This window comes from Odocoileus virginianus, chromosome 21 (genome assembly GCF_023699985.2).
Source record: "Odocoileus virginianus isolate 20LAN1187 ecotype Illinois chromosome 21, Ovbor_1.2, whole genome shotgun sequence".
Taxonomy (NCBI): domain Eukaryota; kingdom Metazoa; phylum Chordata; class Mammalia; order Artiodactyla; family Cervidae; genus Odocoileus; species Odocoileus virginianus.
Genome location: NC_069694.1, coordinates 31,468,970 through 31,541,058, shown reverse-complemented (window position 1 = coordinate 31,541,058; position 72,089 = coordinate 31,468,970).

The following is a 72,089-nucleotide window of genomic DNA, read 5'->3' as shown; positions in this document are numbered from 1 at the left end:
CTTGATACTTTGACCTTTTTTTGGTAACTTGATTTTCTGAAGTTTTATTTCTTCTATAGCTTTCAAAAATAGTAAATATCTATTATCATGCTCTTATATCTGCTTTATTCATGCTTTCTGAAATTGTATCAGTTACTTCAGAATTAAACATCAATAGAATGATCTTTAATAATATGACAGTCAATCCTATGATAGGAATAATTAGAACACTGTGATATATTACAGCATTCAAATTTTTGCTGTAAATGTTAAAGTTTTAAAATGAGGTTTGTTTAGCTTTATATTTTTTTCTACAGAAAAATTATTTTGTACATCTTGAGTTAAGAAATTTCACTTGGCCATGGAAGATGGAAATTGTCTATGAATTATATGATTGATCCTTCAGGTGTGGCATATCATTTGAAACAAATGTCTAACAAATAGGTCAAAAGCAAAAAGAAATACATGATTTCAACTATAGTAAATATCAATTATCTAACCCTTTAAAAATAATATTTTATTATTTCCCATGGTTAACCATTTTAATTCTGAAATTAACTGTTTCTTTTGAAACATATTTCTTGAGCACAGAAGCAGCTAATATACAAAGTATGTTTGTGCAATATGCTGCCGATAGAAAACTGTACATTTTAGCCTAAAATGTATTTTATAGCAGATATCATGGGCAAAAATTTAAATAGAGAAACAAAAGTTTGGTCAATATTCAGTCATTTACACACACACATAGTGGCTTTACAGGAGTATTCAAAGTAGTGTTTAAATTCTAAACATTTCATTTCACTTCTTAGTGGGTAGAGTACATTATCAGTATAGAGTCAGATATAATAAATTCCTTAGTCCTTGTTGGTCCTGTAAATTGATGGTGAATCTAAACATTTAATTAATTATGAATAAACAAATTATCCCATAAGTGAAATGATAAAATAAAAAATTTTAAATATTATGGAGTATAATTCAGACAGCATGAGTATCTTGACTCATTGCAGAATAAACATATTACTGAGGTATCAAAGTAGTCTGTTAGTAAGATCATTTCACCTATTTACCAGTCCCATCATTTACAACACAAATAGTGGTTATCTCTTGGTATAAAAATTATGAAAGATATTTTGAAAGGGTTTTTGGGATATGACATAAAAAATTATCTCAGCAACAGAAGCCCAAACTTGAATCTGCCCACATTTAACTTTAGTTATTCACAGTATGGTTGTTACGACTAGAGAGAATGCAAGGGGGATAAAATTAAATTTTGTATTAAATATGATAGAATTCATCTAAAGTTTGCTAATATAAAATGAGTCATATCGTCAACACTTTGTTTTATTTTTTTTAACAATATGCTGCTTTATCACTTTGTAAGAAATTTCATCAGGATAGAACTGGACCATAAAGAATTAAACACAGTATTAAGGTTATAAAAATGGAGCAGTCTTACAAAAAATGTTAATGCCTACGAAGTTAGAAATATCTGAACTAGCATATCTTACATTGTGTTCTAGGGAATTCTTTGTTCTAGGGTGGGGGATGAGATTTACTCACAAGTAAGATTAAAACTACTTAAGTAGATTTTTTTTTAGATATCTAGAGTGTACATTAACATATTAAAAACATGACGAGGTTTCTAGGTAACAAATTATTAACTTTTACTTAACCAAGACTATTTCACACTTATATAGCTGTTAATTTCCCCCTTTTATGCACAGAATGAACATTCCTTGTTGTACTGTTATATTATTTTTCAAAAAATATTTTTTGTTTTTTCTCTCTTCTGTTTGTGGATGGCTATATTAGCCAGATTGTAGATTTGTAGTTTGGTTTATTCCTACCTACGTATCTGGGGAGTGATTCTGTTTTGTGCTATAATAGGAATTCCCTGTGTCTATTTTGAACTTCTATGATGAAGGAAAATATATCCCTCAACAATAAACATATTTTCTTTTTAAAATGTTTCATAGGTTTCCATTTCTGCTTAGGATGTACAAAGCCAAAGGAGAATATTGCTCTGATCCTAAAAATAACAAAGTATTGGATGATCTATAAAAATGTAGAGGAACTAGAGATCAAATTGCCAACATTCACTGAATCACTGAAAAAGCAAGAGAGTTCCAGAAAAACATCTACTTCTGCTTTACTGACTATGCCAAAGTCTTTGACTGTGTGGATCACAATAAACTGTGGAAAATTCTTAAAGAGATGGGAATACCAGACCACCTGACCTGCCTCCTAGGAAATCTTTATTCAGGTCAAGAAGCAACAGTTAGAACTGGATATAGAACAACAGACTGGTTCCAAATAGGAAAAGGAGTATGTCAAGGCTGCATATTGTCACCCTGCCTATTTAACTTATATACAGAGTACATCATGCAAAATGCGGCTGGATGAAGCACAAGTTGCAATCAAGATTGCCGGGAGAAATATCAACAACCTCAGATATGCAGATGACAGCACCCTTATGGCAGAAAGCAAAGAAGAACTAAAGAGCCTCTTGATGAAAGTGAAAGAGGAGAGTGAAAAAGCTGACTTAAAATTCAGAAAACTAAGATCATGGCATCTGGTCCCATCACTTCATGGCAAATAGATGGGGAGATGATGGAAACAGTGACAGACTTTATTTTGGGGGGCTCCAAAATCACTGCAGATGGTGACTGCAGCCATGAAATTAAGACACTTTCTCTTTGGAAGAAAAGCTATGACCAACCTAGACAGCATATTAAAAAGCAGAGATATTAATTTGCCAACAAAGTTCTTTACAGTTAAAGCTATGTTTTTTCCAGTAGTCATGTATGGATGTGAGAGTTGGACTATAAAGAATGCTGAGTGCTGAAGAATTGATGCTTTTGAACTGTGGTGTTGGAGAAGACTCTTGAGAGTCCCTTGGACTGCAAGGAGATCAAACCAGTCAATCCTAAAGGAAATCAATCCTGAATATTCATTGGAAGGACTGATGCTAAAGCTGAAACTCCAATTCTTCAACCTCCTGATGCCAAGAACTGACTCATTGTAAAAGATCCTGATGCTCAGAAATATTGAACATGGGAGGAGAAGGGGATGACAGAGAATGGGATGGCTGGATGGCATCACCAACTCAATGGACATGAGTTTGAGTAAACTCCGGGAGTTGGTGATGGACAGGGAGGCCTGGCGTGCACGATTCATGGGGTCGCAGAGTCTGACACGACTGAGCAACTGAACTGAACTGACTGAACAATTTGTAGCTTCCTTTGGTAGCTCAGTTGGTAAAAAAAAAAAATCTCCCTGAAAAGTAGGAGTCCCAGGTTCGAGTCTTGGGTTGGGAAGATACCTTGGAAAAGGAAGGCAACCCCCTCTAGTGTTCTTGCCTGGAGAATCCCATGGACAGAGGAAACTGAGGGCTACAGTCCATGGGTTCACAAGAGTCAGACACAACTTAGGGACTAAACCACCCCTACCATAGGTAACAAGCCAGAAATAGAGATAATGGTTAAATTATAGATAATATAAAGTTTGAAATTGTCAGATTGGATTTAAAAAAAAAAAAAAGACCAAACTTTATGCTTTCTTTTTTTTAAACGTTTGTTTATTTATTCGGTTGCATCAGATCTTAGTTGCAGCACACGGATCTTCTCATATCATGTGAGCTCTCTCGTTGCAGCACACAGGCTTAGTTGTCCCATGGCATGCGGGATCTTAGTTTCCCAACCAAGGATGAAACCCAAGTCCCCTGCTTTGCAATGCAGATTCTTGACCATCAGGGAAGTCCCAACTGTATGCTTTCTAGGGTTTTCCTGGTGACTCAGTGGCAAAGAAACTGTGTGCCAATGCCAGAGACATTGGCTTGATCCCTGATTCGGGAAGATCCCACCTGTCATGGGGGAAGTAAGCCCCTGTGCCACAAGTATTGAGCCTGTGCTCTAGAGCCTGGCAGTGATATTTACTGAGCTCACGGGCCACACCTGCTGAAGCCCACAAGCCCGAGCACCTGTGCTCCACATTAAGCGAAGCCATCACAATGAGAAGCCTGCGCACTGAAGCCAGAGAGTAACACCACTCACCGAAACTAAAAGAGCCTCAACAGCAGTGAAGATCCAACAGTCAAAAATTTTAAAAAGACATATGCTTTGTATAAGAAATTCACTTTAAATATATCACGTTAACTAAGTTAAAGTAAAATAAATAAAATAATTGAAAAAACTATATCATATAAACTAATGGAAAAACTGAATTGATTTTATTAATATCAGAAAATGTAGACTTCAGAACAAGGACTATAAACCAATGATAAATAATATTACATGATAAAATTAGGATTAAATATTCAAAAAGGCACACCAAAGCCAAATTTGTATGAATCTGACAACAGTCCTTCAAAATACATTAAATGAAAATTGAGAGAACTAAAAAGAAAAGCACAGGAGCCCACAATTATAGTTCTAAAATTCAGTGTAGCTGTATCCATATCAATAGAAGGAGTAGATAGAAGTTAGTCATACAGAAGACTTGAACATCACTATCAACCAGATTAACTGGCCTTTATATAAATTTCATTCAATAACTGCAAAATATACATTATTTTCAAGTGCCCAGAGAAGATTTACTAATAAAGAACATTTTCTGAGCCATAAAGCAAACTGCAACACATTTAAAGCTTTAAAATCATGCAGATTATGGTAGAAATCAATGGAAGAGTGATATTTGGAAAGTGAAATATATTTGAAATTTAAACATATTTAAATATATTTGAAAGTTTAACAAAATACTTCTAAATAGCTCACATGTCAAAGTGGAATACACAGAGAACTTATAAAATATTTGAATTGAATAAAAATGAAGACACAAAATATCAAAGTTTGTGGGAAAAACTAAAGCAATGCTTAGGGGGGAAGCAGAGTATTAAAAAGTGACTTTAAAAATAACATATAATGCATAAAAACTCATGTCTTATTCTTCACTGTAATATTTCAAAAGCTTGAGCATGAATAAAATGTCAAGTTCATCCAATGAACAACTGGCACATTCCAACAAGATCAACAACCATTGATTCTAACATAAGTTTCAATGATTAATCATTTTCTTTCCCTAATCTTGATTGATATCATCCATATTTACTTAATTTGTTCAACCTTTTTACTTTTAATTGACTAGAAAAGGCACTTCAACAAAGCTATTGAATTTTTTTGAAAACATTTGACTTTTCTAGAAACAATCACTATGCTCCCCAATTTTTCAAACATAAAGCCACAACAAAAGAAATGAACATCTATTAAAACAAGAAAAATTTTTATTAAAGAGGTTTTAAAATTCTCAGAACTTTACTGAGTGTATTAATATGTTCTCAAAGAATAAATATTTCACATTTCTTTTTCTACTTTGAGTACTAGTCCCAAAAGTTATCAGGAAAGAAAAGGAAGTTAATGTTAGCCAAATTCCAATGTTATTGCAATTCAAGTCATTACATCCTCCACACACCTTTTGCCAACAACTTTGCCTGTGGAAGTAACTACTGAGTTAAAGGAGCACAGTCTGCCCTACTCACAAATATCACATAGAGAATTTAGGCAACCTGGAAATGTCTTATTGCATGCCTATTGTCACCAAATGAATATATGTTTTCAATTATGATCATATATTCATTTCTTCATAGTTATACAGGTTTAAGGTTTTTCATACCTCAATTAAAAAACCCCTTGTCATCAAAACACCTAATGTATAAAAGTGTTCCAACCTTCCTGAAAGATCATACTTTGATACATTAAGCAAAATTTGTTCTTCTTAGAATGTGAATCTATATTTTTATCATGACCAAACAGTGTCAGTTATGACATTTTCTTTTTGCACAGTATTTCTTTCGTATATTAAGATAAAATCATTAGTTCTGATGGTATGATGAAAAAGAAACAACTGACATTATAAATTATGTGTATTTGTTTTAAAAATAAATTTAATAAGAATGATACTGTTTCTTTAGTAACCATGGTAAAAGAGAATTCTTTTCAAGCAGACAACCTCAAATCCCAGACCAAATGTCCTATAGCTTTACAAAATAGGATATTCTAGCCACCTATACTGATTTAGTGAAATAAGCTAAGTGTATTTTTAAATTGGAGAAGGAAATAGCAACCCGCTCCATTGTTCTTGCCTGGAGAATCCCAGGGACGGCAGAACCTGGTGGGCTGCCGTCTTTGGGGTCACATAGAGTCGGACACGACTGAAGTGACTTAAAAGCAGCAGCCCCCTATACTGGTTTAGTGAAATAAGCTATGTATTTTTAAATAGAGGTTAAAAAATAGCAAACATTATTCAGATTGAAAAATGACCTCTTAAATGATATTCCAATTAAGACCTTTTTATCTACTTTGCTTGTAAAAATTTTTCTTTAGTAAAATTTGAATATTTCTAATTTTGACTGAGATGGTTTACACTGAGGTATTTACTCAATAAGGAAGAAATATTTCTTAAATGTTTGGAGATCTGACTATTTAGGTTATAACACTAATCTTTCTTCTGATCTTTCAGGCCATTGGATAATAGCACCCAAATACTACAGGAAGATCTCCAGTCAGTTTTTATCCTATTTTTGACCAGTTACTATAGATCAAAAAAGTGGCATCCACAGTTGCAATGGATAATGAAGGTAAATGTTAGCATGTAAACAATAGATACCCTATTAGGGGAGGTACATTTTTCTTCTATCCCCTCCTATTGAAAAAAAAAGGCTGCTGTTTAGGTGTTTCACAAAATAAAAAGGTAAAATCTGAAATATTATTTAATAAATTTAATATAAAAATGTTTACAAAATGGTAGTTGATTTATAAAAATAATCATATTCAAAGGTAAAAGATAAAAGTTATTAATAAGATGATTAGCAATTAGGTTGTTTACAGTGTGATTATGAAAAAGTAAAATAATGTACAACTCATGGCATAAAAATACTATTACCCTACCTGGACAAACAAAATATCTTTAAAATCTAAGTAAAGTAGTATGCTACAAATCTTTCCTCAAAAAGATTTTTTTAGGGAAACAAATTCATCTGAATTTTGGAAATTTTTTCTGTTAAATAATGAGTAATACTGATTGAATTTAACTATTTTCTTTATCTCTTTATTATTCTGAAGATGAAATATTTGTTGAAAAAAAGAGACCAAGATATCAAATTTATGATTGAAATAAACTGAGACCTATGCTTTTGCTAGATGGGAGAGAGAGGTTTCCTATCCACTATATTTGTGGAATAATCATTCACAAAAAGACTGAGGTTAGTATTTCCTACCTGTTAAGTTACAGGGTAAAGAAAGTCTTTGGAAAAGAGGACACTGTCCTCATTGTGAGGACACTGTCGTCTTTGCAAAGAAACTTCAGATGCAACCCAGACACGTCTTCTTTTTCTGTATAAAAAGATCATTAGGATCCCTCATAGTATCTAAGATAGCATTATTATTATTTTTGTAATTTATAAAATTCATTGCCTAATTTTCTTACTTGGAATATTTGGAAATAAAATGTTATATGTCAGAAATAGGAAGTTCTGTTATGTCTCTTCTATGTCACTTCATTGAGGGAGGATAGAAAAATCCTAAGGTGTGATGCTCACAAACTTTCTCTCTCTCTCATACACACACACACACACACACACACACACACAAGATTGCTTACTTTATCACTGATTTTTTCTTTTATCTCCCTTTTCCTGTTTTACCTGAGTGTCTTTAGTTTTAGTAAGACTTTAGAATTTTTATTTGCACTCTTTTGAAAAGAAAGTGATGATGTTATTTAAATATTTTGGACAAACTTAGAAACTAATGAAAATGTGCAATTTAAAATAAAATTTGAAGTTGAATTTTCATAAAATATAACAATCCTCTCATTATCTTCAGATAGTGAGATCACAATCATTATTTTTTACAGCATAGAAATATTTTTCCTACACTAAAATTATTCAAGACAAGGATTAGAGTTACTTTATTCACATCATTAAAGCTCTATATTAATTAAGAATGAATATATACCATAAAAAGAAAAATATTAACCAAGTCCTTTCAGATAAGGAAAGAGGTGCTAAAATATTAACTGTGTAAGTTCTCTTTTTGCTTATAATTTTTTGGTATTAAAAATATTAATTGAATTTATTCAGTTTCCCAAGTACCAGCTTCTATTTGTCATTGGGCGCTAATACCCTGAAAGTTGAGTCAAAGTAATATAGATTACTTACTACTGAGACTGTTATCAGCACAAGAGTAATGCAGTAAAATACAAAAACAAATTTCTAATTAGTATTAAGTCACTAGTTGTCAGCATATATTTCATTTCTACATATGCAAATAAGTTGAATACCAATACAGTTCCCCAAAGTAGAAATTATTTGTATGCCTACCCAGTATTTCTTATGTCAGAGATACTTACATAATGATCAAATGTTGAACTTCATTGTTTAAATCACATATGGTTAGAGGAGCATAGTATAAGAGGAATCATAAGTTTCTTTGAACTTTTAAAGAGATAATTTAAATAAAAGAGTTTATTTGCTCCATTCTTTTTTGATTAAAGTATAGTTGCTGTACAATAATATATGTTATGGGTGTACAATATAGTGATTCACAATTTTAAAGTTTAGTTTTGTTTCTTTTGTTGTAGATTAACCAACCATGCATGAGTTTATTTCTGGGCTCTCTATCCTATTCTATTGACCTATGTGTCTGTTCTGGGGTCATTACCATATAGTTTTGATTAGTGTAGCTTTGTAAAATAGTCTGAAATCAGGGAACATGATTCCTCCAGCTCTGTTATTTTTTCTCAGGGTTTTTTAGCTTTCAAGGTCTTTATGTTTCCTTAAACATTTTTTAATTATTTATTATATTTCTTTGAAAGATATCCTTCATATATTGATAGGGATTGTATTAAATCTGTACATTGCCTGGGCTGTATGATCATTTTAAAAATGTTGATTCTTCCAATCCAACGATATGGAATATCTTTCTATCTTACTTACTGTATTGTCTTCAATTTCTTTCATCTGTGTGGTGAGAGTGGGCACCCTTGATTTTACCTGATCTTAGAGGAAATACTTTCAAGTTTTCACTATTGAATATGATGTTATATATACCTCAGGATAATATTTGTCTTATATGGCCTTTATTTTGCTGAGGTATATTCCCTCTATGCCCACTGTCTGAAAAAATATTATTCATAAATGGATGTTACACTTTATAAAAAGCTTTTTCTACATCTATTGATATGATCATATGGTTTTTATTCTTCAGCCTGTTGATGTGGTATACCATATTGTTTGACTTGTGGATATTGAAAAATCCTTGCATCCCTGGCATAAGTTCCACTTGGCCATGTTATATGATCCTTTTACTGTATTGTTGGAGTCAGTTTGTTAGTATTTTGTAGAGGATTTTTGTGTTAATGTTTATCAGTGATATTGATCTATAGTTTTCTGTTTTTGTGATGTTTTTGTCTAGCTTTGGTATCAGAGTAATGCTGGCCTTGTAGAATGAGTTCAAAAGTTTCCCTTCCAATGCAGTTTATTGAAATAATTTCAGAAGGATAGGTATTGACTCATCTCTAGATGTTTGGTAGAATTCACCTATGAAGCTATCTGGTCTTGGAGTTTTGTTTGTTGAGAGTTTTTTAAAATTACTGATTCAATTTCATTACTGGCAATTGGTCTGTTCAAATTTTCTTTTTCTTTCTGTTTCAGTCTTTGGAGATTGTACCTTTCTAAGAATTTGTCCATTTCCTCTAGATCTTTTATTTTATTGGCATATGATAACTCTTAATAGTCTCTTATTATCTTTTGTGTTTCTGTGGAGTCGGTTGTAACTTCTTTTTTTTTCTGATTTTATTGATTTTAGCCCTCTCCTTTTTTTCTTGATGAGTCTAGATAAAGCTTTATTAATTTCAGTTTTTCAGAGAACTAGCTTTTAGTTTCATTGATCTATTGTTATTTTAGCCTCTAGTTTATTTATTTATGCTCTAATCTTTATGCTTTCTTTCCTTCAATGAACTTTGGGTTTTGTTTGTTCTTCTCTATCTAAACTTTAAATTTTAAGTTAGGTTGTTTATTTGAGATTTTTCTTATTTCTTCAGGTAAGTTTGCTTTGCTAGAAATTCTCTTTTTAGAAATACTTTTGCTGAATCCCACAGGTTTTGGATTGTCTTGTTTCCATTTTCATTTGCCTCTAGGTATTTTTTTGTTTCCTCTTTGATTCATTCAGGGATCCATTGGTTGTCTACTACATAGTGTCTAGCCTCCAAATGTTTGTGTTTTCTACAATTTTTTTTCTTGAAGTTAATTTATCATCTCATAACATTATGGTCAGAAAAGATGCTTGATATGAATTGATTTTTAAAAATAGAATGAGTCTTGATTTGTGGCCTAACATACAATCTCTCCTGGAGAATTGTCCATGTGCACTTGAAAAGAATGTGTATTCTGCTGCTTTTGGAATGGTCTCTCTCTCTCTCCCTCTCCCCACACCACCTCCCCATATATATATATATATATTTAGTCTAATGTACATTTAAGGATAATGTTTCATTATTGACCTAACCCCATACTATTACTATGTTACTGGTAATTTCTCCTTTTATGTCCATTAATATTTGCCTTATATACTGAGATAGTACTATATTCAATATGTATATATTTGCACTTGTAATATTCTTCTTGGATTGATCCCTTGGTCATCATATAGTGTCCTTGTCTCTTATAACAGTCTTTATTTTAAAATCTATTTTGTTTAATGTAAGTTTTGCTACTCCATCTGTCCTTTGATTTTCATTTGCATAGAATGCTTTATTTCATCTCTTTACTTTGGTCTGTGTGTGTCTCTCAATCTGGAGTGAATTTCTTTTAGGCAGCATACATACTAGTCTTGCTTTTGTATCCATTCAGCCACTCTGTATCTTTTAGCTGGAGCATTTAGTCATTTATATTTAAGGTAATTATTGATATATATGTTTTTTTGCCATTTTGTTGTTTTGGATTTGCCTTTTAAGTCTTTTTCCTCTCTATTCTCTTTTCTTATGAGTTCTTATGATGACTATCTTTAGTATTATGTTGGATACCACTTCCTTTTTTGTGTGTATAGCTATTATATAGTTTTGGTTTTGTGATTACTGTGAAGTTTTTAATATATCACTATGTTTATACATGATTGTTTTAAGTTGCTGATCTCTTAATTTCATATGCATTTTAAAAATCTTGCATATTTACTCTCCTCCCCTCATAATTACTGTTTTTAAATTATATTTTGCATCAAATTTTTGTTTATATCACTTACCTGCTTTTTGTGGATACAGATCATTTTACTATTGTCTTTAACTTTGTTTCTTCTTATTGGTAAGAAATAATGTGTCTTTATACATTTGAGTTTTTATCCTTTTTCAATAGTCAGATTTAACCCTAGAGGGAACCAAATTTGGCAGGCATTTGACTTTTCAAGGCCACACCCTGAAGCTCTTACAAGTTGGTTACTACTCCTGATAATCACTAATCTCAGGGTGGTTTTGTTGGATAAAATAATTATATTCTATTAAAATGAAATCTGAATCCCCTGATAATTAATATAAACCTGAATTATGTTTTCAATTTTGAGATGACCAGCAGAAAGCAATTCTGTTCAAAATTAAGAACCATAGACTTGTTGTTGCTGTTGTTGTTAAGAGAATGATTTTTTAAAAATCCAGAGCCAGGAATAAGACATAAAGGATAAGAGAGAAGTTAATTTTCAACATGCAGGATGCAGGTATTTTAGAAGGTATACAAAGTTATTAAATGTAAAATTCTCTTAATTCTCTACTTTCCTGAGGCTAAAGCTCCTGAAAAGTTGGGGTGAAGGGTAACACTAATCCTTTAAATCAAATCAGTATAAAGTCCCTATATAATCCAGTCAGTTTGTTTATTTACTGTGCCACATTTAGAAATTGGATTTCAGGCTTAGGTATATATCAACAGTCAAGTTTTATAGGAGAGAATCATCATAGTACTGTTACCTGGAACAACCCAAAACTTTGGACTTCTTCAGATGTACAAAAATCATATTCATCTGAAGAGTGAGTAGAGAGTAATGAGCTTAATAACACTGGTCCAAGAAAAGCAGAAATTACATTTGTGGCATCATGAAGGTTAATATCACAATGTTAACAAGCATGAGCTAGGCTCCTGGATGATAAAAATGACCCTGTTGCCACAGCTGACAGGCAACCAATTGGCCTATTTTTCAGTGTGTGAAAAAATTTGCTTCATATATATGATCAGTTTTATAACTGTTTTCCAAAGGAGGGCAATTCTAATACCACTTATTCTGTCATAACCAAAAATAAACAGAGGCCTTCATTTTAATTTTTTAACTGTATCTCTCCAAAACCCCTCAACTTTAGGAATTTAACTTTTATTTAGTGATTGAGGAGCTTTAGCTATGTATATTGAAAATGCAAGCACAAGTCTTTTCCCTTCCTGCATCCACACCTTTTTAGTGTGCCTTTGCAAGTCTTCTCATCAAGAGGTATAATCTATACTAGCTTTGTGATGTGATCTAACTGTAGAATGCTGGAAAAGTGATGTCATTCCAGGTGTGAAACTAAACTCAAGAGGCCTTGTGCTAATCTGTTCTCTCTTTTGAAAATCTGTCATCTTGTTAACAAGCTTCAGATAGGCTTTTTGGATAAGGGAAGGGACTCTGCCATCACAACGAATAGTCAACTACTACACATATGAATAAAACCACCCTGAACCTGGCAACTCTCATTCCATTTGCCCACTGACCTATGAGACATGAACAAAGACAAGTAAAATCAGCTGGGACTGAACCAGATCACAAGAACTGCACAGCTGATCCATAAGCTTGTGAACAACAATAAGTATTGCTTTGAGTCACTATGTATTCAGATGGTAAACAGAAGTTTGTTGTCTTACAGTCCTGGAGACTGGAGGTCTGAAACCAGTGTGTTGCTCAGGTCATGTCCCCTATGAAACCTATAAGACAATCTTCCTATCTCTTTCAATTTTCTGGCGTTTTGCCAGCAATCTTTGACATTCCTTGGCTTGCAGTTGTTTAACTCTAACTTCTGCTTTTATCTTTACAATGCATGCTCCCTGTGTGTATCACATGGCTATGTTCTAATAAAGATCTCAGTTAAATTGGATGAGGAGTGCCTTCTACTATTCTCTGACCTTATTTTAACTAACTGCACCTTCAGCGACCCTATTTCCAAATAAAATATTATTCTGAAGTGTTGGGTGTTAGGAAATCAAACTATATTTTTTTTCAGCACATAGAAGTCCTCCGGCTGTTATCACATTGGACACATCACATGTAAGATTCAGGACAAACCAAGGTTATATAGTCTCTCTTGAAACATTCACCAGTCTAGTGGAAATCCTATACCACTGGTTATACCAGTGTTATTTTTAAATAAAAGAAGGACTTCCCTGCTGATCCAGTGTCTAAGACTCTGTGCTGCCAATGCAGGGGCCCAGGTTCAATCCCTGCTCAGGGAACTAGATCCCACATGCCACAACTAAAGACCCTTAATGTTGCAACAAAGGTCAAAGATCCCAAGTGCCATAACTGAGACCTGGCACAGCCAAATAAATAATTGTTTTTTCAAAAGAAAAATCAGAAAAGAAGAGAAAATGTACTTCTTCACAGATAACATATTTATGTACAAAAGCCAAAGGAAACAACAATGACAAATTACTATACCTATTAAAAGAGATTAGTGAGGTGTCAGAATTATTCATGGTCAACTAAAAAAAATCAATTATATTCCTAGATAACAGAAAAAAACATTGAAAAATGAGCAAGACAATTTCTTATGACAATATAAAATATGAAATATATAAGAATAAACCTAATATGCAAATCTATCCAAAAATCTATAAACTATGAATGAGAAAAATTTAAGATCTAAATGAAAAAGATATACCATATTCATAGTTTGGAAGATTAGATATTAAATCTCCCACAAATCAATCTAAAATTTACCACCATTACAATCATGAATACAGAAGCCTTTTTTATAGGCATAGATAAATTTCTTCTAAAATTTTTAATGAAATATTGAAAGCCTAGAATAGCCAAAACAGTCTCAGAAAAGAGGAAAAAATTTTGAGGACTCAAACTGACTGACTTCCAAAATTAACATGTGATTACAACTACAACAATCTAGGTAGTGTAGTGTTGGTGTAATGATAGACAAATAGATCAATGGAGAACAAGAGCAAGTCCAGAAATAAACTCTCACATAGCCCATTGAATTTTGCAGCAGAGTAAATCAATGGAGAATAATCTTTCCCCAAAAAATGGTATTTGTGTTATTAATGTTAAAAAAACAAGAAACCAAACACAGTCTCGCCCTACCTAATACTGTACACAAAAATTAATATGTGATGGATAATAACTCTAAACACAAATAACTCTAAATTTAAAGATGTTCTAAAATAAATCATTGCAGTGTATTTTTTCAGCTGAGGGGCAGGTTATTATTTCTTACCAATAGATCAAAACAAAATTCAGTTAAAATTTTTTAAATAAATAGACAAAATCATTTTTCACAGAACTAGAACAAAAAATTTCACAATTCATATGGAAACACAAAAGACCCCAAATAGCCAAAGCAGCCTTGAGGGATCAAGGAGCCGGAGGAATCAAGCTTCCTGATTTCAGGTTATACTACAAAGCTATAGACATCAAGACAGTACGGTACTGGCACAAAAATAGAAATATAGACCAATGGAACAAGATAGAAAGTCCAGAAATAAACCCATGCACCTATGGGTACCTTATTTTTGACAAAGGAGCCAAGAATATGCAATGGGGCAAAGACAGCCTCTACCATAAATGGTGCTTGGAAAACTGGACAGCTACATGTAAAAGAATGAAATTAGAATACTTTCTAACACCATACACAAAGATAAACTCAAAATGGATTAAAGACCCAAACATAAGACCAGAAACTATAAAACTCATAGAGGAAAACATAGGTAGAACACTCAATGACAAAAATCAAAGCAAGATTCTCTATGACCCACCTCCTAGAGTAACAGAAATAAAAACAAAAGTAAACAAATGGGACCTGATTAAACTTAAAAGCTTTTGCACAACAAAGGAAACTATAAGCAGATGAAAACAACCCTTTGAGTGGAAGAAAATAATAGCAACTGAAACAACTGACAAAGGATTAATTTCCAAAATATGCAAGCAGCTCATACAACTCAATACCAGAAAAACAAACAACCCAATCAAAAAGTGGAGAAAAGACCTAAACAGACAATTCTCCAAAGAAGACATACAGATGGCTAACAACCACATGAAAAGATGCTCAACATTGCTCATTATCAGAGAAATGCAAATCAAAACTACAATGAGATATCATGTTACACCAGTCAGAATGGCCCTCATCAAAAAGTCTACAAACAATAAATGCTGGAAAGGGTATGGAGAAAAAACAACATTCTTGCACTGATGGTGGGAATGTAAATTGATACAGCCGCTATGGAAGATGGTATAGAGATTCCTTTACAAACTAGGAATAAAACTACCATATGACCCATCAATCCCACTCCTAGGCATATACCCTGAGGAAACCAAAATTGAAAGAGACACATGTATCCCTTTGTTCATTGCAGCATTATTTACAATAGCTAGACCATGGAAGCAACCTAGATATCCATCGACAGATGAATGGATAAAGAAGTTGTGGTATATATACACAATGTAATATTACTCAGCCATAAAAGGAATGCATTTGAGTCAGTTCTAATGAGATGGATGAACCTAGAACCTATTATACAGAGTGAAGTGAGTCAGAAAGAGAAAGATATACCATATTCTAATACATATATATGGAATCTAAAAGAATGGTACTGAAGAATTTATTTACATGGCAACAATGGAGAAACAGACATAGAGAAATAGACTGGACATGGGGAGGGGGAAGAGAGTGTGAGTTGTATGGAAAGAGTAACATGGAAACTTACACTACCATATGTAAAATAGATAGTCAATGGGAATTTGTTGTATGGCTCATGAAACTCAAACAGGGACTCTGTATCAACCTAGAGGGATGGGATGGGGATGGAGATGGGAAGGAGGTTCAAAAGGGAGGGTATATATATATATACCTATGGCTGATTCATGTTGAAGTTTGACAGAAAACAGCAAACTCTGTAAAGCAATTATCCTTCAATAAAAAATAAATTAATAAAAAAATACAAATTAAAAAAAAGAAAGAAAACAAAAGAGTAAACCAGAAACTAGGAAGAAAACTGGAAAAAAAAAACATATTTGTCAAAGAAATTAGATCCAGAAAACATAATTTCTTTGCCTAAATAGGGCTTCCCCAATGACTCACTGGTAAAGAATCCACCTGCAGTGTAGAAGACACAGGAGATGTGGGTTCAGTCTCTAGGTTAGGAAGATCCCCTGGAGAAAGAAATGGCAACCCCTCTAGTGAGAAGGGGATGCCCAGGATAAGATGGTTGGATGGCATCTCCAACTCCATAGACATGAGCTTGAGCAAGCTCTGGGAGTTGGTGATGGACTGGGAAGCCTGGCATGCTGCAGTCCATGGGGTTGCAAAGAGTTGGACACCACTGCACCACTCAAATGAACTGAACTAACTAGTGTTCTTGCCTGAAAAATCCCATGGACAGAGGAGCCTGGTAAGCTATAGTTCAGTGGGTTGTAAAGAGTCAGACACGGCTGAGCAACTAAGCACTATGCCTCAATAAGGTAAACAAATTTTTTAAAAATAGCAGCACACTTGAAAATATCTTTTGAAAGTCAGATTTGAAGATTATATTGCAACGTACAATAAACTCATGGAAAAGTACTCAGTATCTCCTCAAATAAATGCAAATCAAAACTATAATGAGTATCACAGCATGACCACTAACCTAGCCAAAATTAAAAGTTCTGTCAGAACCAGTGTTGGTAAGTGGAGCAATGAGGACCTTCATGCATTGCTGAAGGAAATGCCAAGTTGTATAATACCTATTGAAAAATTCATTAGTTTCTTAAGATGTCAAATATAAACACACTAAGATCAATTGTAAGTATTAAAAACTTTCTAAGAAAATGAAACAGAGGCCTACAAAAGATTCATAAGAGAAAGTTCATAGCACTTTTATCCATAGTAACTCCCAAACTGGAAAAAACACAAATGTTTATCAAAAATAGAATGGATTAATGAGTCGTGGAATATACATGTGTACATTGTAATGTAAACATATAATACATAGCTATGCAAAGATAGTACAGATTGATACATGAAGTAATATCAAAAATGAAATTCACAATCATTATCAAGAAAAAAAGCCAGACACAAAAGAACATACATTTTTCTCCTCAAGTGGTAAAATCTTTATGTTCTTAATTTGAACTTGGACAAAACTTTGTGTTTGCCTCAATAAAGAGATTATGATAAAAGTGATAAAATGTGATTTCTGAAACTAAATCATAAAAGTTCCATGCTCTTCTCCCTTACTCTCTTGGGATCTTGCTCTTGGATCCTACCAACACCGTTGAGGAAATCCAAGCAGTCTTTGGAGAGGAACTGAATTCTCAGCTCATGTTGTGAGCTAACCCATGATAGCATCCACTTGCTAGGGAGGTGAATACTTGTTCTGAAAGCATACCCCATAATATTAGTGAGGCTTCCCTAACTGATGTTGTTCAGAGCAAAAGTGAGCCATTCCCACTAACCTATATCCAAATGGCCAATTTGCAAAGAAAATAAATGGTTGTGGTTGTTTGAAGCTGCTAAATTTTGTAGTGATCTAGTATAGCCCATCACTTCATGGGAAATAGATGGGGAAACAGTGGAAACAGTGTCAGACTTTATTTTGGGGGCTTCCAAAACCACTGCAGATGGTGATTGCAGCCATGAAATTAAAAGATGCTTCTCCTTGGAAGGAAAGTTATGACCAACCTAGAGAGCATATTTAAAAGCAGAGACATTATTTTGCCAACAAAGGCTCATCTAGTCAAGGCTATGGTTTTTCCAATAGTCATGTATGGATGTGAGAGTTGGACTGTGAATAAAGCTGAGAGCTGAAGAATTGATGCTTTTGAACTGTGGTGTTGGAGAAGACTCTTGAGAATTCCTTAGACTGCAAGGAGATCCAACCAGTCCATCCTGGGGGAGATCAGTCCTGGGTGTTCATTGGAAGGACTGATACTAAAGCTGAAACTCCAGTACTTTGGCCACCTCATGCAGAGAGTTGACTCATTGGAAAAGACCCTGATGCTGGGAGGGATTGAGGGCAGGAGGAGAAGGGGACGACAGAGGATGAGATGGCTGGATGGCATCACCGACTCGATGGACATGAGTTTGAGTAAATTCCGGGAGTTGGTGATGGACAGGGAATCCTGGGTGCTGCGATTCATGGGGTCGCATAGTCGGACATGACTGAGCGACTGAGCTGAACTGAGCTGAATATATACCTATAACACTTGTAACATTCTAATACAGGAAGTAGGGTACTAGTGTAACCGGAACAAAAAACATGCAGCTTTGGCTTTGGGGCTGGGAAGTAAATGAAAGCTAAAAGGAATTTGAAAAGAGGATTTGGAAAAGGTAAAGGGACTAGAGGAGGCTGCAGGTGAGAGGGAGGGAAAAGGAGTTTATTACTAGAAACCTGAGAAAAGAGCCCCTTGTCATTCAATGGTGGGAATTGTGGCAGCAGTGTTCCCTCTGATTGTGTTAGTGATAAGGGTTGAGTTATGCTAGAGAGATTTCCAAGAGTAGTATTGGAAGTGCCACTTGCCTTCCAATTTTCCATGATAAAATGTGAGAAGAAAAAGATGTTGTAAGAATAAACTGTTAAATGTATTAGAACCAGGACTTTCTGGTAGAAAAACAAGACAGTTTCTTATTTCTAGCCTCTCCAGATGGCAGACGATTCTCAAATTAAGTAAGAGCATAAGGCTGTGGGACCACACTCTTAAGGATTCCTGGAGGCCTCTGGCTTTGAGTACGGTCCCACAGCAGCCTCAGAGGGAATCTCGGGTATAGGAGGGCTTATCTCTTAGAGAACTGTTGGTGTCACTCATGTACTTGAATGTATTCATAAGCTGATATATAAGAAATTCACAAGATTTTTAAAAGAATTGTAGCAAGTGGTACTGAAAGCAAGGGAGGTTATACAAAATGAAAAGAGGCCTTTGCTCCCCCTCTCCAATTTTTTTGAATGAGAAATAAGCTGAGATTCCTAATCAGTTGCAAACATGGTCCATTCATTATGGAAAAGTGTGGATGGCTCAGAAAGCAGTCTTAGAGAATAAAGAATGGCAGGAGTCACAGAGAACAAATTCTTGGAATATGATTGAGCCTTCATCAAAAAAATGGCAACATGTTTCTGACTGGATTGAAAAATTAGACAATTAGACAACACTCACTGGTGTGAGTGTTGTTTTCTTCTTTCAGATGGGTGGGATCATAGTAGTTATCCTGTGCTGTTCCTCCATTGTTCTTTCATTTATGGGCATCAGATAATCTGTTTTACTTCAAAATTTTTCATATGGAATAGAATAAATCTCAAGGAGCTGTGCTTATATGGGAGGGAAAGAAAGGCAGAGAGAGAAAGAGAGAAGCAAAATGTAAGTAAATAGGTACATGTATAAGAAAGTGCACTAACCTATTCTTGTTCCTTTATTATTTTTGAACTTGAAGTTGTGTTGAAGCATAAATACTTACACAAATAATAAAGTAAAAAAAAAAAAAAGTCCAAAAATCTCTGATTTCTAATTCTTCATGAACTCATTTCAGCTGTTCCAACTCTTACTTTTCTCTGTTCTCTGAGCAAAAATCACTAAATTTATATAATTCAGCATTAGGCAATAAATTGCCTCTTCATGTTCAATAATATATATCCTTTCATTTGTGCTTGTCTTTGCTGTCTACACAGGGAAGATGGAATAACTCAACAGTTAAAGGCAGGACTTTGGACATGACTCCCATCTCTTTCTCTAACTTGCTCTACGACCCTAGTAAGTTATTAATCTTTACATCTTTCAGGTCCCTTACCTATAACTTAGAGATAATACTGATAATTTTACCTTCCTCACTGGATAGCTGGGAGCATTAAGTCAGATAAAGAATGTTAAAAAGTTCCTATGGGGGCTCAATAAGTGTTAGCTATTATCATCATTTTCATTATAAAGACTTTAAGCTCTTTGAGAATAAAGATCCGCTCTTAGACATTTGATTCTACAGAGAACACATTAAAGTTCTGACTGCACAACTGTATTCCATAAATGTCTGATTGATCAATGAAAGAGTTTTTATTATCCAAATCTATAACAAATGCAAAGAGTGAGACATCAGGCATGTTATTTAGTGAAATGATTTTTGAATGGGCAAACAATTTTTGTAAAGATATACAGGAAGCCATGATTGCAACTTGTCTCCTACAAAGACATAATGTTTTCCATTACATCGAGTACATATAATCAGATTTTCCTTGTTTTTAGGAAAATATTATTCACATAAGTAAATACATGTTAAAATATGCTGAAAAAAACTTTAGTTACTAAATTATCCTTAAATTTTTAAAAGTGTTATTGGTAATACATTCAAACTTTCTGACTACTGACTTGTCCTTTGCTGTTTTCACATTATCCAATTTAGGAAAAACATAAATGCCCTTTATTACTCCTGCTGAAACCTCTAGATGCAATTATATATTTTTTTGTTTTCACTGCCAGGAATACATATATATGATATATATTGCTTCACTATTTACTCTCTCCGTAATCCTCTGTGGTCTGATTTTGGGCTTCCCTGATAGCTCAGTTGGTAAAGAATACGCATGCTATGTAGCAGATCCTGGTTAGGAAGGTCCGCTAGAGAAGGGATAGGCTACCCACTCCAGTATTCTTTGGCTTTCCTTATGGCTCAGCTGGGAAAGAATCCATCTGCAATGTGGGAGACATGGGCTCAATCCTGGGGTTGGGAAGATCCCCTGGTGAAGGGAAAGGCTACCCACTCCGCTATTCTGGCGTGGTTCAGACATGACTGAGAAACATTCAGTTTCAGTCTGACTTTTGTCACCTAGAAAATACCAAAAATGCATTTTAAAGGGCATATAGGCTTTTTCTTTGTCATTTTTATCATAAATCTCAAGCCATGCAAACCTTAACTATAGAATTTGAATTAAGTCTTTGAAGCAGTGTTTCTTTGACTTTACATGCCTCATAATAACTTGAGGAGTTAATTAATAGTTGTGATTTATGAACCTTAACCTCAGAGATTCTGATTCAGTGATACTGGGTGAGGTCAAGAATCTAAATTTTTCACAAAATCCAAGGTTATTTTGAACTATTGAGGTCTACTCTTTGAAGAGGCACCACCTTAAAAGAATTGAATAAAGCAGAGGGAAAATAAGAAGCTGTGCTATCTCAAAAAGTCTATCTTCTTAACCTCTTTGATGCTATTATTTTTTATTTCTTTCATTTCTAGAGTCCTTCTCCCACTTCTTGATTGTCACCTTGTTATAAGGACTAGTCCTAAATTTCCTTCTATTCTTTTTATTTAAAAATTTTCACATCCACAGATTGAACTATAATATTTATGCATAATTCTCCTGTCTGTTTCTTCCTAATTCATCCATATCTTTAAATGCTCATTGGCTACTTATACATTCCATGTTAATTAAATTAGCTTACTTATTTTTTCAAGTGGTACTAGATTCCACCTTCTCTTTTTTTTCTACTTAGTCTCTCATCATTGGTTACAAAATGCAGCTTGTGTTCCCTTGTAAATATCATGGACTAGCTTTAAATGGGTTTTATTTGCTGTAGGATGGGAGACTTTGAGGAAATCCAGAGTTTGGAGACCACACAGAATTAATGAGACATAGTCAAAAATTGAGAGAAATCTGGAAAAAAGGAGAAAAAAGCCTCAGATGTTCATTGGAATAGCAGTGAGGTTAAATGTTGGGGATCTAACTCTCTACAAAGACTTAGACGATACCAAAATATTATATGTACTACTAGCAAAGGACTCAAAATATGAACTCAGGAACTAGTAGTGGATGAAGATCTACTTTTCTAGAGCTAGAGTGGAGGTGTTGTGAAAATGAAAGAAGAAAAATTTATTTAAGCTATGGTTCATTCATTCAGTTATTTAGCAAGTTTTATTGAAAATCTATTACACCCCTGACATTGTGCAATGGACAAGGACTAGAATAGTGAATAAGAGTCCCTGCTCTCAAAAAGTTAAATTCTAAATAAGAAAGGATTTAAACATAAATGATCAGAATAATTTCATGATAGTGCTGTGAAGACAATATAAAGTGGTATGTTGTAGAATAATTGGGGTTGGAGGCTGAGGGGAGAACAGGACAATGGTATGTTAAACAAGATGATCAGGGAAGGTTTCTCTGATGACTATTTGAGCTGAGAGATGATTGGCAAGAAATTTCCAACTGGGAGTTATTTGAAGACCCAGAGATGGAGTGTTTGATGCAAAAGGACAAAGAGATTAATGAGTGGAAAGTCGTGGTGGTCAAAATAAGATTTGAGAATTTGAGGAATCCAAAGAAGTCTGCTGTGGTTGGAGCTTAATGAGCAATGACACAGAAATGGTAGTAAGTCAAGTCAAAAAAGTACTCTGAAGTCAGATCATGTAGGTTTGTTATAAGCCACATAAAGTTTTTGTGTTTTATCCAAAGTGCAATGGAAAGCTATAGAAAATTTTAAGCAAAAATGTGAGAATTATGTTTTTGAAAGATAATTGTGGCTTCTACATTTAGAATGAACTGTAGAAACATAAAAGAAGACACAGGTAAACAACTGTAAAAGTCTAGGGTAGAAGTCATTATGGCCTGATTTTGGATAAAAGCAGTGAAGATGAAAAAAGTGGAAATATAGAAGATATATTTGGGAGTTAAAACTGAAAAGAGTGATATATGGGTTGTAGGAGGGGATTTAAGGAGAAGGAAAAATTAAGGAAAATTCCTAGGTCTTAACTTGACTGAATGGGGGTACCATCTAATGAAGTGGAAACATTTGTAGAGAGATTTTTGAAGGAAACAAATATTTCCAGTTTCCCTATGTTTAGTTAGAGAAGCCTAATAAACAATCAAGTGCAAATGTCGGAGAAGTGAGGTCCATAAACTTGGATACAGTGGAGAGATATAGGCCAGAGAATTATTTGAAAGGCATCTGTATCTAGAGGCCTATCAGAGGAGTCCAGCTAACAAAAGAAGTAGAGAAGCAGGCACTGAATCAGGAGTGTGATGTATCAACCAAGAGAAGTGTTCTAGGACAAAGGGAATAGTTTATTGTGTCAAATCTGCTGTAAGTTCCAAGGAGGTATGAAACCCAAAGAAACAATCAGGTTTAGTAAGATAAAGAATATTGAAGACCTTTACAAGTACTGTTTCAGAAATTGTGTGTAAATGAAGGTGGAAATCCAATTGGCATAGATGGAAGAGAGAATGGGAAATGAAGAAATGGAGATGTCAATTACAGAAAGTTCTTGAAGAAATTCTGATGAAAAGTAAAGATGTTTTAATATGTACAGTGTTGAGATGGTTGCTGATGAGATTCTAATTATTACAATTTTCTCCATACCATACTACAGATAGTTGGGATAGTTGTAGAGTTACAGGGCAAGCATAGATCAAAACTACATAACAATATATTATGAATAATTATTTTTCCCTGTAATCAAGCTCTTATGCCTTGAATATTGATCTCCCTGTTTTCAATCTCTATTCCTCATACAACCTTTTGCAGATCTTCTTAAATCAGGATTTCCCTATTTAAATAATTCTCCAGAACGAAAACCTACAATCAAGGTTATCCATATTCCAATCTACAAAATAGCCCCAATATACTTCTTTGGCCTGATTTCTTATTTCTTTACATTCTTGTTTTCATCAAGATAATTCTTTCTTGTGTTCTTAGCATATCTCACACCTATTTAAGAGTCAACATCTTTTTGAAAGTAGTGAGTAGTGGTTAAAAACATGGATTCTGGAGCTGGTCACGTAGGTTCAGTCTGCCACTTGCTGTCTATGTGATTTTTTACACATTTCCTAACATTTTTATGCCTCAATTTTCCTATCCATGAAATCAACATGTTTCTCATGATTTTTTTGAGGAATAAACAATAGCATCTGACCATGGTAACTACTTTATGCATGGTAGCAGTTTTCATTTTTAATTTCTGAAATGCTCTTCTCTTCTTTCATTCTTTGAATCTCTTTGAAAAGTAATGCCATTTGAGGTTTTTTATAAAGCTTTCCTAGTTGATTCAGTATGGCTTCTGCCCTGATATTATTTTCTCAATTAAGGCAATTATTTATTATGAATGCTTAATAAATATATATGAAATTGCATTTTTCTCTTATAATTTTCATACATGCCTTTCAAATATGTAGTTAAGTCAAAATTTTAATTTTTTCTCTATTGCATTCAGGATTTTTTGTTTCACATTTTAGTTTAGTAGAGTTTAAATGATAAATTTATGAAAACTTCCAATGTATCTATTGTTAAAATAAGCAAGGTAGTCTTTTACAGTTACATTAAACTGGATTTATTTTAAGTAATCCACTAATATACTTGATTAATTCTGTCTTCATCTGTGCTGCTTATGCCCTCTTTCCTGGAATTAGAAAGAATTACTGAGGTGTAACATTTTGCAATAATTTTTACGACCAGATGGGGAGAAATAGGGTAAATATGGGTCACTGAATGGAGAAGAAGTAGATGTTGAATGTCTGATTTAATTAAGAAAAGTAAATGTGAAGGAATGGTGTACAAAAGCAAGAGAGGAAAAATAGACAAGGATCAGTTACGAAGATCAAATAATAAAGTAGAAGAGAGATATAATTAAATATGTGGAATGTTAGATAAAGGTGGCATGTGGAAAGGGGAAGTAGAGAAAATAAGATCACAGACACCTGGCCGCATACCAAAACAATTTCCATATATAACTGAGCTAAGATATAAACATCAAGGCTTTGATATTATAGAAGAAGGTTCATAAAAATTCTGGGTTTAGGAGAATTCCTCAAACATAGAAGTGCAGTAAGAAGCAATAGAAAAAGTACAGATTTAATTGAGAAACACAGGCCTTATATAATGAACACAAATGAGAAAAACAATTGGCATATCAACTTTTTTCTACATATTTAGTTTCCATTACAGTCAAATATTAGAAAAGTGAAAACTCCAGCTTTCACCTAGCAAACCCTCAAAGAATTACACATACAACACTTTAAAGGTGTAAGAAATTACGAAACAATTACAATAAGTAACTTTAATTGGTGGGTGCTATTAATATATATCAGGTCCTGTTTAAAGTCAAGCTTTTGTTTTGCTGATAAGATATAAAATAGTATTTGGTGTTGCTATTTTAGAACATACTTTAGCAATACATGTTAAGAATAATTAACATTAAAGTAGTGTTGAGGGATAATCAATGTTCAATGGATTTTTTTTGTTTTCTCTACCAAAATTTCAACAAACAGTGTAAAACAAATATACATACTCGGTAGAGTCAACCTAAAACTCTATTTGAAAGATTTAGGAGAACCAGTGAATAATTTTTTAAGATAATAACTTTTTTCAAAGGGTGATATTATTTACCTTTCAATGTTGCACAATGTCTCGCAGACACCTTTAAGTTTTAAGATGTGAATAGCTGGTAGTGGAAGTAAACTTAAGAAAAAAGGAAAATCCATCAAATTGAGTTAGCATAGTTTAAATCTGTCCCTTATTTAAATGTGTGATGCTTGAGAAGAAAAACTATTACCCAAAGACTAATTGAATGCTCTATATTACAGAGGTGGATACTAAAATAATTGTGGGAGCACACATAATTATGGCGTTAATATTCTGCCTAGCCTGAAAAATGCATATCAGCTCTATCTACATTTATTAATATCTCTCCTCCTCTTTTGTTCTTTTTCACTCATGACCTTCATATCAACTGGGGAGACAAAATAAACTTGAATCAAGTAATATGTTTAAATTCTGTCTTATTAAAAAACTAACTCAAAGTGAATAGAGAAGGCGGGTTACAGTATGTTTCATATCTCATGGTGGCAGATTTGAATTGGAGGATTGCTGAATTTATTACTCTAGATATTTTTCCAATACATTTATCCTATTTTAATATTTTCATGGGGGAAAGGTGGGTAAGTGGCAGAAGCATGTGGGGCAAAATTGTGCCTGTATAACATAGCCCCCCTCTTTGTGGGGATTTCTCACTAAGAGATTGGTAGTTGAATTGTAATTTTACCGCAGCACTATTGTTGGAGACAATGAGGAAGAGCTGCAGAAAGAGTTTGAGAAGGAGGGGAAAAAATTGTCAGTACACAAATAGAAGAATTCAGTGGTGGACCTGAGCAGGGATTTCTCTCTTTTATCCAAAAATAGTGACTCTGTACCATGAGACAGTAAGGGTTCATCTTCTGTGTGTACTTGATGCTGATGGAGAGACATGCACTTTTGTTCCATTTATACAGTTAATTTTGTATCAACTCTGTCCTGAACCAGCTGTGTGACATTGGACAAGGCACTTAACTGCCTGGGTGTTTGTTTTCCTGATACACTTTCATATGTAAATTGAGGAGAATAATTGGATTAATTTTTTTTTATAATGAAACATGTAAATATTTAAAGAACTTACAATAGTACATCCATTAAGCATGATAAAGGTGTTAGCTATGGGCTTCCCTGCCTGCAGGAGACGCAGCAGATGTGGCTTTGATCCCTGGGTGGGGAAGATCCCCTGGAGGAAGAAATGGCAGCCCACTCCAGTATTCTTGCCTGGAGAATCCAATGGACAGAGGAGCCTGGCGGGCTATGGTCCATGGGGTCACAGAGTCAGACTTGACTGAACACATGCACACACATACACATTAGCTACACCTATATTTTCTTTGTATTATTATACAGTTTACTATATTACTAAGTCGTATGTATAATAGGGGGCTTCCCAGGTGGGGCTAGTGGTAAAGAACCACCTACCCATACAGGAGATGCAGGTTCGATCCCTGGGTTGGGAAGATCCCCTGGAGGAGGGCATGGCAACCCACTCCAATATTCTTGCTTGGAGAATCCCACAGACAGAGGAGCCTAGTGGGCTATAGTCCATAGGGTTGCAAATAGTCAGACGCGACTGAAGTGAGTTAACACCCATGCACACACATGTATAATAGGATCATAGGGTTTTAAAAAGGTTTTTTTTAAAGCAGTTTAAGTTTCACAGCAAAATTTAGGGGATGGTATAGAGATTTCCCATATAACCCCTGCTCCCACACACTCCATAGCCTCTTACATTATTAACATCCCTCACTAGAGTGGTACAGTTTTGAATAACTGATGAACCTACTTTCATAATCATAAGCATTCAAAATCCTAAGTTTATGTTACAGTGCACTGTTGATGCACATTCTATGGGTTTGGAACATGTAATGACATGTATCTACCATTATAGTCTCATACAGAGTATTTTCAAGGCACCAAGTATCCTGTGTGTTTTGCTATTCATCCCTCCTCCCCCACCAGCCCCTGGAACCACTAATCCTTTTACTGTCTCCATGTGTGTGTGTGTGAGTCACTCAGCTGTGTCCAGCTCTTTGGGAACCCATGGACTATAGCCCACCGGGTTCCTCTGTCTATGGAATTTTCTGGGCAGGAATATTGGAGTGGTTTGCCATTCCCTTCTCCATAGGTTTGCCTTTTTCAGAATGTCAGTACACTTGGAATCATACATTGTAATGTGTGGAAGAAAGGTAAATATTTTGTTGTCCTATGATTATGTCTCAGTCTTTTAGTGAACCTATGCCCCTGGAATGTGGATTTCATAATAGTTTCTCAGAGATTCTTTACTGCCTTGGGAGGAACAGAATGACTTTAATGAGTTTGAGTGTTTTCTCTCTCCCACATCTGATAATATCCCAGCAGGTTAGACTTTGGATAACTAGTTTTCCCTGAGAGAAGGCCTTGTTAAAAAGAACAGAATACAGTGGTATATTTCAAAATTATTCCCCCATCTGTCCTGCCCCTTTGCCAGAAGCAAAAGATATTTTTTCTCTGATGTTTTACTGAGGAAACCTGATTAAGCTCCTAGGGGTAAATCTCACATTATTGTGAGGGCCCATTATAAATAGGTCTCCTGGGGGGTTTTAATTCTGAGTTTTCTGCACTAAGGCTCTAGTATTTTAGCAACTACATTTCAGGGTTTCCTAACCAAACTGTTCCCCATGGTGGTTTCCACTTTAAATCTCTTCTAAAGACATGCCTTCCGGCTATTTACCTATCTGTCTCTCCAGTCTTAGGGCAGCAATTTTCCCTGTGTCCTCCACTCTCTTATGGGTCTTAAAGGAGGTTACTGTTCTTTCTCTGTGTGCTCAGCACTTTACTTAACCATAGAAACTTAAAATGTTTCTACGAAATTTGGTGTTTGTGATTTTTTGAGGAAAAGTTATTAACTAATGGCTTCCATCAATAAATAAGAATCTGATAAAATGTTAATTTCTTTCTTTTTTGATCTGGGGCCAGTGAAAGTGAAAGGAAAGTGAAGTCGCTCAGTTGTGTCTGACTCTTTGCGATCCCATGGAGTGCAGCCTCCCAGGCTCCTCAATCCATGGAATTTTCTAGGCAAGAGTACTGGAGTGGGTTGCCATTTCCTTCTCCAGGGGATCTTCCTGACTCAGGGATTGAACCTAGGTCTCCTGCATTGCAGGCAGACGCTTTACCCTCTAAGCCACCCAGGTACACCACAAAAGGAAAGTGTATGCTACCTGTAAAATACTGAATTCCCAGTCATAATTTAAAGACCATTTTACTATGCCCACACAATTCAGAATTCAGTATTACATGACATTTTGCTTTGGGGTTATAAAAGCTGGAAGGAACCCTTGATTAGAGAAAAGTGTGAGTAAACTAGATTATAGAGATTGCTTTGCAGAATATGAATGATGCATTTAAAAGGTAGATAAAATTCAAATTTTTTTCTTTTGATTAAGGATTATTCTTTGCTTTTTTTTCTTAGAAATATCATTGTAATATCCCAGTCAGCTTAACCCCATCTCAGAAGTGCAATTTTTTAAAAGAACTAAATGGTGAGTAATTTTCTCTATGCATTCTTATTTATTGTGTGCCAAGCCACATATGGGCATCATAGATTTGAATATAAGGGTCCCTGCCTTCATGTAGTTTCCATGTCCATTAGTGCACATGTCTCCTAATTCTCAGAATTAGGGTTTCACTGCAGGAAAAAAAATTCTTAAAAGGACTGTAATTTTAAAAATCCAAGTGAAACAAAAATTTAGTGTGAAGCCTTAATAATTTTTTGAAAAATTAATAATTTTTATATACTTTTAAAATATAAAATATAAAATTCTAATGGGTTGGCTAAGAGCTAAATTTGAAATGGTGTTCTGCAATATTTGGTAGGAATAGATTTGGTGACAGCTTACTGGGATTGAAGGCATAGTCATTCCAAAAGTGACAACCTATACTTTCTAGCTTTGTAAAGTCAAATCTAAACAGTTGGTGGTGGAAATCCCCAAATCCCTATAACAATATGTATAGGGTGGCAGCTGTAAAAGAAAACTCTCCCAAATTGATTCATTTGGCTTTCCCTGCTACCCACTAATCAGGAAATAAAATCTTTTTATGAAATTGCATATTATACAATAAATATATATGATTTCTTTATGATATATATTATTCCTTTTTTTGGTAGGGCAGAAATATAGTCATAGCTATACTTAATCATTTTAATAAAGCATTTTGATAAAATAAATTTGCCACTTGAGTCCCGTGCTATACATTTTTCTGGCAATCTCTCACCATAAGAATAGTAGATACCCTACCTGTTAAAATGAAAAAAAGAAAACAATTCCCTTAAATACAGAAATAATTTTGGTAAACTCAAGGTGAATTTGGCAATTTATTTACAGTGGTAGTTAAAGCTCCATCCATGAAAATATATTATCAAGTACTTTTATGTATTTAAATATATTATGTGAGTTCCTTTCTAGTGACTTTTATATTTCAATTGTATTTCCATCAGGGAATTTTATGAATTCTCTAAGTTTTTCCTTATTTTTAAAAAAGCTTGGCAAAGCTTTTTTTTTTTTCACACACATCATTGCTGTGTGACTTAAACTGCTATTTCAATATAAAATGCCCAAATTTCTGATTTATGAGATCTGTGAGATTCAGGCTAGTCTTTCATTTTATTTATCTAGTACTTTTCTTTATAACATATAATATGGAATCAAAAATATCTTCCTAAGCCTCAGGAGAATTTGGTCTTAAGCTATGATTTTCTATAATTCAAAATGCCTAGAATAGTTTCAGTTTAAAACAACCACTCTGCCATGAGAGAGATGCTATTGAAATGTAACTATTTTAATGTCTTACTGTCTTGAATCTTATTTTGCCTAGATTTCCCTGAAGTGAGTGGGCCTCATTTGTGTAAGATTTGTTAGATGACTTGAATGTATACTCTAGCAATGAGAACTCTGCCTGCTTTAACAGGGCACTCAACTAGCCTTGCAGAAGTAGTGTACAGAGATTTGTACTTTCTTTGAATATTCATTTCACATAGTTGCTGATTCTTAAGAATGTGGCATGAATAGAATTTCCTGAAAACTGTGCCTTCAAAACAATCTACTTTAGGGTTGCATCATTACCATAGGAATTTAAAGGTCCTGTTGTTTTTAGAAAGGGAAAAATAAAGCATGTAAATTAACATTTTGCTTAGTGTCACTATATGGGTGAATACAGATGAATAAGCAACAAGGGAAACACTATTTTATTATTATATATTTTTATTTAAAATTATGCAACATAATTTCTGATCTTCTTACATAAAAATATAGTAGAATATTTGAACCTCAAACTTTGTACTGGAAATTTTTTTTCCCCCCTCTGGGATAAAATTGAAATTTTAAGGCAATCCTCTAGTGTAGTTAATCTCTGCTAGGGGTTGATACCTATAGTTTGTCTTTTGGTGTCCTACTGGATACAATCAATTGTAAGTGGGCTTTTCCTTTAAGTCTGGCCAGTTGAGTTTTCCACACAACTTTACAATAAAAATTAACTCATTATGAAAATTATATTTTTAAAGAAGATACTTGCAAGTGATTATGGGTTTCAAAAGTATAGTTTGGAAAAAAGTTATCAAATTTCCATTACGCTCCAACTTTAATCGGTCATTTATTTTATTTAATGAAATGTAGAGTCTTGAATTTACAATGTAATATGTCAGGTTTGAGTCATTCAAAGTTCAATTCTTATTTCTCTTCAAAAACAACCAAACCAAGCCAAATCAAATAAAACAAAACTAGCTATTTGCTTTACTTTAGATAAGCACCTAAACATCATCATGGCTATATGAAAATGCATGGAAGAAAATTTCTTTTCTTTATTAGCTGTACCATTCCTTACTAAAGCTTTCTAGGTAATGACCCATATTCCAATACCCTATTTCTCAATCTTTCTACTTTGCATCACAACAGATAATAGGAAGAAATATATTTCTCTTTTTGTTCTTAGTTATTTGAGGCATCTACCTTCTGGGTAGAGAAGGCATATGAAAAATTGAATAACTAACTTACTGAAATAATTTATTTTACTAAATTATGCACTTTATAATCTCTAGTTTCATAAATGCATTTCAACATACTTATCAATTTTTTTAAGGTAAAGAGCTCTACATGCTTTTTTGAATCTATTTAACTTGTGTTGACCAGAAAAGAATAGATTCAAATGGTTTTGAGATTTATTTATTTATTATTTTTTTATTTTGGTGCCAAGTCTCTTCCCAACTACGAAAACAACTACTATATTAAGAATGAAAAATAACATAATTTATTAGTTTCTAGCTATAATAAAACTGTCACGCAAGTATATGCTCCTCGGTTCTTTGTCTCGTCACAACAAAAATTTGGAGTGATGGACATGAAAGCCCCTTGGTGGGTCACAGCCCTCGGAGGACAGACCGTGTTAGAGCTCTTAAATAAATCCTTGTTACAGCTCAGTGTTACAGCTCTATTTTATTTAGATGATAGCAGGGAAATCCATCTTCGAGGCCTGAGGGCACTTCTATCCAAAGTCGGGAAGAGAAGAGCGCCCCATCGTGCGGGAGAGAGAGGGAGAAGAGGGCTTTGCCTCCTCTTTTTATACGGTTTTTTGTTCCCCTTGGGCCTGTCCTATGCAAATTGGGCTTAGGAAGGAGCCTTGTTTGTTTTACCTAAGGTTCTCACTCCAGTCCTCCGACCTTCCTTTGTTCTATTTCATGGGCTTTCCCCTTCCAGGTCTTTTAGCCACCGCCATTTTGGACTCCTTTTCCCTATTCTAACTACCTAACAAAACCATGAGGTTAAATATTTTCTTCCCTATGATTTTGTCACTAGAATTTTGAGGTCATTGGAGTATTGAACAACTGCAGTTTTCCAGCTATTTTTCTGAAAAGTTGCAAACAGTCTCTAGAACTAGGACCAATATAGCAAATTCTAATTTTAAAGCTTCCTGACATTTAGGAATAAATGCCTACTTTCCTCATTGTCTTAGTTTGGGATTCCCCCAAATGCAGTCATGAGATAAAAACTTGGATTGCAGGTATGCATTTAGTAGGTGATTCAAAGAAATAAAAATGAGGGAATAGGGAAAATCATGCTACAAAAAAGAAAACATTTATATAAAGTGTGTTAATGAGAGGGTTATTGGGGCTCAGTTCTGCTGGTCACTCTCTGAGGAAGTATGTTGGTTATGCCCCTGAGTTGCCTCACTGAGGAACAGGGAAACACAATATGTGTTCTCTACAGTTTCAGGTGAAACCAGAGCTGAGCTGAGGGAATGTGGAGTGCTTTATCCAAGTAGAATCTAATACTACTTCTTGCATTGCTCAAATATGCTTGTGCTCAATATTGATTCTGCTTTGTGACTGACAGTCATTTTACAATGATGGCTTTTCTCAATGCCTAAAATAAAAGCATGAAATGAGAGGATTAGTAAAACATGCCTGCTACTACAGTAGAAGCCATAATTGATATTCAGCACCTTTTTCTACTTCTCTTTTTAGATACCTATTATCCTTTCTAAGATTTTAGTTCCATTGCATTAAGGTGACACAGATTCTTCACTCCTGAGGTTTCCAAGCCTTCAGTTACATTGTCATTATCTGCCCATGATCACTAAAAAGTTCATTTACTCTCATTAGAAGTGTAGAAGCATTGAGATATCCCAGTGAATCACCCGTGTTCCAGACATATTCCTCCGCACCCTCATTTTATAGTGTAGCTCTAGCTTCTTATTGTACCAATTATGAGAATATGCCTCTCAATTCTCTGACTACTGGGAGAATTAATTATCTGAGCTCTGAAATTAAGCCCATGCTTCCTTTGGATTGCACTCAGCCTACAGGGATACTAAACTAGACCCATTCCTGAGAAGCGCAAGACTCCTCTGACAAGTAACTTCGTCTTATTGACAGCCTTGTCAAATTTGATTGCACTGTGCCTGAGACACTTCCACCTAGTCCTCCTTCTTTCTCTCTCTCCTTTACCTGAGATTAAATCTTCGTCATAATTGGATAGCTCTCCCTGACTCCTCTTCCCTCTTCTCTCATTTTCTCTCATGCATTGCCATATTAAATCTCTTACATGGCTATCCTATCTTGGAGGACCTCATATCACACAGTGGTATCAAGACAATAAATATTATAGAATAAGATTCTTTAGCAGAGAAGGATGACTGTTTAAGACAGGAGTACTGATGTCTTGCTTTAATTATATACATCTCCAAAGGGACACTGTTTGTGGTGTTTTTTGCAACCAAATAATCACAATTCAACTTTTTCCTCTTACAGCCCTGCTTTATCCTGCCTTCTGATGTGGCTCCTGATGGCCCTCTCCAATAAAGAGTTTGCACAAAAATCTCCATTTTGGGGAGCTCAGCCTATGACTATGCAATGCAAACATCCTCTTCCATGTCTACTATGCTGTCCTCTATAAAGTCTACAAAGTCTAGTGCTGTTGCCTAAGACAATTTTTTGTAGAACTTAAAGTAGAGTTAAGTTAGAGGTTGGGACTGCACAACTAGAGATACAATAAAATTAAAGAGATCTCTGGAGAATGAGTCTTAATTTGCACAAAAGTTCGTGGTGGTTTCCCCAGGCATGGACTTGGGGAGGGAATGAGGTATCAAGTTCAAGAGAACCTCCAATTGACTTTAGATTAGTAATTAGCTAATAATAAATCTATATTTAAATTGTTAGAGAATCTTGCAAAGACTGTAATATATTTGGAACCAGCATACCAGTGAGAAATTAAGGCTGAAGATTAGACTTGTGTGCTTTCCACAGAGAAAAACATTGATGCCATAAAAAAGAAATATGCTTTCAAGGAAAATATTTAGTTCAAAATTCCTGACAACCTTCTCTAAATTTGTAACCTTAACCTCACTTTGACAGTCCTCACTTTTATTTATTGCTTTGCTATTCTTCTTAGATCTTTTTTTACATTTAACCTACTGTATATTTTAGTACTTAATCTTGTTTGTTGTTTGCCTACTTCATCTATAGTATAACTTATATGAGGGCAAGTTTTCATCTTGCTATCACTATGGAATCCTCAGAACCTAGAATAATGCCCTGCTCATGGTAGAGTCTCAATAATTATTTGAGAATAAATGAATATAAATGAATATTTCAAAAACAGCTTGGATAAAAGAGTTACATGACAGAAGATAATTTTTGTTTGTTTTGTTTTTTTTTTAATCAGTGAAGTGGAAGGCAGTTTATTTTCACTGCCACCCCCTCAAAAAAGTTTACTAATCTGAAATTTAATTTAGAAAGATAAGATTCACTCTAGCTTATATTTGAAGTGTATTGATAGTGCTTTTCAAACTTTACTTCACTTACAAATCACCTGACAATCTTGTTAAAATATGACTCTTATTTCAATTGTTCTACAGTCTGATCTGAGATTTAGCATTTCTTAAAAAAATCCAGATTATGAGAATACGACTGGCCCAAGGTCACACTTTGAGTTGTAAGTTGAGAAGGAAATGAGCATGTGGTGTGTATAAGGAGATAGTGTGGCATATGGGGCATAACTTGGGGACCGAATTCAGAAGATTGTATTTGTGATCTACTGATCATATTAACTAGCATGAAATTTTACTTGTTTAATTAGCATGTTTCAATTTAAATTACAGGCTTAAATTTTTCCGGGCAAATATAATTGGCAATATTATTATTATTATAATACTATATATATATATATAATATATATATATATAATAAACAATAGCATTATTGTTGTTTCTGAGTTGCTAAGTCGTGTCTGACTCATGCGACCCTATGGACTGGTAGCCCTCCAGGCTACTCTGTCTGCCACTGCCTAAAACACAAATGAAAACAATGTTCTCAGATTCCAGATTGATATGCCTAGCCAAAAAAATAAGTCAAAAGACTATTAAAAGAGTGTCTCTTACATATATTTGTATGGCTAGACATTAATTTTGAGGTTACTTTTTGATTGAATATCAAGCTAAAAAATGTAATAGGTTTGGGAGCCAAATAAGGTGAGGCATAGCAAAGGAGTTAGAAAGAGATAGTTATGAAAATTAAGATAGAATAGAAAGGCAATATGCAGAGAGTACTATGAAAGAAGGCACACTATATTTTAACACTGCTGCAAAGTAGAAGTGAAGAACTTATTGCTGATATAAGGAGACAAACAAGATTATACTGTGAAAAAATAAAATGTAACAAACAAAATTTCTTGACACTCTTGAGATTAATTACCCTGGAACTGGAATTGTCAATTAGTTCAGTTCAGTTCAGTCGCTCAGTCGTTTCCGACTCTTTGCAATCCCATGAACCGCAGCACACCAGGCTTCCCGGTCCATCACCAACTCCCGGAGTTTACTCAAACTCATGTCCATCGAGTCGGTGATGCCATCCCGCCGTCTCATCCTCTGTCGTCCCCTTTTCCTCCTGCCCCCAATCCCTCCCAGCATCAGGGTCTTTTCCAATGAGTCAACACTTCCCATGAGGTGGCCAAAGTATTGGAGTTTCAGCATCAGTCCTTCCAGTGAACACCCAGGACTGATCTCCCTTAGGATGGACTGGTTGGATCTCCCTGCAGTCCAAGGGACTCTCAAGAATCTTATCCAACACCACAGTTCAAAAGCATCAATTTTTCGGTGCTCACCTTTCTTCACAGTCTAACTCTCACATCCATACATGACCACTGGAAAAACCATAGCCTTGACTAGATGAGCCTTTGTTGGCAAAGTAATGTCTCTGCTTTTAAATATGCTCTCTAGGTTGGTCATAACTTTCCTTCCAATGAGTAAGCATCTTTTAATTTCATAGCTGCAATCACCATCTGCAGTGATTTTGGAGCCCCCCAAAATAAAGTCTGACACTGATTCCACTGTTCCCCATCTATTTCCCATGAAGTGATGCAGGGTGCATGAGGGCTGAGAGGAGCTACTCCAAGTTCAAGGTCAGGAGGGGCAGCTGTGAGAAGATACTCCTTGTCCAAGGTAAGGAGCAGCGGCTGCGCTTTGCTGGAGCAGCCGTGAAGAGATACCCAACGTCCAAGGTAAGAGAAACCCAAGTAAGACAGTAGGTGTTGTGAGAGGGCATCAGAGGGCAGATACACTGAAATCATAATCACAGAAAACTAGCCAATCTCATCACATGAACCGCAGTCTTGTCTAACTCAATGAAACTAAGCCATGCCATGTGGAATTGTCAATAGACCCAGTCAAATAGAAAGACATGGATATAAACTGAGTGTAAAACCTAAAATTAGAACACTCTTTCTCTTTTTAAATATAAAATTATTTTAATTTCCAGCAAATTATATGGCCATAATTGATTTAAAAGCAGAGGCATGACTTTTCCATTGTGAATTCCATTAGAAATCTATTCTGGCTTTCCCTCTAGTGTGTCCAAAGGTTACCAGTAAAGGTTTGCTTAGGAAACTGGATAAAAAATAAATTACTTGGATTACCCATACTTTACTGCAAGTACAAATTACTTATTTTTCAAGATAGTCTTTATGGTTCCTTCTTAGTACTTGTTAGTATTTTCAAAGTTTGTGTCCCATTTCTATTCTTCTAAGTTGTTGGAGTTTCGGCTTGCTTCAGTGATTTTATACACTTTGATTTAAGACAATTATTTTAATGAATTTATTAATGACTGTATTTTCATTTATAAATTATTTCTTATTATTCTTCCTTAACTTTGTAATTGTATTGCTTAACTTGTTGAAGGTTCAAAGTGGATATACTTCCAGCATAACTATGCAGATGCTTTACTACTTTTGCTCTATGGCTATCACTTTTGAGATCTCATTAAAACATGAACTTGTTCTTCTAGTTTCATAATTGAGAATAGAATAAAGAATAAATATTCCAAGATGACTTTGTGTTATTTTACTTTCCTGTTTGAGCTGATTGCCTTTAGGAGGAAGATGTCAAATAAGAATTGAATTTGGAAAGACCTAGGAAAAAATATACAAATGAAATGACTATGAAATTTTCTTTCTTAGGTTAAGTTTCAGATTGTATACTCTTCTTTTAACATTATAATTTTCTACTAAACACTATGAAATGTTAAGTATAAAAATGTGGATTCTTGGAGTTAAAGATCATATTTTTCATAGCCTATTTTGAAATTTTGATAGAAAAAAGTTTGTTTCAAAGCTTTGTCTGTTAATGGCAGTAGAAAATTGAGCACCTGATGAAATAACTGAAATGTTTTTATCTGTTTCAATTCATTTTCTCTGTAATAATGCTTAAGATTAAAGGCATAGGTACATAAAAGTAAAACTAAATTGTTTTTTTTTATTGTTAAATGTTTAAGCATTGAGGTAAATTATTTCTTTAGTACACTGAACTGTGTCAGGAGAAAAACTTCTTGTGAGAAATTTAACAGAAATGTACAATAAAATAATCATATCTTATTTTGAAAAATTCTTAAAATCTTTTACCCAGCAAAATCCATTTTACCGAAGAAATGACAAGTATTTAAAATTTTCCCTTTAGCAACTTGTTTTTTTTTGCCTTTGATTTCTGTCTCAGTAAAGCAGGTTAATATCTTGGAGACTAGTTTCCAATTAAAATATGTTTATTCATATTATTTCTCAGTTTTCTAAGTTAAAAAAGAAATTCTAAGTTATTATTAGAACTCTTTGACATCGACTAGAATGAAAATAAGATTCAACCTCTTTCACACATGCATTATAAATATTATTTTTATACCTCAAAAAGAGTAACAACTTCTTAACTACATTATGCTGCTTCTTGGATCATAACTCATTTACTATATACCTCAATATCACTATATTTAGTGATTGTGAAAGATTTAAGGCATATGCCAAAGAAGAGTGCCATTACCAGTGGTTTTCTTATTTTGCCCTCTAATATCAAGGCAAAATTGTTAAAAATTTAAAACATGACTCATACAAATATAAAATGATCACATTTCAGAGATTTTTATTTAACACATAAATAAGAAAACCAGAAAGATGGAGCTGTCCAAATTAGAATTAGAAGATTATGTAGTACAGAGTTAAAATATGTTTAATGAGACCGCTAACATCCTATAGGGCAATAAAACCATAACCTTCTGAAGGAGAAGAATTTACCAGAAAAAAAAAAAAAAAACAGGTCTATCAGACAAGGTAAACGAGTTAGTACATAACTACAAAGAGTCTGAATCCTCAAATTCATAGTAACTAACAAGGTGAAAAACAAGCACATTCTCCTGGAAACTAAATACAGTTTGTGTGATCCTGTTAAACAATATACCAGGCGTGATATTAAAATCATATAATGAAATGTCTTATGCCAATTTACAAGTTATAGTTTTGTTAATACTAACTCACAAACCTAAGCTTAAAAAATGTGATTAAAATAGATACTGATTATATGCATATGGGTCAGGAAGATCTCCTGGAGAAGGGAATGGCAACCCATTTCAGTATTCTTGACTGACGAATCCCATAAAGAGAGGAGACTAGTGGGCTACAGTCCACAGGGTCACAAAGACTTGGACATGACTGAGTGACTTAGCAAGCAAGCAAGTAGGTATGTGTGTATTTAAGTTAGAGTACGAAAAAAGAGAATTTACTTAATTTTCAATATTTTAAGTTGAGAGATACAGTGATTGCAGGTAAATTCATTCACAGAAAATTAAAGACTTGCTTAAAGACAGCATAATACTTTTAGCATGCTATTGAATTCAACTTGTATTAAAATTTTTTGTATTTCTGTTCATCAAGAATATTGGAGTTTAGTTTTCTTTGCTTGTGATATCTTTGTCTGGCTTTAATATTAGGATGATGATAGTCCCTTAAAATGAGTTTGGAATTATTATTTTTTTTTTTTTCTTATACTTTTTGAAAGGATTTTAAAAGGATTGATAGTAATTCTTCTTGAATGCTTGGTAGAAGTAACTGATGATGCTGTCTGGTCCTGGAGAGGCTTTGTTGAAAGGCCTTTGATTACTGATTCAGTCTCCTTATTTGATGACTGTCTGTTCAAGCTCTCTACTTCTTTATTCAATTTTGGTAGGTTGTATGTTTATAGGAATTTATCTATTGCTGCTAGATTTTAAATTTGTTAGTATGTCATTGTTTACAAAACTTCCTTGTGTGTGCATGTGTACTTGCTCAGCTGCTTCAGTCATGTCCAACTCTTGGCAACCCTATGGATTTTAACCTGTCAGGCTCCTCTGTCCATGGGATTCTTCAAGCAAAAATACTGGAGTGGGTTGCCATGCCCTCCTCCAGGGGATCTTCCCAACCCAGGGATCAAATCTGGCTCTCCTGCATTGGCAGGAGAATTCTTTACCTCTGAGCCACCAGGGAAGCCCAATAATATTTCCTATGATTGTTTAAAAAAATTTCTGAGGCATCCCTTGTAATGTCTCTTTTTTCGTTTCTGTTTTGAGTCCTTTTTTTCCTTAGTCTAAGGCTTTATCCACTTTATCTTTCTAAAAAAACCTCTTAGATTGCTGATTTTTTCAATTATTTTTCAATTTGATTTATTTCTATTCTGTTACTGTTTTCTTCTTTCAGCTAATTTTGGGCTTAGTTTGTTCTTTTTCTAGTTTCATGAGGTGTAAGGTTAGGTTGCTTACTTGAGATCTTACTTCTTTCTTTCTTTCTTTATTTTCATTTATTTTTATTAGCTGGAGGCTAATTACTCTACAATATTGTAGTGGTTTTTGTCATATATTGACATGAATCAGCCATGGATTTACATGTGTTCCCCATCCCGATCCCCCCTCCCGCCTCCCTCTCCATCCTATCCCTCTGGGTCTTCCCAGTGCACTAGCCCTGAGCACTTGTCTCAGGCATCCAACCTGGGCTGGTGATCTGTTTCACCCTTGATAGTATACTTGTTTCAGTGCTATTCTCTCAGAACATCCCACCCTCGCCTTCTCCCACAGAGTCCAAAAGTCTGTTCTATACATCTGTGTCCCTTTTTCTGTTTTGCATATAGGGTTATCGTTATCATCTTTCTAAAGTCCATATATATGCGTTAGTATACTGTATTGGTTTTTATCTTTCTGGCTTACTTCACTCTGTATAATGGGCTCCAGTTTCATCCATCTCATTAGAACTGATTCAAATGAATTCTTTTTAATGGCTGGGTAATATTCCATTGTGTATATATACCACAGCTTCCTTATCCATTTGTCTGCTGATGGGCATCTAGGTTGCTTCCATGTCCTGGCTATTATAAACAGTGCTGTGATGAACATTGGGGTGCATGTGTCTCTTTCAGATCTGGTTTCCTTGGTGTGTATGCCCAGGAGTGGGATTGTTGGGTCATATGGCAGTTCTATTTCCAGTTTTTTAAGGAATCTCCATACTGTTCTCCATAGCAGCTGTACTAGTTTGCATTCCCACCAACAGTGTAAGAGAGTTCCCTTTTCTCCACACCCTATCCAGCATTTATTGCTTGTAGACTTTTGGATAGATGCCATCCTGACTGGCGTGTAATGGTACCTCACTGTGGTTTTGATTTGCATTTCTCTGATAATGAGTGATGTTGAGCATCTTTTCATGTGTTTGTTAGCCATCTGTATGTCTTCTTTGGAGAAATGTCTGTTTAGTTCTTTGGCCCATTTTGTGATTGGGTCATCTATTTTTCTGGAATTGAACTGCAGGAGCTGCTTGTATATTTTTGAGATTAACCCTTTGTCTGTTGCTTCATTGCTATTATTTTCTCCCATTCTGAAGGCTGTCTTTTAACCTTGCTTATAGTTTCCTTTGTTGTGCAAAAGCTTTTAAGTTTCATTAGGTCCCATTTGTTTATTTTTGCTTTTATTTCCAATATTCTGGGATGTGGGTCATAGAGGATCCTGCTGTGATTTATGTTGGAGAGTGTTCTGCCTATGTTCTCCTCTAGGAGTTTTATAGTTTCTGATCTTACATTTAGATGTTTAATCCATTTTGAGTTTATTTTTGTGTATGGTGTTAGAAAGTGTTCTAGTTTCATTCTTTTACAAGTGGTTGACCAGTTTTCCCAGCACCACTTGTTAAAGAGGTTGTCTTTTTTCCATTGTATATCCTTGCCTCCTTTGTCAAAGATAAGGTGTCCATAGGTTCGTGGATTTATCTCTGGGCTTTCTATTCTGTTCCATTTATCTATATTTCTGTCTTTGTGCCAATACCATACTGTCTTGATGACTGTGGCTTTGTAGTAGAGTCTGAAGTCAGGCAGATTGATTCCTCCAGTTCCATTCTTCTTTCTCAAGATTACTTTGACTATTCGAGCTTTTTTGTATTTTCATACAAATTGTGAAATTATTTGTTCTAGTTCTGTGAAGAATACTGTTGGTAGCTTGACAGGGGTTGCATTGAATCTATAGATTGCTTTGGGTAGTATACTCATTTTCACAATATTGATTCTTCCAATCCATGAACACAGTGTGTTTCTCCATCTATTTGTGTCCTCTTTGATTTTTTTCATCAGTGTTTTATAGTTTTCTATGTATAGGTCTTTTGTTTCTTTAGGTAAATATACTCCTTAAGTATTTTATTCTTTTTGTTGCAATGGTGAATGGTATTGTTTCCTTAATTTCTCTTTTTGTTTTCTCATTGTTAGTGTATAGGAATGCAAGGGATTTCTGTGTGTTAATTTTATATCCTGCAACATTTCAGCTCTAGTAATTTTCTGGTAGAGTCTTTAGGGTTTTCTATGTAGAGGTCATGCGTCTGCAAACAGTGAGAATTTTAATTCTTCTTTTCCTATCTGGATTCTTTTTATTTCTATTTCTGCTCTGATTGCTGTGGCCAATGCTTCCAAAACTATGTTGAATAGTAGTGGTGAGAGTGGGCACCCTTGGCTCATCCCTGACTTTAAGGGAAATGCTTTCAATTTTTCACCATTGAGGAAACGTTTGCTGTGGGTTTGTCATATATAGCTTTTATTATGTTGAGGTTGTTCCTTCTATCACTGCTTTCTGGAGAGTTTTTTTTGTTTTGTTTTGTTTTTTAATCACAAATGGATGTTGAATTTTGTTAAAGGCTTTTTCTGCATCTATTGAGATAATCATATGGTTTTTATCTTTCAATTTGTTAATGTGGTGTATTACTTTGATTGACTTGTGGATATTAGAGAATCCTTGCATTCCTGGGATAAAGCCCACTTGGTCATGATGTATGATCTTTTTAATATGTTGTTGGATTCTGTTTGCTAGAATTTTGTTAAGGATTTTTACATCTATGTTCATCAGTGATATTGGCCTGTATTTTTCTTTTTTTGTGGCATCTTTGTCTGGTTTTGGAATTAGGGTGATGGTGGCCTCATAGAATGAGTTTGGAAGTTTGCCTTCTTCTGCAATTTTCTGGAAGAGTTTGAGTAAGATAGGTGTTAGTTCTTCTCTAAATTTTTGGTAGAATTCAGCTTTGAAGTCATCTGGTCCTGGGCTTTTGTTTGCTGAAAGATTTCTGATCACAGTTTTGATTTCCATGCTTGTGATGGGTCTGTTAAGATCTTCTATTTCTTCCTGGTTCAGTTTTGGAAAGTTATACTTTTCTAAGAATTTGTCCATTTCTTCCAAGTTGTCCATTTTATTGGCATATAGCTGCTGGTAGTAGTCTCTTATGATCCTTTGTATTTCAAAGTTGTCTGTTGTGATCTCTCCATTTTCATTTCTAATTTTGTTGATTTGATTCTTCTCCTTTTGTTTCTTGATGAGTCTGGCTAACGGTTTTTCTTACATTTTCAAAAAACCAGCTTTTAGCTTTGTTGATTTTTGCTATGGTCTCTTTTGTTTCTTTTGCACTTATTTCTGCCCTAGTTTTTATGATTTCTTTCATTCTACTCACCCTGGGGTTCTTCATTTCTTCCTTCTCTACTTGCTTTAGGTGTAGAGTTAGGTTATTTATTTGACTTTTTTCTTGTTTCTTGAGGTAAGCCTGTATTGTTATGAACCTTCCCCTTAGCATTGCTTTTACAGTGTCCCATAGGTTTTGGGTTGTTGTGTTTTCATTTTCATTCATTTCTATGCATATTTCGATTTCTTTTTTTATTTCTTCTATGATTTATCAGTTATTCAGAAGCGTGTTATTTAGCCTCCATATGTTGGAATTTTTAATAGTTTTTTTTCCCTGTAATTGAGATCTAATCTTACTGCATTGTGGTCAGAGAAGATGACTGTAATGATTTCAATTTTTTTTTAATTTACCAAGGCTAGATTTATGGCCCAGGATGTGATCTATTCTGAAGAAGATTCCGTGTGCACTTGAGAAAAAGGTGAAATTGATTGTTTTGGGGTGAAATGTCCTATAGATATCAATTAGGTCTACCTATTGCCTGGAAAATCCCATGGACGGAGGAGCCTGGTAGGCTGCAGTCCATGGGGTCGCTAAGAGTTGGATACAACTGAGCGACTTCACTTTCAATTTTCACTTTCATGCATTGGAGAAGGAAGTGGCAACCCACTCCAGTGTTCTTGCCTGGAGAATCCCAGGGACGGGGGAGCCTGGTGGGCTGCCGTCTATGGGATCGCACAGAGTCAGACACGACTGAAGCGACTTAGCAGCAGCAGCAGCAGCAGCAGGACCATTGTGTCATTTAAAGTTTGTGTTTCCTTGTTAATTTTCTGTTTAGTTGATCTATCCATAGGTGTGAGTGGGGTATTAAAGTCTCCCACTATTATTGTGTTATTGTTAATTTCCCCTTTCATTCTTGTTAGCATTTGCCTTACATATTGCAGTGCTCCTATGTTGGGTGCATATATTTATAATTGTTATATCTTCTTCTTATATTGATCCTTCTTTGTCTCTTTTCACAGCCTTTATTTTAAAGTCTATTTTATCTGATATGAGTATTGCGACTCCTGCTTTCTTTTGGTCTCCGTTTGCATGAAATATTTTTTTCCAGCCCTTCACTTTCAGTCTGTATGTGTCCCTTGTTTTCAGGTGGGTCTCTTTTAGACAGCATATATAGTGATCTTGTTTTTGAAATCCATTCAGCCTGTTTTTGTCTTTTGGTTGGGGCATTCAACCCATTTACATTTAAGGTAATTATTAATAAGAACGGTTCCATTGCCATTTGCTTTGTTGTTTTGGGTTTACGTTCACACAACTTTTCTGTGTTTCCTGTCTAGAGAAGATCCTTTAGCATTTGTTGAAGGGCTGGTTTGGTGGTGCTGAATTATCTCAACTTTTCCTTGTCTGTAAATCTTTTGAAATCTCCTTCATATCTGAATGAGATCCTTGCTGGGTACAGTAATCTGGGTTGTAGGTTATTCTCTTTCATAACTTTAAGTATGTCCTGCCATTCCCTTCTGGCCTGAAGAGTTTCTTAAGAAAGATGAGCTGTTATCCTTATGGGAATCCACTTGTTTGTTATTTATTGTTTCTCCCTTGCTGCTTTTAATATTTGTTCTTTGTGTTTGATCTTTGTTAATTTGATTAATATGTGTCTTGGGGTGTTTCACCTTGGGTTTATCCTGTTTGGGACTCTCTGGGTTTCTTGAACTTGTGTCACTATTTCCTTCCCCATTTTGGGGAAGTTTTCAGCTATTATCTCCTCGAGTATTTTCTCATGGACTTTCTTTTTCTCTTCTTCTTCTGGGACTCCTATGATTCGAATGTTTGGACATTTCACATTGTCTCAGAGGTCCCTGAGGTTGTCCTCATTTCTTTTCATTCTTTTTTTCTTTTTTCCTCTCTTCTTCATTTATTTCCACCATTTTATCTTCTACCTCACTTATCCTATCTTCTGCCTCCGTTATTCTACTGTTGGTTCCCTCCAGAGTGTTTTTGATCTCATTTATTGCATTATTCATTTTTAATTGACTCTTTTTTATTTCTTATAGGTCCTTGTTAAACATTTCTTGCATCTTCTCAATCCTTGTCTCCAGGTTATTTATCTGTAACTCTATTTTGTTTTCAAGATTTTGCATCATTTTTATTATCATTATTCTAAATTCTTTTTAAGGTAGATTCCCTATCTCCTCCTCTTTTGTTTGGCTTGGTGGGCATTTTTCATGTTTCTTTACCTGCTGGTTATTTCTCTGCTTTTTCATCTTATTTAGATTGCTGTGATTGGGGTGGCCTTTCTGTATTCTGGTAGTTTGTGGTTCCTTTTTATTGTGGCGGTTTCTCTCAGTGGATGGGGCTGGATGTTTGGCTTGTTGAGGTTTGCTGGTTGGGGAAGCTTGTGTCAGTGTTCTGGTGAGTGGAGCTGGATTTCTTCTCTCTGAAGTGTAATGGAGTGTCCAGTAGTGATTTTTGAAATGGGTCTATGGGTTTGGTGTGACTTTGGGCAGCCTGTATTTGACGCTCAGGGCTGTGTTCCTGCATTGCTGGAGAATTTGCGTGGCATGTCTTGCTCTGGAACTTATTGGCTCTTGGGTGGTGGTTGGTTTCAGTGTAGGTATGGAGGCTTTGGGATGATCTCTTATTAATCAATGTTCCCTGTAGTCAGGAGTTCTCTGGTGTTCTCAGGTTTTGTGCTTAAGCCTCTTGCCTCTGGATTTCAGTCTTATTCTTCCAGTAGCCTCAAGACTTCTCAAATCATATGGCACTGATAATAAAACTTCTAGGTTAATGGTGAAAGGATTCTCCACAGTGAGGGACACCCAGAGAGGTTCACAGAGTTACATGAAGAAGAGGAGAGGGAGGAAGGAGATAGAGGTGAGCAGGAGGAGAAAAAGGGGGATTTAAGAGAAGAGAAACAGATCTAGGCAGTACTCTGTTCCCTAAGTGTTCTCCATAGCCCAGAACACCCACAGAGATTCACAGAATTGGATTGAGAAGAGAAAGGGGGAGGGAGGAAATAGAGGTGATCTTGGGGAGAAAAAGGAGAGTCAAAAGGGGGAGAGAGTGATCAAACCAGTAATCACACGCCTGAGTAAAAATGGGTACTGAAGGTTGGATTCTTAAATGTCCAAAATTGATATCAAATACTGAAAAACAAAGATTAAAAATCTAGAGTAGAGGTTAGACTCTTAAAAATACAATATTAAAAAACACAAAAACACAAAAAAATTAAGAAATATATATGAAGTTCCCTTTAAAAATAGGGTCTTTTTTTTTTTTTTGGCCAGGTTATAGTGGGTTATAAAAATGAAAATTAAGGAGTAATAGAGGATTAATAGAGGGCTTTAAAAGAAAAGAAAGAAAAAAATTTTTAATTAAAAAGATAATAATAATAGTAAAAATATATCTAGGAATTTCTCTGGAGCTGTTGTGGGCAGTGTGGGTTCAGTTCAGTTTCAGATAGCTCCTTGTTCCAGCTTACACTTCTTGATATCTATAGGCCCCTTCTAGTGTAGTCGGTGTTAACTACAGGGATTTTAATCTGTTGCACCGGTCACTTTTAAAGCGGTTCCCTTTGTTTATTTGGCTTCTGTTTGCAGGTCTCTTCAGTGTCTAATTTCCACCCTGACACACGCGGGCGGAGGTACTCTCTTGTTTAGGTTCGCTTGTTCCTAAGTGCTGTGGGGAGGGAGGGGCGCTGCAGACAAATGTCCCTGGCGTGTGTGGGGAGTGCTTGCAGTGTTCCGGCCACACTGGGTTTGTCCCTGCTAGCGGCACGTGTGCTTTCCCCGTCTACACTGCTCAGGCTCCAGGCTGGTCTCCAGGGAGCGGGCCCTGAGTTGCGTTCATATCCCAGGCCTAAGCCGCTCAGGTTCAGATTTTCGTGTACTCCACAAAGGCTCAGACTACGGTTGGGAGTGCATTTTGTGCCTTCCCCATCCGAGCAGCTCAGACAGCCAGGAGACTGATGAGCGCACTCTCCCTGGGTGTGGTGCGCCTTATCCCCTCCGTGGTCGCAGCCTCAGTTTCCGGACACGCAGGTCGGGTGCGCCTTGTGTCTGTTCTGGGAAGCTGATTTCTGGCTGTGAGCCTCCCAGCGGATGCCAACCACCCAGAATCTCAGGAAGTCTTTGGTTAGAAGCTGGAAGTCTGTTTGCAGTTTGGTAGGGGATGCCCTCTCTGGGGCCGAATTTACCCCTTTCCCCTCCCCCTGCCTCCTGCCTCCGGCGGGGGATGGGCCGGTCCACCGCCGGCTAGCTCTTCTCTGGTATTCGCTCAGTCCTTCGCTCTGGGAACGGGTGGGTAGTGCCTAAATTTAGGGCTTTTCCCAGGTTAAATCTCTCTCTCTTGCTAGCCCACAGTTTAAGTTGCTCCCTCACGTTAGCTCCCTCCAATTGCCCTCAGGGCATTCGGGCCTTGTCCTTACCCTAAGCAATGCCGCCCGCTCCTCTCCGTTCGGCTCCCACTTGCTGGTAGCAGATGCGAGCGCCTGGGTTACTTTTCTGCTGGGAGTTGTTTTTAAGCATGTAATCTGTGGGTTTTATTTATTTTTCCTCCCCATTAGGTTGCCCTCTGAGATTTGAAAACTTCCCCCTGACCCGCCGGTGAGAGGGTTTCCTGGTGTTTGAAAACTTCCTCTATTAAGACTCCCTTCCGGGACGGATCTCCGTACCTAACTCTAGTCTCTCTTTTTATCTTTTCTATTTTGTCCTACCTCCTTTTGAAGACAATGGGCTGCTTTTCTGGGTGTCTGATGTCCTCTGCTAGCGATCAGAAGTTGTTTTGTGGAGTTTGCTCAGCGTTCGAATGTTCTTTCGATGAATTTGTGGGGGAGAAAGTCCTATTCCTCCGCCATCTTAGCTCCCTCCCCTTCTTTTTTTTAAATGCAGGCATTTATTAATGCCTCTAGAAATTCTTTAATTACACTTAAGTTTTCCATCCATGCTCAGCTAGTAAAGAATCCGCCCGCAATGCCGGAGACCTGCGTTCGATCCCTAGGTTGGGAAGATCCCTGGAGAAGGGAAAGGCTACCTACTCCAGTATTCTGGCCTGGAGAATTCCACGGACTGTATAGTCCATGGGGTCGCAAAGAGTCGGGCACAACTGAGTGACTTTCACTTCACTTCACTTTCCATCCATGCACTGGTTTCTGAGTAAGTTTCCATTCCTGTCTGCAGTAAGCAGAGCCTCCCTCTATTTGCTGGTTTCTCCAATGCTGGCAGCAGTGGTTTACTCCATGTCCTCTCCTCATTTATGGATCCAAGAAATGCTTTTCACTTTTCAGTCTGTTCAGGTTTTTACTTGTTGGAGTAGGGTGGTTTCTTCCAAGCTCCTAACTTGAGGATCTGGAAACCAGCATCTGTCCTATTCTTTTTTGTTAACAATGGCTTTAATGGGTGGCAGATAAGATGTGGGATGAGAGTTATTTGAAAAGTTATTCCCCAATCAAAAGAAATTTTAGAGGAAAATGCTGTCTTTGTCTTTTGACATGGCTCTATATATCCTCATGCCTTGAACAGTAATCCTTTGGCCATGGGCAGAAAATCTTAAGATAAAAGCTAGTTGCTCAGGATGACAGATTAGAAAGATGTAAGAATCTGAGTTATTGATAAACTTCCTAACTTTTTATTATGAAATACTATCTCTTGTCTATGTTAAGTTAGTTTCTGTTACTTGAAAGTATAAATGTTCAAGTTAATGTCACAAATTAAAAAATACATATAATGTGAAATAGGCTATAGAAAAAATGATCAATTATTATTTAATAGATAATAAAAAGCAATAATATATAATAAAAGATAATAAATATAGCATAAAATTAGAAATATAGCATAGTATGGATTTTGTTAATACATATAACCATATAGCACACGCAGATAGACATAACATAAAATTTTTGACTCCATTTTTCCCCAAAATTGATGTAGTTATTTGGCCAGGTGTACTTAGTAAAAGAAGTGCATATGGAAGAGCTACTCATTGGAGTTATCATCAATTAATCTGGATAAATCATGTAAACAAATCTCATTAATTATTTAATTAAATGATGGCAGATTCTTATTCTCTATGAATCAGATAATTGTTCAATGTTTTACTTACTTTTATTGCATTTTCCCCTCTAAAACATTTGGGAAACTTCAGATCTTGGCCTGTGTTTGAGTCCTTTTTTCTCTTTGTAAGTGGAGACTTGACCTTAACCTCTGTTTCTAAATACAGCATTGTTTTTCCCTTTCCATGACTACTGACTATGATTTTACTTACTGGCAGTAATTACAGCCCTAGGAGAAAAGGGAGGGCCACAAATGAAACTGAGCAAGTTCTAGAGCAATGGCTGTAAGTACTAGAGTTGGCTTGTACTAAGTATGGTTGCTGTGGTTTCTGAATGCTTACTCAGTGTTCTCTCATCCAAATAAGAATTCACTCATGCTTTACTTTTAAAATGTGATACAGTTGAAGTATTTTGTTCTAGAGCAAGAGAAATCTTTCTCCTCCCTATTCAGTAAATACAATTATAGCCTTTGTTGTTGGTTAACAACAGGTTATCCTCCTCCTCCTGAAATAAACAATTTAAAGTATCTTCAACTTCAGTGGAATTTGTACCAAATGAATAATATACAGTCTTAAGTATCCACTTTATTATTTTGATTATCAAGTCTATACCAAGATTATACCTTTTAGTTACATTTTTCTCTAAAAGAGCCTACCTCATTATATAAAGTATATTCTAATTTATATTTAGTAGAAAGTAGCTGCTGGAATGTTATTTTGAATTTGTGTATTATAAGGTAATATTATATTAGTGTATACTTACTATTTAAGCTCCAATGGGGATAGATTATGTGGTTTGTTATTTATAGCTGCTTAATTTCTAGTAGAGGAAAGCCATGAAGAGAGGTGATGTTGGAATGCATTTATCTGCATACATCTTCTTGTTAGTTATGGTGAAATATTAGAACAAAGGATAAATGTAATTATTTAAATGCATGATCATAAATCATTCAGGATACAGCAGCATACAGCAGGCTAAGCATCAAGTGAGGAATTATTCTTATTTGGGAGTGATTCATTTTAACAAGACGGTAAATGGAAGCTACTCCAGGGAACAGTAGGGTCATCTGTTCAGCTTTGGAAGAATCTAATATTCTCTCAGGAGGAGACCTGCAGACATACAGCTCTAACATGAGAACTTCATAAGACCAATATAAACATATTTCATGGCTCCAATTTCTTTGCTAATTTGATATTTAATAGTTAAATCATTTTATTCTCTTAGATTTCTCAAAAATGTGTCTCATGTGATTTTTAATTAACAATGTTAATTGTGTCAATAAGATATAAAGTATGCATGAATACTTAACTTCAAGAAAAAAAATCACTTTTAGTTAAAAAAATAATATGTAACACTTGGTCAATGAATCGCTAAGCAGAAATTCTCATGGGTGCAAAGGTTATAATGCTGAAATTCTCATGAGTGCAAAGGTTATAATGCTGAGCTGTATTTATTTGGATATTGTGGTGGAAACATTAATAAAATGTTCAAAAGGAAGACAGAAAATTCAGTGAATGAGAAGAAGCAAAGTTTCTAAATAGAGACAAACACTAATATTTATACCTATGAAGTAAAAAAATGGGCTTCCCTGGTGGCTCAGATAGGAAAGAATCTGGAATGCAGGAGACCAGGGTTCAATCCCAGGGTTGGGATGATCCCCTGGCAAAGAGAATGTCTACCCACTCCAGTATTCTTGTCTGGAGAATTCCATGGGCAGCATAAAAAGTTATTTTATGTTAAGGGTTGGGCACATGGAATGATTAATTATCTATCTTAGGTCAGATAGAGGGGGGTTGGGCCATCAACTCTGAAACTTTCTATTGTTTAAGATTATTTGCAACAGAATTTTATAGGGAAGTGTCACATCTTATAGAGACTTCCTCCTTATTCATCAAAGAATTTTCCATTGCTCTTGTACTACTGTTGCTTAAATTTTAGTCCAAATAAAATTTTTTTGTTACATGTGATTTACATTTGGAAAAAAATCAATGACTTGAATCAGTGTACAAGATATTTTATGTAGAAGATTACATTGTATAAGATACTTAACTTACACTATAAAATTACAATACATATAAGTGAGTGAAAGACACTCAGTCATATCTGACTCTTTACAACCCCATGGACTATACAGTCCATGAAATTCTCCAGATCAGAATATTGGAGTGGCTCGCCTTTCCCTTCTCCAGGGGATCTTCCCAACCCAGGAGTGGAACCCACGTCTGCTTCATCCAGGCAGATTCTTTACCAGCTGAGCCATAAGGGAACCCTGAGAATACTGGAGTGGGTGGCCTATCCTTTCTCCAGGGGATCTTCCTTACCCGTAATCAAACTGGGGTCTCCTGCATTGCAGATGGGTTCTTTACCATCTGAGCTATCAGGGAAGCTCATATACATACCATAGTATTTACCTTTGCTAAGCTGCTTCAATCATGTTGGACTTTTTGCGACCCTGTGGACTCTAGCCCATCAGGCTCCTCTGTCCATGGGACTCTCTAGGCAAGAATACTGGAGTGGGTTGCAGTGCCGTCCTCCAGGGGATCTTCCAAACCCAGGGGTTGAACCCATGTTTCTTAAGTCTCCTGCATTGGCAGGCAGATTCTTTACCACTAGTGCCACCTGGGATGCTGTTGTTCAACTCGATGGGTACAAGAAAAATCATCCTCACAAAATGAAAAACACAAGTAAAAGTGGGGCCATGGAATCAAGGCCTTACCTTCTTGTGGTACCACAAGATCTTTTCCTTTGATCTTCATATATTTTTTCTTTAACTGTTTTATATATTATTTTTTGGTATGAAATTCCTATTTTATATCTTTCTTCAGAGTGGGATTTATTCCATCTCCTCTGGTCATTGTGTGGAAGAACAGCCACAGAACAATTTATGGGAATCCATTCACTGTAACAGAGACGCGTTTGTAGAGGAGTGGTGAAATGGTCAAACATGTCCAATCATTGATTGGAGGTTAAGAAACTACTCTGTTACTTTCTCTGCAGATGTTTCATTATGTTTGTGCATGTATGCATAAAGGTATGCTAATACGTATGGTTCTTTGCAACAATAGCGGAATTAGGAGAATCATACCAGATGACTGGACATAGGTGATCATACAGGCAGAGAGAGGTGATTGAAGTGAACTTTAGTAATATTTAACAGTAGCTTAAATAACTTCAGCAACAATATTGGGGCAGTCAGCATGAATTTTTCATACTTTTTTTTTTTTGCTTACTAACTTTGTGGACCAGACTTAACTTTTTGTAATTCATTTATAAATAAATAATTAATATAGGTATAAAATTACCTGTCATATAGTGCTTTTGGTTGTTTTTATATATAAATAATTCCTTGTAGTGTTAGGACTTGTTCTGCAATTGGATCAGCATGTAGTGTTTGATAAACAGAGATGGAGAAATGATAATTGAGATAGAAAATGATTAATGCAAAGGCACAGAGAAAGAAAATACAAGTTTGGTTACAGTATAGAGCTTATAAAAGGAATATAAATATAAAAATGAGTTTTGGGGCAGATTGTGAAGTGCTTCATAGAAATTAGTGTCTCTACAGGTGTCTAACTGGTTGTAGCCTTGTTGAGACACAGAGTGACTGATTTAACTAGAAGCAATATGCCTGGTAGAAAGGAGGAGAAAATTCTAAAGGAGGAAGTAGTCCAAATAGAAAGCTGCTGCATCAGTGCATATAGTACTGAACTGCATGTTTTTGCTCTTAGTGTCTTTTGGACAGAGCATAGTCATTCAAGATCTCAGTTTCTTCATCTGTAAAGTAAAGCATTTAGAAAAGATGAATCTTAATTCTTTATGATTTCTAAAAAGAGGATATGACCTCTACAAGATATGGAATTGAATTTAAGTAGTGGCCAAAGAGTATAAGCTAAGAATGCAAAACAAACAAAAACAAAAGCAAGCAAGTAAATAAGCAACACCAAAAAAAAAAATAAATAAAACCCAAAACACCCCAACACCCACATTGCAACAAAAGATGAACTTGAATACTTACTTGGTATATGTTTTTGTCATTATACAAGATATTTCACAAAAAGGAAATAGCTATAAATTATAATTGCTATGTATATTTCTGATGTTCATCTTTTTTTTCACTTTTCTTCTTTTTAAATATCATTTTTCTTCTCTAACATTTGTTTTAAACTAGAAACCAATTTTGGAAAAATCTAAAAGTTTGCCTTTGGGCTGTGACTAGTAATACAAGAGAATTTTTCAGAAATTTATGAGAGAGTGAGAGAGGGCAGAAAGGAAAGAAAAAAAACACAACTTACATCCTTACCTAGTAACCTTGGGGATTTCAAACAATATAAAATAACACTATAAAGGAAAAGCACAAGCAGCACAAAAGTTATAGAATATCATCTTTGAGAAAGGATGATTCATTATCTTACTACAGTTTCTTTTTTCAAATGATTTTTTTTTTCTTATTCCAAATTAACATAATGTAAAGATGAATATATACTTCTGTATAATTGCTTAAATATAAATTCAGCCAAGGATAACATACACTCGTTATACATAAGTATAGTATTTCTTATACCTAAAATATTTCCTGTAAGGAATATGAGATCAAAAATAGAATTTATTTTCTGGAATAAAACATGCAGAGACTGAATGAAGTGTGGAATGCATAAGTGAATAAAGGATGAAAATCAACTTAAACATAGAACAGTTATATCCTCTACTTGTGCTCAGAGAGGTAAATATAAAGGGAAGTGCCTGAGTAGAAGAATGGTAGCTTCTTTTGTCATTACCAGTACTTGTGAGGACAAGCCATGGTTTATGGAATTGCCCTTTTCAGACTCTATCCTTAGAAACAAATAGTTTCTTAATATGCAGTGTTGCCTCATTTCTCTGCTTCTAACTTAAAACAGGCTAGACCTTAGAAAAATAACCATAGCTGATTACAACTCTATTCTGGTGCACAGGTCTATACCTCTGACTTTTTGTCTAATTTTGAGAAAGTATTGTCTTTCTTATTTTTTTCTTTTTCCTTCTCTCTCCTTAATGAGTTCACTCTGGTAAAACTGACCTTAAATATGTCATTTTGTTCTATAGCTGGGCTGTTTTCTAAAATTATGAAATTCAGTGTTATTTTTTTTTTTTTTTTTTTGCACTAGTAGATACTTACTCAGTTCCTGCTATTTACCAACCATTGTCTAGATGTTAGAAACACAGAGGGGAAAAAAAGAGGTCTCTGTTCTCAGCAGGTCTAACAGTCTTTCCAAAGGGTGATGTTGAATCCAAGGAGGAATTTTTTGAATAAAAGTACAAAATCAAATACAAATTAGTTGATATGGTGATATTATTTTAAAAATGAGTTAAAGCAAACTAGAAGAAAAATACTTTAAACCAAAGGGTCTCTGGTTAATGACAGAAACAAAGTGTTTAACTGCTATGTAGCCGATGCCCAAAATGTGTTTATATGTATAAAATAAAAATAGAAAAAAAGTATAAAAAATGTAATTTAGAAAGGTGTAAACAGAATAAAATTCATAGGTAAAACTCTCACCTCCTCTGCTTCTTTGCCCTTTATCCCTGTGTCCCTCCTTTTGTTTTCACTTTTACTACCCTGACCTTCTTTTCATCCTCCTTTATTTCTCACTACTTACTTCTTTCAAAAAGTGTCTGAAAAGATCCCACAAACCTATAGATTTCTATAGAGTTAAATTAAATAAAGTGAAGTTATTTCAATTCTTACTACATTTTAATTATTAATATATTGGATGGTCATTCTTAAATTCAACCATGTAGCCTTGCATAATCCTATCTCCTTGGGAGAAGCAAAGAGTTGCTATTAATTAGCCTCTCATCCATACAGGATGCATTACAAATATACTGTCATATTTTGTATGGCTAAATCTTTTATCATTCCTCAATCAGGACCAGTGACAATTTGACAAAGTATCTTCCTCTTAGCCCCACCAACCTTTAAATTTGGAATTCTGAGTAGATGCAATTATGTATTTGGAATAAGAAAATGGAATTATGACCTCTGCTAAGAATAAGGATAAAAGCAATGTAAAAGTATTTTTTAAAATGTTAATGAACTTAAATGGCTGAGGTGATTTTTTTCATTTTTCACTACTTTTCTTCTAAGGAAAATTTTCTTTCCTTTCCCCTCCTACTTTACTGAGGAATAATAAAAAAATATAATTGTATATATTTAAAGTATACAATGTGATGATTTGGTATATACATTGTGGAATGATTAGCAAGATCAAGATAATTAGCACATCCCTCACCCCACGTAGTTAATTATCTCTTTTTTTGGCAAGTATAGTAAGAATGTTTAAGATGTACATTTGGCGACTTTCAAGTTGTAGTACTGTATTATTAACAATAGTCACTATCCTTACAAGTTATTCTTCCTATAACTGAAAGGTTGTAACCTTTGATCTACACCTGCCCATTTCTCCCTCCCACTATCCCGTCAACCACCATTCTGTTCTGTTTCTGTGAAATCAACTTTTATTTTTTTAAGATTCTACATATAAACGTTACCATACAATATCTGTGTTTCTCTGTCTGGCTTATTCTACTTAACTATAATGCCTTGAAGTTTTATACATATTTCTAGAAATAGACGGATTTTCGTATTTTGTGTGACTGAATAATATTCCATTGTATTTATGTCTATATATCACATACTTTTTCAATTCATCCATTAAAGAACTTTTAAGTTGTTCCTATATCTTGGCTATTTTGAATAATGTTGCAATGAAAATAGTTGTGAAGATATCTCTGTGAGATATGTGATCTGGTCTATAAATCAGTAGAAAATACATAGATATATTTCTGCAGAGTAGAAGGAAAAATATTTAAAAATTCAGGTATGTATGTATTTATGTGTATTTATTGATACAATAAATCACAATAGTAATATAAACCTAAATAAAATAGAAGAAAGAAATAAAAATAAAGGCAGAAATCAATAGAAAATAAATGAAAAACTGAGAAAATCAGCTAAGCCATAAATTGATTCTTTAAGTAGATGCATTAAATTTACAGACCACCTTTAGCAAGATTGAAATGTGTGTGTTTGAGGGTGGTGGTGCAGGGGGGGAACATAGTACCAGTATCAGGAATGAAGTAGAGAAAATCTCTACTGATTGTACATACAATAAAAATAGTATTTCTAGGATATTATAAAATGATGAAAATATATTTGAAATTTAAGTGAACAAATTCACAGAAAAGTACAATGTAGCAAAATGACATGAAAAAGTATAAATTTTCTACAGCTCCTTACCTGTTAAAGAAATCAAATATGGAATTAAATCTTCCCACAACAAATATTTTAGGTTAAATGACTTCAATATAGAAGTGTTATATATCTCTAAGGAAGGATTACATATTTTATTATATATGATATTATATATATGTAATTGTTTATATTTATATAGGCATATATGTATTATATATATGTGTGTGCAATACATATATGTCTATATATACATATATGTATTATATATATGTATATGCAATACATATACATCTATATATACATATATGTATAGAAAGGCTAATAGAGCGATGCCAAGAGAATGCACTGCTCATAGCTAGCACCGTCTTCCAACAACATAAGAGAAGACTCTACACATGGACATCACCAGATGGTCAACACTGAAATCAGATTGATTATATTCTTTGCAGCCAAAGATGGAGAAGCTCTATACAGTCAGCAAAAACAAGACCAGGAGCTGACTGTGGCTCAGATCTCCTTATTGCCAAATGAACTCCTTATTGCCAAATTCAGACTGAAATTGAAGAAAGTGAAGAAAACCACTAGACCATTCAGGCATGACCTAAATCAAATCCCTTATGACTATACAACGGAAGTGAGAAATAGATTTAAGGGACTAGATATGATAGACAGGGTGCCTGATTCACTGTGGATGGAGGCTTGTGACATTGTACAGGAGACAGTAATCAAGACCATCCCCAAAAAAAAGAAATGCAAAAGAGCAAAATCGCTGTCCGAGGAGGCCAGACAAACAGCTGTGAAAGAAGAGAAGCAAAAAGCAAATAGAAAAGGAAAGATATACCATTTGAATGCAGAGTTCCAAAGAATAGCAAGGAGAGATAAGAAAGCCTTCCTCAGTGATCATTGCAAAGAAATAGAAGAAAACAATAGAATGAGGAAGACTAGAGATCTCTTCAAGAATATTAGAGATACCAAGGGAATATTTCATGCAAAGATGGGCTCAATAAAGGACAGAAATGGTTGGGACCTAACAGAAGCAGAAGATATTAAGAAGATGTGGCAAGAATACACAGTAGAACTGTACAAAAAAGATCTTCATGACCCAGATAATCACAATGGTGTGATCACTCACTTAGAGCCATACATCCTGGAATGTGAAGTCAAGTGGGCCTTAGAAAACATCACTACGAACAAAGCTAGTGGAGGTGATGGAATTCCAGTTGAGCTATTTCAAATCCTGAAAGATGATGCTGTGAAAGTGTTGCACTCAATATGCCAGCACATTTGGAAAACTCAGCAGTGGCCACAGGACTGAAAAGATCAGTTTTCATCCCAATCCCAAAGAAAGGCAGTGCCAAAGATGCTTAAACTACCACACAATTGCATTCATCTCACATGCTAGTAAAGTAATGCTCAAAATTCGCCAAGCCAGGCTTCAGCAATATCTGAACCGTGAACTTCCAGATGTTCAAGCTGGATTTAGAAAAGGCAGAAAACCAGAGATCAAATTGTCAACATCTGCTGGATCATTGAAAAAGCAAGAGAGTTCCAGAGAAACATCTATTTCTGCTTTATTGACTATGCCAAAGCCTTTGACTGTGTGGATCACAATAAACTGTGGAAAATTCTAAAAGTGATGGGAATACCAGATGACTTGACCTGCCTCTTGAGAAACCTGTATGCAGGTCAGGAAGCAACAGTTAGAACTGGACATGGAACAACAGACTGGTTCCAAATAGGAAAAGGAGTACATCAAGGCTCTATATTGTCACCCTGCTTATTTAACTTATATGCAGAGTACATCATGAGAAACACTGGGCTGGAGGAAGCACAAGCTGGAATCAAGATTGCTGGGAGATAAGCAGAGGACACCACCTTTCGGCAGAAATTGAAGAAGAACTAAAGAGCCTCTTGATGAAAGTAAAAGAGGAGAGTGAAAAAGTTGGCTTAAAGCTCAACATTCAGAAAACTAAGATCATGGCATCTGGTCCCATCACTTCATGGCAAATAGATGGGGAAACAGTGGAAACAGTGTCAGACTTTATTTTTCTGGGCTCCAAAATCACTGCAGATGGTGATTGCAGCCATGAAATTAAAAGATGCTTACTCCTTGGAAGGAAAGTTATGACCAACCTAGACAGCATATTGAAAAGCAGAGACATTACTTTGTCAACAAAGGTCTAGTCAAGGCTATGGTTTTTCCAGTGGTCATGTATGGATGTGAGAGTTGGATTATAAAGAAAGCTGAGTGCTGAAGAATTGATGCTTTTGAACTGTGGTGTTGGAGAAGACTCTTGAGAGTCCCTTGGACTGCAAGGAGATTCAACCAATCCATCCTAAAGGAAATCAGTCCTGAATATTCATTGGAAGGACTGATGCTGAAGTTGAAACTCCAATACGTGATGCAAAGAGCTGACTTGTTTGAAAAGACCCTGATGCTGGGACAGATTGAGAGTAGGAGGAGAAGGGGATGACAGAGGATGAGATGGTTGGATGGCATCACAGACTTGATGGATAGATTTTGGGTGAACTCCGGGAGTTGGTGATGGACAGGGTGGCCTGGAGTACTGTGGTTCATGGGGTCGCAAAGAGCCGGACACTGACTGAACTGAACTGAACTGAAGGATTATGTATCTCTAATCTTAATAAACTTCCAGAAAATAAGCGTCTATGATCCAAACTGTAAAATGAGACTGGCCTAACTTTTCTAATAAAGCCTAATGAGGATATTGAAGGAAGAGAAGCTACAAGTAAGTTAGTTCCTCATGAATATTAGATATAAGAATTCCTAAAAAGATAAATTTAATTTAGGGGAATACATCTTCATTGATTTGAGTTTATACAAGAAACCCATGGTTATACAGTTACTCAAAAATCAATTTTTCATCACATTAACAGGAAAAAGAACAATATTATGTCATTTCAATAGATTCAGATAAAGTTTTTGACCAATTTCACCTCTTTGTTGATAAAAATTCTTAGCAAGCTACAAATAGGAGGAAAATTTTTAATTTGATAAAGGTATCTAAAACAAAAAAACAATGACAGCATTATAGTTACTTATGAAATATTGAAAGCTTGTACACTGAGGTTAAAAATGAAAAACTTCCTTTACTACTCTTCAACATTGTATTGAGTTTCCCACTGTGAACAATATTTCAAGAAGATATTTCTCCAAAGAAGATATGCAAAAGCCCAACAAGCACATGAAAAAAAGGCTCAGTATCGAGCCACTGGGAAAATTCAAATTAAAAACCACTGTGAGATATTCCATGTTAGAGTGGCTATCACCAAAAGACAAGCGATAACAAATGCTGGCCTGCATGTGGAGTAAAGCTAACCCTTGCACAGTGTTGGTAAGATTGTAAATTGGCACAATCACTGTGGAAAACAGTATAGAGGATACTCAAAAAATGAAAAATAGAACTACCATATGATCCAGCAATTCTAATTCTGGGAATAAATCCAAATAAAATGAAAACACTAACTTGAGAAGATATTTACTCTCCCATTTTCATAGCAGCGTTATTTATAATGCAGTCAAGGCATGGAAACAACCTAAGTGTCAGTTGATAGGTGAATGGATAAAGATGCTGAAGTTTATTTTTACGTAATAGACTACTGTTCAATCATAAAGATGAGGAAATCCTACCATTCGCAACAGCATGGATGGACCTGAAGGCATGTGTTACATGAAACAGTTTTAATTGCTCAGTCGTGTCCGACTCTTTGTGACCCCATGAGCTGTAGTCCACTAGATTCCTCTGTCTGTGGAATTCTCCAGGCAAGAATACTGGAGTGGGTTGCCATTCCTTCCTTCCTGTCCCCAACACAGGGACAGAACCCAGATCTCCTGGGTTGTAGGCAGATTCTTTACTGTCTGAGCCACCATATGTCAGTCAGAAAAATACTGTAAGAGTTTACATATTTGTGCAATCCAAAATAACACTCTCAAACTCAGAGAGATCAGAGCTGTGGTACTAGAGGCAGAGGGTGTCAGCAGAAGGAATTGGAGGAAGATGGTCAAAAGATACAAACTTCCAATTATAAGATTAACAAATAATGTTCTAGGGATATAATGTACAATATTATAACATCACTGCTGTATGATATATATAAATGCTATTAGGAGAATTAATCCTAGAGTTCTCATCACAAGAGAGATTTTTATTTTTTACTTTTTCCTTTCCTCTTTATAAAAAAATTATCTTTACTTTTGGCAGTTACCAAAAGCAGTTGCCATTATTTGCAGAAAATGTATCTGGAAAATCTCAAAGAATGAATCTACAGATGGAAATTTGGAATTAATAAGTTTAATTTATCAAGGTCATCTGATAAAAGGTCAATAAGCAATGATTAATTGTGTATCAGTAATAATCAGAAAATTAATTTAAAATTTTTCATTAGTATCATAAATCATCAACATCCTAGGACTAAGTTTAACAATAGATTTTCAAGCCCTTCACACAAAACACACTAACGAGAGAAGTTAATGAACCAAATAAATGGGGAGGGGTATATCTATGTTTTTTGTAGAAAATTCAGTATGGTTAATATTTTGATTCTTTGTTTATAATTTATAGATTAAATTTATTCCCAATGAGAACCTTAGAAGGCTTTTTTTTGAAATTTGAAAATGATTTTAAAATGTACATGGAAATACAACTCATCCAAAAGATTAGGGCTGAGGAAATTTTGCTATCACGTTTCAAGGAAGAATAATCAAAACAGTGTCTCCTTGGTAAATGAATTAAAATAAGTTAGAAGAACAAAATGAAGAGTTCAATAATGATAAAGGAAGTGTAGTACTTTAAGGAAAGGCTGTTGCTTTCATTATGATGGTAGCTCATTTATATGGTGTAAAAAGTATTTTGACTCCTGTTTCATACCATTTACAAAACTTAGTTATGTATAGACTATCAAAATGTGAAATATAAAACCACATAGAAAGCAATATTTAATAGACATATAAAGTGAACCACATATGTACCTGATGTTATCATATATTTTAATGCCATCTATCCATATTATCATTTCAATGTACAGTCAATTAAAAAATAATGAGATATGTTATATAAATTCTTGTTTTCAAATTATTCAAATTCTGATGTATATTTTATGTTTACAAGACACTCAATTATGATTGAGCATATTTCAAGTGGTCAATAACCACATGTGGTTACTTGCTACTGTACTGGACAGAGTAGGTCTAGAAAATAACAAGGAATAATATCTTCATGTTCTTTTGGGTAGGTGAAGGTCTTTTCATAATCATCAAGCATATTAACTGTAAACAAAAATAAAATGTAAAATACAAGAACTTCTATTCATCACAGACTATTAAAAGTAAAATGCAAATTTCAGTGTGAAACTTTTATATAATATAATATAGACTGTATTTCAATTTTACATATTTCAGAGTTCCTTAACCTTGCTACTATCAACATTTTGGACCAGATATTCTTTTAGTTGGTGGGCTATCTTGTTTATTGTAGGATGTTCAGCAGCATCCCAGGCCCCTGCCCAGTGGATGACCCTAGAACTCCTTCAGTTGTGACAAACAAAAGGTCTCTAGACATTGCCAAATGTCCCCAGGAGAATAAAATCACCATTGATTATATAAAGTACATACAGGTCAATGTATAATGACAGATACAACTCAATATAAAGCATAAGGAAAATTTGAGTAAGGATTTCTCAAAATGCTTTCAAATATCCCTAAAGATATAAAGAGTATAAAAATATTATTAGCCTCATTATTCCTTCAGGAAATGCAAAGTATATGCATATGTGCACCATAACTGGTTTACCAGGTAGCTCAGTGGGAAAGAATCCACCTGTCAATTCAAGAGACGCAGGAAATGTGGGTTCAATTCCTGGGTTGGGAAGTTCTCCTGGAGTAGGAAATGGCAACCCACTCCAGTAATTTTGCCTGGATAATATCATGGACAGAGGAACCTGGTGGGCTACAGTTCATGGGGTTGCAAAGAGTTGGACACAACTGAGCAGACATATGCACTGTAACATGATTACAAAGATGTTTAGAGCATCATTACTTATCATAGTCACCATGTGAAACCAATTCAAATGGGTGAAAATAATTATTGAACAGATACTCTTTGGAGCAATGGAAATAAATGAACTTCTACTGCTTTCAATAACACAAGTCAATTTCACAATCATAATGTAAAATAAGTAAGACAAAATATGTACTATATACTCTATTAATGAAAATTCAGATGCAAGTAAAACCAATCTATGGTGATAGAAAGATACTACCTTTGAGAAGAAGGAAGGAAGTGTGTGTCTGGGGATAGATGGGGCCCTTAGGCATTAAAGGAGGTTGGTAACTCCTGTAGGGGAGAGTTATTCTACTATGTTCACTTTGTAAAAATTTATAAAACTGTACACTTATGGCTTATTCATTACTTCTGCTTAAAAATTTTAAATTGAGCTTTCTGAATATTATCATGTAAGGAATCCTTTGGCATAAGTTATAACTATGTAGCACTTGATCACTCTAAATATTTATAAAAGTTTTAAAAAGATTTGTAGTCAACTAAGTACCTAGAAAATGAATAAGTATCTTCTTTTTTGAAAGGGTAGACAGACAGAAACCTATAAGAATATTGCAGAGATAATATTTCAGAAATGATAAATGATGCATGCCTGGCCTTTTTATACCTACAATCTTTGGAGACATTGGGTTTACCCAGAGCAGCACAGGGCTTTGTGAGTGGGAGTGGCACAAGGCTTAGGTGACCAACTTTCTTCCATATTGGGCTGAAATGCTCTTTTCTTCAGAGCATGTTTGAAATCCTTGTGTGCCTATGGGGCATGCATAAAAGAAATATGGTCTTAATCATGAGCATACAGATCTGTAACATCTTTTTTTAAATGCAAATGGAAAAAAGAAAACTGAATAATCTCAGTACTTTAATAAGCTCATATAAGCTATTTGAACAAAGTAGGTATTCCTACATAAAACATACTTTTATTAATAAATGACAAATGTAAGATTTTTAATGAAAATCTTTAAAAATTTTTAAGATCACTTTTGTCTTCAGAAACCCAGAATTTTGCAGAAAAGAGTTTAATGCAAGCTCAACTGGAAAATTAAACACACAGCTGACTTTGAAATATAATGTAAAAAAATGTTGATCATAAATTTCTTTAATGGTTATAAGAAGGACTAATAGTATATATAGTATTCAGTAGTTTCACAATAAATATATATTGAATGGGTAATTGAATGAAATGGTGCATGACTGCCAAAATGTAACTCTGACCTTGGGAAGGCTCCAGTAGTTCACCATTCTTGCAAGAAATAGTCCGGTTTTCCTAAAAGTAGCTTCTCCTGGTTACAGATGTTTAGATGATATCAATTATTTCTTTTTATTTGTAGCTTATTGCATAATGGATTAAAAATGAAAGCAAAGCATAATGAAGCTGTTTGTTATGCTCAGGTGGGAAAGGAGGGTAGAGAACAAGTATTTGAACACAACTGAAAATTAATCCTTTGTCAGTTGTTTCATTTGCTATTATTTTCTCCCATTCTGAGGGTTGTCTTTTCACCTAGCTTATAGTTTCCTTTGCTGTGCAAAAGCTTTTAAGTTTAATCAGGTCCCACTTGTTTACTTTTGTTTTTATTTCCATTATTCTAGGAGGTGGGCCATAGAGGATTTTGCTTTGATTTATATCACTGTTTTGCTCATGTTTTCCTCTATAGAGTTTTATAGTTTCTGGTCTTACATTTAGGTCTTTAATCCATTTTGAGTTTATCTTTGTGTATGATGTCAGGAACACAACTGGATTATATTTTAATGTTGTAATCACCAAAATACTCCTGGAAAATAAAGTCCATAACTTTGAAATTAAAATGAACATTGGAAATCCCCAACTTTATGTAGTTTCCAGAGGCAATGAGTAGGTATGGGAAAAGGACAGATTTTGATTAGGACCAGAAACCCTTTAAAGACATCTTAGTAGCTGTAATCGTAAGGGCCACTTCACTGGTCTGTTTTGGTTATCTTGAGTTGATGGAGATTTCATTTATTGACTTAATTTTTTGAGTAAGTTCCAGGGGAGCTAGCTCCCTGCCCAGTGCTGGGGACATAAAGTGTAAGGTACAGTGTGATCCTTAATTAGCTCAACTCTCCAGTTAGAAACAAATATGTAAAGTCCAATATTTACAGTTCAATATTACAAGTGCTCTAATAGAGGTTTATAAAAAAATGCCATAGGAACCCAGGGGATTAAAAGTAGTAGAGATGTACAAATCTTAACAAGCAGGTAGCATTAATGTAAAGCCTGTAGAATGAATATATCTCCAAGCATAGGGACACGAAAGGCTATTCTAAAAAGGAAAATTTTCTTTAATATTGGTACAACTTGAGGTGTTATTGGGAACAGTGGAAAACCATGCTTAATTTATGCTCTGGAGACATCAATAGTAGACTATGAATTTGGATATATAAGCTATTGTAAAGATTCATATATGTAGAGGTAAAAAGTGAAGACTCTGTAGGTGAAAGAAAACATTAGCAGATTTGATAAATAAGAATTATGTTTTTGGGAAACAGCTAGAGGCAATATTCAGGATACACTGCAGAGTAAGATAAAATCTTGTTGGGGCATGTCAAAGTCAATGGTATGAAGATACAGTATCTTCAGTGCTTTTAAATTTTAAATCAGAATAAAAATAGCGCTCTTTCATTTCAAGATCACCAAATGCTTTAAGGTTTAATGAAAATGGTGACCGCTTATACAACATTATTGAGCTAATGAGGATAGAGTGCAGCGAACTGGAGCATTACTGTAGCTCAGCTATATACCTGGATCAACTTCATTTCATGTGACTTGTGCACGTGAGGCAAACTCCCTCCCTGTGCATAGTTTAGAAAATAGTATTAATAATAACTATGAAATATAAAATAGTAATATTTTCCCCATAGAGCTGCTTTAAAAACTAAATGCACTGTTACATGTGGAGTGGTTTAGCTGTGATTATTCCACAGTGGTTTTCAAAGGGAATGGGGGGTTGTGGGTGAAGGGTGATGTGATTTTGGCTCCCAGGGGACACTTAACAAATGTCTGGACACTTTCATCCTGAAGTATCACAACTGGGAAGAGATATGACCATAACTAGTGAATAGAAGCTAGAGTAGGCTTCTAAACAACCCGCCATATACAAGATAGCCAGTCACAATAAAGAGTTATTTGTTTTAAAATATCATTAGTGCCAAGATTGAGAAACCCTGCCTGCATTAGAAAAATGCTAATTTTTCTGCCTGGATTACTCAAGGAAAATTTTAATCAGTCAGCTAGGAAATAAAAGCTTGATATACTGAATTGTTAGATTCAGATATGAAACTGAATAAAAAGATGGAAAAGTTCCCAATACATTCTATAAATCACAGTAATTCACTAGAAGTGACAGTTTTTGTTGTTGTTGTTTGTTTTGTTTTTTTAATCAGAATGTAGAAAGCTCACAGAATATCCAGGAAAGCTTGCAACCTGGGTTGATTGCTTCAGAGCCAAGAACAAAGCAAGTTATGATACATCTAGAAAAATAAAAACCGAAAAGTCCTCACCCACAACACATAGAACTGATGTTTCTATCTGCTGCCTAGCAAGTCTGACACCAGATACTTCCAGGAAGATATCACCAAAGAACCAATGCCTTTGTTTGGTATTTGAAAGAGGATCTGAATTCTCCCAGATGACCACCATTTAAAGATGCTAACTTCCTAAACATGCTTCCTGAAGATGCATCTGATCAACAGAACAGAGGCAACATGAGAACTTTAGCTGCAAGGGAATCTTAGAAATTAGATTTTAATCTAATCAGATTGACCACTAAACTAGTTCATTTACCCTCTATTATAGAAGGAAGAAATCTCAAGTTCCTTTAGTATCTGAAAGATCTGTTCTTTGTCTTGTGACCCAAAATTTTAAATGAGCCCCTAATGTACTGCCTATACCCTTCCTTTAACTTTTATTAATGGGCCAGACAGTTTTAAGATATCCCTCAGACAAGAAACCTCTTTGCTTTAATAACCAGTGTTAACCATGTCAGTCATCAGACTAAACATCTGAAAATCCTGTTCATCCAGAGGCAGCAAGTGTTCATTTTTGAGTAAAGCAACTTTTACAGGTTGAATTGTACCCACAAAATAGATATGTTAGAATACTGAACTCTAGTACCTCACAATGTGACCCTATTTGGAATTAGGGCCTTTATAGATATTATTAGGAGAAAGCAATGGCAACCCACTCTAGTACTCTTGCCTGGAAAATCCCATGGACGGAGGAGCCTGGTAGGCTGCAGTCCATGGGGTCGCTAAGAGTCGGACACGACTGAGCGACTTCTCTTTCCCTTTTCACTTTCATGCCTTGGAGAAGGAAGTGGAAACCCACTCCAGTGTTCTTGCCTGGAGACTCCCAGGGACCGGGGAGCCTGGTGGGCTGCCGTCTATGGGGTCGCACAGAGTTGGACACGACTGAAGCGACTTAGCAGCAGCAGCAGCCGAGATTATCAAGTTAAAATGAGGTTATTGAGGTGGTCCCTAATCCAATACAAATTGGTATACTTATAAAAATGGGAGATTTGGACACAGAGACAGACATAGTTAGAAAACTATGTGAAGTCATAGAAGAAGATGGCCATAAAATTATAGGGATGTTTCTACAAGCCGAAGAGTGCCAGAGATTGTTAATAAATACTGGAAAGCTAGACAAGACAAGGAAGAGTTGTCTATTAAACTGCTAGAGAGAACATAGTTCTGCTGACACCTTGATTTCAGATTTCTAGCCTCCTGAACTATAAGACAGTAAATTTCCCTTTAAGCCACCCAATTTTTGGCACTTTGTTATGACTGGCCTAGTATGTCCTTCCCTCAGGTTCCAAGGCTAATGAACCAACAAAGCCTATCATCATGAAAATGAAAAGAGTTTGTCTCATTCTTATAAATAACAGCAGTGTCCTCCATAGAATGTTATGGTAGGTCAACAATTCCAGTATTTAGGAAGTGAAAGGAAGGTACATAGAGACTCGTTTTGAAGAATCTATAAGCTACATGAGGGCTGGAACCTCGTCTTGTTGCTGTTCAGTCGCTAAGTCGTGTCCTACCCTTTGTGACCCCATGGGTACAGCATGCCAGGCTCTCCTGTTCTGCAGTATCTCCCAGAGTTTGATCAAATTCATCTTCATGGAGTTGGTGATGCTATCTAACCATCTCATCCTCTGCTGCCCCCTTCTCCTTTTGCCTTCAATCTTTCCAAGCATCCGAGGCTTTTCCAATGAGTTGGCTCTTCTCATTAGGTGGACAAAGTATCGGAGCTTCACCTTCAGTGACAACCCTTCCAATGAATATTCAGGGTTGATTTCCTTTAGGGTTGACTGGTTTGATCTTGCAGTTCAAGGGACTCTCAAGTGTAATCTCTAGCACCACAATTCGAAAGCATCAATTCTTGGGTGCTCAGCCTCCTTGGCCCAACTCTCACATCCATACATAACTAACGGAAAAACTATTGCTTTGACTATACAGACTTTTGTTGGCAAAGCGATGTCTCCGCTTTTAATATGCTGGGATCCTGGTCTTACTATCAGTAAATCTTCAGGGGTTATAACAGTACTTACCCATGTGAGATGCTCAGTACTTTTTGCTTAATTAAAAATTGGAAAAGAGAAGGTGTTAAGTTGCAAGTTTTATTTTAATTATAAGAATAGTTGGAAGTTGGACATGCTTATTCATGAAACAAAGGACCTAGTTTAGAAGAAGGAAGTGCATATGCAAACAACAAAACATAACTGACAAGACAAAGTATTTGTGTAGACAAAAGTAGCTAGAAAGAAAAACCAGGTAGAAGAGTTAGTTTTACAAATGTGTCAGGATGTTTCTTTGACAAACAAGGGAAAGAAGCATGAGAAGATGAGATACAGATAAACTCTAGAAGTGAAAATGTGGAAGTTGGGAGAGTTCGTACAGGTTGGCTTCTAATTTCCTCGTAAAGTAGGGAGCTGGCGGCCTGCCGAGAATAGGTGGGCAGGGTGGGGGCAGAGGGCTTTAGAAGCATGGGCAAGATTTGGAATAGCCACTAAGAGAAATGAGAAAAGTTGTTGATTAGGATTAAGTAAAAGGATTGCTGAACTGATTTGAGGGGCCAGCTGAGGTTGAAAAGTAAATTTGTAATGGAGAAAATCAGCTCAATTATGTGATTTTCCCTAACAGCATTTGGCAACCTGAGAGCAAAAGCAAAGAAAATGGATGTTAGGGTTGGAGACTGGTGAGACAGGTGAGGCAGATGGTCAAGGGAGTGATGGATGGGAAGGTGCTACCAAGAATGCGTTTGAAATGATGGATTGTGGGGTCCAGTGTGAGTGAGGAACGGAGGGCTGCCAGGAGAGGCTAATGGAGTTGGAGAATAAAGAAGCAGTGACCAGGCATGGGGCTCCATGAGGTAAAATAGTAGGCTTATTGGGACAAAGAGACTGAAAGAGGTGAAAGACCATAAGCTGTGGTCGGATGGAGAATTTTGGTGTTCCAGTTTCTCAGGTGTACCATTCATCATTATCAACAAACCTTTACTAAATGAGCACACAGTTACCCTGTTCTAGGTCAGAGAGTCTATTCCTATTGCTCATTTTCCTGAAGGAAAACAGAATTAGTGACAAAGATTTGGGTTAGGAAGGAGAACCATTTAGTAAATAAAGTTTAAAAATTAGTGGAAAAATATGGGGAAAATATTTCAAACTTTCTCCATGTGATTAGAAGCTGAAAACTTTGTACTTCTGTCCAAATTTTCCTCTTTTGCTCTAATTTCATCCTTTCAAAATGGCGGAGTTTTTTGTTTTTTTGTTTTTGGAACTGCTAATTCATAATGCATTTTATTTCTACAGAATGTTGATGTACTGTCTGAAAGAGAATTGTTTTTCTTCCCCCTAAAACTACACAAAAACTACTTTCTGCCTGTGAATCTTTCTAAACTACACACAAATATGTCTTTCAGACCTATTTCATGATTTCAGTTCCTAATGTATATTTCTTCATTCCTATAGTCTGAAATATGTTGTATCTTATTTAATGTTCTTGAGTAAATTGTGTCTTTCTATAAAAGAACATATTTCTAAAATCTAAAAGCAATCAGTGTAATTGAATAAGATGAAATATATAGTTTGTTAGGAAATTTTACCAAGAAAAAATTAAACTAAAACTGAATTTACTTATCCTAATAAGTAGCACTGAGCATAGAAAATATTTCAGAACACCGAAAATATTCATTGTATTTCTAACCAAACTTAAGGCTTTAGTACTTATTGCTTATAAGGGTAAAAGGTAAGAATTAAATTCTAGTAGAAATTACATTTCAAAATATTCAAATGGTCCTGTAGTGATCAAATGCATTTGCAAAATAAATTCATTTACCCAGTAATGGCTAATGCCAGAGACTTAAATTCAGTCTACATAGCTCAGTCAAAGGTGTAACATTGGAGAAAGAAAGGCAACTTTCTGCCCAGTTGAATTAGTCTGAAACTGCGTTTAAAATTTTCTAAATATGTCTGCTCTGAAAATTTTAGGAAGTGTTTAGGATAATTGGAGACAGCTCAAAAGAGAACAGAAAAGATCCCCCCAAATGAGTAAAAGACATGTGAAACAACTAAAGAAATTAACTTATGTAGTCTAGAAAAGTGGAGAAGGAAATGGCAACCCACTCCAATGTTCTTGCCTGGAGAATCCAGGGACAGCAGAGCCTGCTGGGCTGCCGTCTATGGGGTCGCGCAGAGTCGGACACGACTGAAGTGACCTAGCAGCCTAGAAAAGAGAAAACGAGGTGAGCCATGTTCACAGCCTATAAATAATGCCTCTTGGTTAACAATATGATGGATGAGGGAATTATTCATAGCTTCAGAAGACATGAGGACAAATAGCAATGATTGGAAAATAAAGAAGGCAAAATATAGGTTAGATATTAGGAACATGATAGGCTAGGTGGTGTATTCTTGTTAGGCCAATGTGAATACAACTCTTTTTTGCCCAATGACATAATAAATACTTGAGAAATTAAAGTTTCCCAGAAAATTTGCTTTCTTTTTAAATTGGTAAATTTCTTCATATCAGTGTTAAAGCTTTCAAACCACTTTAACTTGAAAAATTAACCAGTAGAACAACTCCTACTTGCAAATGAAACAATAAAAAAAAAAAAAAAATCACTCAAATAAGTGAAAAAAATGCAAAAGTAATTTTGAGAGATATAAGTTTAAACCTTATATTAAGAATATAAATTTTTAACTCATGTGAAAATTATCATCAATGTTGCAGATTCACTACCGCGTGGAAGCTAAAAGCACCTCCTTCGGGAGATGTTCAGGGAAAGCCATTGGACTTTGCCATGTACTGCAGGAGCTAGATAAGGTGTGAAGAAAGTTTCATGAATGGGGGGTAATTTTTGCTACAAATCAGGGAAATGTCTGGCAAATGGAGAGGATGGTACTGAAGCTAAGGGAGTAGATTTGTAACCAGAAAAATCTGGACTTGAATCCTTACTCTAGCACTGACTGTTGTCCTTGGACTTGAGCTCTCCCTATCCCGATACCTTAGCTGTGAAATGTAAACCAGAGGGTTGTTGTGACAATTAAATTCCATAGATAATGTGTGCAAATGCTCCACCTCATAGCTGTTATTTTCCAATGAATTTTCATCCTTGGAATGAGTGTTCTGGGAAATTCTTAGAAGGATAAGCAGTGGGTTAGTCATGAGCAGTGAACACACATGGTAATAAGATTAGCTACCTGAAAAAACTCCCTTTTCTCCTTTGATTCTTTCCATTTTCTCTTCCCTTAGCCATTAATTTGTATTCTGTGGGCAAATCTAATTGTTAAGTTGGAACCATCTGTTTGGCAGAAAATATCTATGAATGGCAAATCCATCAGAATCTCTATCAAATTTTTCTCTACTAATTAAAGTAAAATCAAAGTAAGATTTTGCATAAGAGAATGTACTTTTGTTAATAACATTTAATTTTTATAATGTATGACTTGATATTCTTTATAACATAAATTTTAGAGTTATTAATTAATGAGTTAACTACAGCTTGGAAATAAATAAAGGTTTGTGATAAGCAGTAAAATCATGCAGGTCTATTTAGAGTATATGGAATATTTTATTCAGGTAGAGATAACTACAGACATTGTTCCATAAAAATAGGATAATATTATGGGAAGCATCACTTATAGGAACTGTTTTTTGAAATGGGTGCCTTAGACCAGGATTACTCATTCTCTTGATCTGTAATAATTCCTTAATTTCACCTTTGTTTGAATTATTTTCTGTTGTCACTATATCATCCTTCTTACTTACCACAAGCAAGCCTCAGCCAGGTAGACAAGAAACAAATTGCTCCAGCACTCCATTAAAATTCATTATTCCTACCAAAAAAAAAAAGTAGAATTTCAGGTCTGAAAAATTTGTTTAGTAACCCACTTCAAAAATATGGTTAAATTTATTCTTTTATTAAATATTCATTTAAAATTTTGTCAT